At 41.9% G+C, this 70,160-nt stretch overlaps 1 protein-coding gene across 1 annotated transcript; it reads left to right on the top strand.

Annotated features, from left to right (window-relative positions):
• The first annotated feature begins 9,825 nt into the window (after positions 1–9,825).
• On the top strand, positions 9,826–68,899 carry cacng1a (calcium channel, voltage-dependent, gamma subunit 1a). Its single transcript, XM_060918136.1, has 4 exons — positions 9,826–10,223; positions 35,842–35,916; positions 62,418–62,555; positions 67,625–68,899. The coding sequence occupies exons 1-4, from the start codon at positions 9,989–9,991 to the stop codon at positions 67,855–67,857; spliced, it is 681 nt and encodes a 226-aa protein (XP_060774119.1). The 5' UTR covers positions 9,826–9,988; the 3' UTR covers positions 67,858–68,899.
• Positions 68,900–70,160: the final 1,261 nt, after the last annotated feature.

Raw genomic sequence — 70,160 nt, 5'->3', positions numbered from 1 at the left:
TAATTGGTTGCAACCTATAAATACAGTTAGGTCCATATATATTTGGACACTGACACAAATTTTGTTTTTTTACCTGTTTACTGAAACATATTCAAGTTATAGTTATGTAATGGACATGGACATAAAGTCCAGACTTTCAGCTTTCATTTGAGGGTATCCACATTAAAATTGGATGAAGGGTTTAGGAGTTTCAGCTCCTTAACATGTGCCATCCTGTTTTTAAAGGGACCAAAAGTAACTGGACAATTGACTCAAAGGCTATTTCATGGGCAGGTGTGGGCAATTCCTTCGTTATGTCATTCTCAATTAAGTAGATAAAAGGCCTGGAGTTGATTTGAGGTGTGGTGCTTGCATTTGGAAGATTTTGCTGTGAAGAAAACATGCGGTCAAAGGAGCTCTCCATGCAGGTGAAACAAGCCATCCTTAAGCTGCGAAAACAGAAAAAACCCATCCGAGAAATTGCTACAATATTAGGAGTGGCAAAATCTACAGTTTGGTACATCCTGAGAAAGAAAGAAAGAAAGCACTGGTGAACTCATCAATGCAAAAAGACCTGGACACTCACAGAAGACAACAGTAGTGGATGATTGTAGAATAATTTCCATGATGAAGAGAAACCCCTTCACAACAGCCAACCAAGTGAACAACACTCTCCAGGAGGTAGGCGTATCAATATCCAAATCTACCATAAAGAGAAGACTGCATGAAAGTAAATACAGAGGGTTCACTGCATGGTGCAAGCCACTCATAAGCCTCAAGAATAAAAAGGCTAGATTGGACTTTGCTAAAAAAACATCTAAAAAAGCCAGCACAGTTCTGGAAGAACATTCTTTGGACAGATGAAACCAAGATCAACCTCTACCAGAATGATGGAAAGAAAAAAGTATGGTGAAGGCATGGTACAGCTCATGATCCAAAGCATACCACATCATCTGTAAAACATGGCGGAGGCAGTGTGATGGCTTGGGCATGCATGGCTGCCAGTGGCATTGGGTCACTAGTGTTTATTGATGATGTGACACAGGACAGAAGCAGCCGGATGAATTCTGAGGTATTCAGAGACATACGGTGTGCTCAAATCCAGCCAAATGCAGCCAAACTGATTGGTCGGCGTTTCATAATACAGATGGACAATGACCCAAAACATAAAGCCAAAGCAACCCAGGAGTTTATTAAAGCAAAGAAGTGGAATGTTCTTGAATGGCCAAGTCAGGCACCTGATCTCAACCCAATTGAGCATGCATTTCACTTGTTAAAGACTAAACTTCAGACAGAAAGGCCCACAAACAAACAGCAACTGAAAACCGCTGCAGTAAAGGCCTGGCAGAGCATTAAAAAGGAGGAAACACAGCGTCTGGTGATGTCCATGAGTTCAAGACTTCAGGCAGTCATTGCCAACAAAGGGTTTTCAGCCAAGTATTAGAAATGAACATTTTATTTACAATTATTTAATTTGTCCAATTACTTTTGAGCCCCAGCGGCACGGTGGTGTAGTGGTTAGCGCTGTCGCCTCACAGCAAGAAGGTCCGGGTTCGAGCCCCGTGGCCGGCGAGGGCCTTTCTGTGCGGAGTTTGCATGTTCTCCCCGTGTCCGCGTGGGTTTCCTCCGGGTGCTCCGGTTTCCCCCACAGTCCAAAGACATGCAGGTTAGGTTAACTGGTGACTCTAAATTGACCGTAGGTGTGAATGTGAGTGTGAATGGTTGTCTGTGTCTATGTGTCAGCCCTGTGATGACCTGGCGACTTGTCCAGGGTGTACCCCGCCTTTCGCCCGTAGTCAGCTGGGATAGGCTCCAGCTTGCCTGCGACCCTGTAGAAGGATAAAGCGGCTTGAGATAATGAGATGAGATGAGATGAGATTTTTGTTCAACCCACTGAATTAAAGCTGAAAGTCTGAACTTCAACTGCATCTGAATTGTTTTGTTCAAAATTCATTGTGGTAATGTACAGAACCAAAATTAGAAAAATGTTGTCTCTGTCCAAATATTTATGGACCTAACTGTATAACCTGTAACCCTTTTCCTTGGACCACTCTCAAAGCACTGTTGAATCTATGCGTTGTTGTCTCTGAACTGCCATTTTGAACTTAAAAACAAGAAGAAGTTGTTTATCCTGTACAAGTGTTGGGACATATGGTCTAACACGTGGTTAATTTGCTCCTGCCGTGTCGTTGGCGGCTTATATATCTTGACACTCCATGCTAGAAAGGAGCATTTGACTAATGAAGCAAGCCTGATTGCCTTATAACACAGAGTCCATTCAGCAGCACCACAGAATGCATTAGAGCATCCACAGGGTGGCGAATTAATGTACTACAGTGCTGAAAACATGACGCTGAGTCTACTGCAGTATTCCCAAACTCTCAAAGATGTCTGCCCAGATCTCTAGGAACAATGAAACCTGGGTAATTAAAGAAAGAAAGAAAGAAAGAAAGAAAGAATGTTTGGCAGCAGCCGAAACTGACAGAGGATAGCTTTCCAGACTGAGGACACCAACGTGATGTTATGACTGCCAAGAAGTCGATTTGTTATAATGTTATTGCTGTGATCAATCAAACATGGACAGTTGTTGTTTCTCAGTGGATGCTGTGAAATTGTCTCATATCATAATGCCATTACCAGAGGAAATATCTTTCTATTCCCAACAGTTATTGTCATGGCAACAGTTAATAAACACTAAGTCAATTCTTCGATGATTCTGAAGTAGCCTACATTTCTCTAGAGACCCAGCAAATACACCAACCTTCTAGTTAGTTAGCGCTCCCAAGAACTACTAAACGACCTTTTAACAACTGTATAACAACAACAGACTGTGTGATTTAGCACAATGGTTTCTGTTAATCGATAACACATTTACAGTGCATAATATTTTCTGTGGAAGATTGAATCTGTGCATTATGGTGTAATTGTGTCTGCTTTTCCTGACTGTAGTCAACGTAAATAAAAACAAAGATATTAATGTTGTACCTGAAATCGCTGACCATCACTTCATCACCAGGTTCCCAGCAGAATAACTCTGTATTAAAGTAATAAATGTACAAACAGGAGCTGTATTATGATCTGTTTCACTTCATACAGTACTGCTTCCAAACCGTTTATCTGAGTCTGATGCTTGTGTAAAATCTGTTTGAGATGATTTCATAATGAAACATGGTTTTAGGTGAGTGTGTGATTGATGATCTAAGTACAGTACAGTACTAAACTGGTAGATATGAGCTATCCTTACTTCCAGTACAAAACTAAAGAAGGGAATGCAAGAAGGGAATTGTCAGTTCAATTTTTAGCACTGCCGCTGCTGAGCACTTGAACAAGACTCTCATCTGTCAATTGTCTGAACTGGTGTCACTTGTAAATCCCACTGGCTAAAATTTCCCTAGTAACTAAAACTATGGATACAGCAACTATAATGAAGCTTCTGAATCTTCTTCTTTTGACTGCTCCCGTTAGGGGTCGCCACAGCAAATCTGTTCTGCATATTTGATTTGACATAGGTTTTACATCGGATGCCCTTCCTGACACAACCCTCCCCAGTCTATCCAGGCTTGGGACTGGCGCTAACTATGCACTGGCTTGTGCAACCTCAACGGCTGGGTATTTTTACCTAATCTGCATGTCTTTGGATGGTGGGGGACTCTGGAGCACCTGAAGGAAACCCACGCAAACACGGGGAGAACATGCAAACAATGAGGCTTCTGAATAATACAAATAATTACATTGGGTGATGTTGCTGAAATCTCATCTCATATCATTATCTCTAGCCGCTTTATCCTTCTACAGGGTCGCAGGCAAGCTGGAGCCTATTCCAGCTGACTACAGGCGAAAGGCGGGGTACACCCTGGACAAGTCGCCAGGTCATCACAGGGCCGACACATAGACACAGACAACCATTCACACTCACATTCACACCTACGGTCAATTTAGAGTCACCAGTTAACCTAACCTGCATGTCTTTGGACTGTGGGGGAAACCGGAGCACCCGGAGGAAACCCACGCGGACACGGGGAGAACATGCAAACTCCATACAGAAAGGCCCTCGCCGGCCCCGGGGCTCGAACCCAGGACCTTCTTGCTGTGAGGTGACAGCGCTAACCACTACACCACCGTGCCACCCTGTTGCTGAAATGTACATATGAATTCTTGTAAAGGCACTGCTTTCCATGGCACAGAGCTTAGAAGTAGAAGAGTGTAAATGACTTTGCGATGAGATCGCTGATACTCTCATAAACTAGTGTTAGGTCTGAGCAGCCAGCACACTCCTTTCAAACACCTTATGACATTTCATATACTGTAAACTTTCTGGCCACGTTTTCATTCATGTTGCCCTTTATCCGTATCAGATTCTGACTTCAGAATTGCTGGTAGGCTGTTTAAAAACCCAGCATGTTGAAGACTTTGGTGTTATACGCAGCATGCCATTTTATACATTAATCAGTTTAGTTCTTTACTGAAACCCAACCAAAAAACTACCAACCTATGAAAAGTAATGCAAGGTTTAAAGCCATGGCTCTATAACTAAGTGAATGACCACCAGGGTGGTTTCCTTTGGAAATAAGCTTGCAAGCGTGTTTCTTTGCTGTCTCAGTAGCAAACTCATCACCTCATGACTGGAACCCTGTGTGGATAACCAAGAAACGGTCCCTGCTATATCACATTACTTCTTGCCAAGCATAGTGGCCCAGCTGACCTGGCAGCCCTCCACTTAGTGGTAGAACCACAACTACATCCACTATATGGCCAAAGGTTTGTGGACACCTGGCCATCATACCCATATGTGAGCCTTCCTCAAACTGTTGCCACAAAGTTGGAAATTGCATGCTGTAGCTTTATAACATCCCTTCATTGGCAATAAGAGCCCAAACATGTTCCAACATGACAATAATGCCCCGTGAACAAAAAAAAAAAACAGTCAATTTAGACATGGTTTGCCAAGGTTATAGTGACAAATTTTTTTGGCCATATAGTATATGTAAACTTCTGTTTTGCTTCCTTTGAGTCTGGACCAACAAACTGGTTTGCAATCACAAGTTTGGGTTTGTTTGTTTGTTTGTTTGTTTTTTGTTTCAGTATATTCTGACTCCCCAGACAGCACCCACAATAAGTAATTTATTGATGATGAGACTCATATTCCTCGAAACAGTTTGTGGTGCAACATTCCCAGTTTTCACTACTAGAGTCATAAGTACTAACATTTCAGCTGGACTGTACAGGCAATATGGGGTAACTTGGAATTTCATGACTAAATCTATAATTGAAGTAGCTCTGTCTTCTGTCCAGAAGGCTTATATAGCACCCAAGTCAAGCCTTGTACTACTGAACAGTCTCCAAGCTCAGCAGTTGGCTCTGTAAGTGCTTGTAAGTGAAGAGAACAATTTGAGCATGTCTGTCATTGAACTTCATCAGGGCGTGGCAGAACAGTCAGTGCTCTAATCCTTCCCAGAGATACAAGAGTTTGGGAAAGGTCATCAATTCCCAAAACGTTATGAAATTATAAATGTGTGAAATTAGTTATGCTTGTCACACTGCATGTGCAGTTACAGCTCAGTGTAAACATTCAGCCACATGTCTGTACCACAGTCAAGCATGGCAAAAAAAACTTTAGATTAATTTCAGCCAACAGTTTAAATATTAACAAAATTAGGCATACAGCAAGGAACAAATGAGTAGAATATTATATTTTAGCATTTATGAATCAACTTCCTGAATTCTTCAACAAACAAGAATGAAAAAGAGATCAAATGTGATATATAAAATCGTATAAAATGGGGATCTTTTATAAGCTGGGCAGCATGGTAGTGTAGTGGTTAGCACTGTTGCCTCAGAGCAGGAAGGTTCTGGGTTCGAGCCCAGTGGCCGATGGGGGCCTTTCCGTGTGGGGTTCACATGTTCTCCCAGTGTCTGCATGGGTTTCCTCCAGGTGCTCCGGTTTCCCACAGTCCAAAGACATGCAGGTTAGGCTAATTGGTGGCTCTAAATTGACCGTAGGTGTGAATGTGAGTGTGAATGGTTGTGTCTCTATGTGTCAACCCTGCGATGACCTGGCGACTTGTCCAGGGTGTACCTCGCCTCTTACCCATAGTCAGCTGGGATAGGCTCCAGCTTGCCTGTGACCCTGCACAGGATAAGTGGTTACAGATAATGGATGGATCTTTTATAAGCTGTCCATGTGGAGTCAGGGTCACAAAGTGACAACATTACTACTGGTATTAGGGAAGGAAATGAACACATAATAAGCCTCCTGTTACATGTCTGTGTGCTGGCATTTGTGGGTTTTTCCCCGTTTGTTTGCTCTTCTGTCTCTGCCTGTCCTATAGGTGGATCCTGCTGGCAATCATCATTAACTGTTGAGAGGACTGTTCCAATGGGAAGGCAAGAACCTGACCAAAGAGGTGGCGCTATCTGTTTAAAAGCAGCACATTGAAGCCCTTTCGGCTCATTGTTTTCCTTCCTTCCTACCAACCAACCAACCAACCCCTTTTGGCTTATTGTTAACCAACCAACCTTCCTCCCTCCCTCCCAACCAACCACTTTTGGCTCATTGGTAACCTTCCTTCCTTCTTTCTTCTCTCCCATCCACTTTTGGCTCATTGTTAACCTTCTCTTCCCTTCCTTCCTTACTCCCACCCTCCCAACCACTTTTGGCTCATTTGTTAACCTTCCTTCATTCCTTCCTCCCTCCCAACGAACCATTTTTACTCATTCTTAACCTTCCTTCTTTCCCTTCCTTCCAACCACTTTTGGCTCATTGTTAACCTTCCTTCTTTCTTTTCTTCCACTCTTAAACTTGCCCCCTTGGTTTGAGAACTGGTAAGATTGTGAATGCACCTACATTCCATCATGTAGGTGTTTTTAAATGTCTAGACACACTAGGTTAGAGTGTGGGTGCCACCTCTTGTATTTCTTGTTAGTTTAGCCTCATGTAGTTAGCTAGTCTTTGTTTTGGCAGTCAGGTTTGCTACTTTAGCTACAACCTAATGTAGTCACTTTTTGTGAAGTTCATTTCTTTGGCACTGTCCACGTTCTCTCTCTCCTAGGTGAGACTAGTTTCCCTGTCATCCTGGTTTTATGGTTGTTCTGTTCTTACTATCTGAACATGCCTGTTTTGCTGTATGTGTGTTAAATAAAAGGTCTGACCATACCTCTGACCTCCTGTCCTACCTCCATTTACCATCACTATCATCTACTCAACCTGCTGTTCTTGCATCACCGTAGGCCTTTGCCTTCTGTGGGAACGAAACACTCCTAGTTTCAAAGGAAACTACCCTGGTAGTCCAGAACATAGTAAGGCTCCACCTGAGTTTAGTTTTGTTTCAACACATGAGAGAATTCAGGATTGATGGGTTTGAGTCTAGTCTAATTTATACCAATTTTCCACTGATTGCAAATTTGGTCAATCAGTCCAAACATGTTCTCCAAGATACAGTGTAAGGACCTTTCCAGTTCATGCATATTCATGTTTATTCATAGATCATTGCGTTTTTAATGAGGGTAAAGGTCTAGAGATGTTTCAAGGCCAATTTGTACTATTTACTAGACAACATACAGTGGTGCTTGAAAGTTTGTGAACCCTTTAGAATTTTCTATATTTCTGCATAAATGTGACCTAAAACAACATCAGATTTTCACACAAGTCCTAAAAGTAGATAAAGAGAACCCAGTTAAACAAATGAGACAAAAATATTATACTTGGTCATTTATTTATTGAGGAAAATTATCCAATATTACATATCTGTGAGTGGCAAAAGTATGTGAACCTTTTGCTTTCAGTATCTGGTGTGACCCCCTTGTGCAGCAATAACTGCAATTAAACGTTTCCGGTAACTGTTGATCAGTCCTTCACATGGGCTTGGAGGAATTTTAGCCCATTCCTCCATACAGAACAGCTTCAACTCTGGGATGTTGGTGGGTTTCCTCACATGAACTACTCGCTTCAGGTCCTTCCACAGCATTTTGATTGGATTAAGGTCAGGACATTGACTTGGCCATTCCAAAACATAACTTTATTCTTCTTTAACCATTCTTTGGTAGAACAACTTGTGTGCTTAGGGTCGTTGTCTTGCTGCATGACCCACCTTCTCTTGAGATTCAGTTCATGGACAGATGTCCTGACATTTTCCGTGAGTATTTGCTGGTGTAATTCAGAATTCATTGTTCCATCAATGATGGCAAGCCGTCCTGGCCCAGATGCAGCAAAACAAGCCCAAACCTTGATACTACCACCACCATGTTTCACAGATCGGATAAGGGTCTTATGCTGGAATGCAGTGTTTTCCTTTCTCCAAACATAACGCTTCTCATTTAAACCAAAAAGCTTTATTTTGGTCTCATCTGTCTGCAAAACAGTTTTCCAATAGTCTTCTGGTTTGTCCACATGATCTTTAGCAAACTGCAGATGAGCAGCAATGTTCTTTTTGGAGAGCAGTGGTTTTCTCCTTGCAACCCTGCCATGCACACCATTGTTGTTCAGTGTTCTCCTGATGGTGGACTCATGAACATTAACATTAGCCAATGTGAGAGAGGCCTTCAGTTGCTTAGAAGTTACCCTGGGGTCCTTTGTGACCTCGCCGACTATTACATGCCTTGCTCTTGGAGTGATGTTTGTTGATCGACCACTCCTGGGGAGGGTAACAATGGTCTTGATTTTCCTCCATTTGTACACAATCTGTCTGACTGTGGATTGGTGGAGTCCAAACTCTTTAGAGATGGTTTTGTAACCTTTTCCAGCCTGATGAGCATCAACAATGCTTTTTCTAAGATCCTCAGAAATCTCCTTGTTCATGTCATGATACACTTCCACAAACATGTGTTGTGAAGATCAGACTTTGATAGATCCCTATTCTTTAAATAAAACAGGGTGTCCACTCACACCTGATTGTCATTCCATTGATTGGAAACACCTGACTCTAATTTTACCTTCAAATTAACTGCTAATCCTAGAGGTTCACATACTTTTGCCACTCACAGATATGTAATATTGGATCAGTTTCCTCAACAAATAAATGACCAAGTATAATATTTTTGTCTCATTTGTGTAACTGGGTTCTCTTTATCTAGTTTTAGTACTTGTGTGAAAATCTGATGATGTTTTCGGTCATATTTATGGAGAAATATAGAAAATTCTAAAAGGTTCACAAAATTTCAAGCACCACTGTAGACAGCACATCCATGGGAATTTTAAGAGAATGTTTATGTTCTTTGTATTATGTGAAAGGCATCTCCAATTTTTCGAATGATGAACTAACCACACAGCCCATTGCCAAGTTTCCCAAAAATATCAGGAAATAAATATCATACTTCTCTTAAATATGATAATTAACTGATAAGATTATCCATAAATGTTAAAGCTCAGAAAAATCTTACTGAAATTTTACTGGGTGCTGATGAGTGGGTCAGGAGTTTAAGCCCCAACACTGCCAAGCTGCAACTGTTGGGCCCTTGGGAAAGGCCCTTAACCCTATCAGCTCAACCTATCCACACACAGAAGTGAGGAAAAAATGTGTAAATAGTAGTAGTAGTAGTAGTATGGTGGATTTTCCACTTTTATTTATGTATTTCTTCGTGTTGAGCTTATCTTGGATTTGAGCAGTCACACCCCTGCCCACACTTATGAAATCTGAGAGGCCAACAGAGGCTGGCTCCTTGATTCACCACACATTTATAGAAGTTCGGCTCACTCCCTGTCCCCTCCCTAAGGCTCACACATATGAGACAGCCCATATGGTCATCAACTTTTCTGATGTACCTCAACAGCTGCAGGCTGCTTCACAGGCCCACTCCCTGTGTAAATCTATGCCACTGCCATTTGGCTCTCATTCTCAGTCCTCATGCACACTGCTACAGTGAGATTATCCAAGTAAAGACCTCCACCAGGACCAAGCTGACCATATACACCCTACTCATCCCAAGAACATACGCTAGGCCAACTTAACGTGGGCCAGTTGTGTTTACTTCGCGAGAAGCAGAGCACGGAAGAACAGGAAACCTGTGAGGCACCATGCAAAAGAGTACAAAAGTGAAGATCACATTTGTGGTCATCCTGATAGGCATAGTGTGTATGTTCACAGCCGTGGTGACGGATCATTGGGCTGTGTTAAGCCACAAAGTGGACAGTGTAAACAGTACTTGTGAGGCAGCCCATTTCGGCTTGTGGAGGCTCTGCAAGAAGCACATTTACATCGAGGATCCAGAAACTTTGGGGAAAGGATGTGGACCGCTCAGTCTGCCAGGATGTAAGTCTTGTTGGAGCAAAAGATGAATTATTCATGTTTTCATGTTTTGTATATAGGTTGCTCTTATGTTTACCATCTCTCTCTCTCTCTCTCTCTCTATATATATATATATATATATATATATATATATATATATATATATATATATATACACACACACACACACACACACACACACACACAGTGGTGCTTGAAATTTTGTGAACCTTTTAGAATTTTCTATATTTCTCCATAAATATGACCGAAAACATCATCAGATTTTCACACAAGTACTAAAACTAGATAAAGAGAACCCAGTTAAACAAATGAGACAAAAATATTATACTTGGTCATTTATTTGTTGAGGAAACTGATCCAATATTACATATCTGTGAGTGGCAAAAGTATGTGAACCTCTAGGATTAGCAGTTAATTTGAAGGTAAAATTAGAGTCAGGTGTTTCCAATCAATGGGATGACAATCAGGTGTGAGTGGACACCCTGTTTTATTTCAAGAACAGGGATCTATCAAAGTCTGATCTTCACAACACATGTTTGTGGAAGTGTATCATGACATGAACAAAGGAGATTTCTGAGGATCTTAGAAAAAGCGTTGTTGATGCTCATCAGGCTGGGAAAGGTTACAAAACCATCTCTAAAGAGTTTAGACTCCACCAATACACAGTCAGACAGATTGTGTACAAATGGAGGAAAATCAAGACCATTGTTACCCTCCCCAGGAGTGGTCGATCAACAAACATCACTCCAAGAGCAAGGCATGTAATAGTTGGCGAGGTCACAAAGGACCCCAGGGTAACTTCTAAGCAACTGAAGGCCTCTCTCACATTGGCTAATGTTAATGTTCATGAGTCCACCATCAGGAGAACACTGAACAACAATGGTGTGCATGGCAGGGTTGCAAGGAGAAAACCACTGCTCTCCAAAAAGAACATTGCTGCTCATCTGCAGTTTGCTAAAGATCACGTGGACAAACCAGAAGACTATTGGAAAACTGTTTTGCAGACAGATGAGACCAAAATAAAACTTTTTTGTTTAAATGAGAAGTGTTATGTTTGGAGAAAGGAAAACACTGCATTCCAGCATAAGAACCTTATCCGATCTGTGAAACATGGTGGTGGTAGTATCATGGTTTGGGCTTGTTTTGCTGCATCTGGGCCAGGACAGCTTGCCATCATTGATGGAACAATGAATTCTAAATTACACCAGCAAATTCTCACGGAAAATGTCAGGACATCTGTCCATGAACTGAATCTCAAGAGAAGGTGGGTCATGCAGCAAGACAACGACCCTAAGCACACAAGTTGTTCTACCAAAGAATGGTTAAAGAAGAATAAAGTTATGTTTTGGAATGGCCAAGTCAATGTCCTGACCTTAATCCAATCAAAATGCTATGGAAGGACCTGAAGCGAGTAGCTCATGTGAGGAAACCCACCAGCATCCCAGAGTTGAAGCTGTTCTGAACGGAGGAATGGGCTAAAATTCCTCCAAGCCCGTGTGAAGGACTGATCAACAGTTACTGGAAACATTTAATTGCAGTTATTGCTGCACAAGGGGGTCACACCAGATACTGAAAGCAAAAGGTTCACATACTTTTGCCACTCACAGATATGTAATATTGGATAATTTTCCTCAATAAATAAATGACCAAGTATAATATTTTTGTCTCATTTGTTTAACTGGGTTTTCTTTATCTACTTTTAGGACTTGTGTGAAAATCTGATGATGTTTTAGGTCATATTTATGCAGAAATATAGAAAATTCTAAAGGGTTCACAAACTTTCAAGCACCACTGTGTATACACACACACACACACACACACACAGTATATACAGTGGGGAAAATAAGTATTTGATACACTGCCGATTTTGCAAGTTTTCCCACTTACAAAGAATGGAGAGATCTGTAATTTTTATCGTAGGTACACTTCAACTGTGAGAGACAGAACCTAAAAAAGAATCCAGAAAATCACATTGTATGATTTTTAAATAATTAATTTGCATTTTATTGCATGAAATAAGTATTTGATCACCCACCAACCAGCAAGAATTCTGGTTCTCACAGACCTGTTAGTTTTTCTTTAAGAAGCCATCCTATTTTCCACTCATTACCTGTATTAATTGCACCTTTTTGAACTCGTTACCTGTATAAAAGACACCTGTCCACACATTCAATCAATCAGACTCCAACCTCTCCACCATGGGCAAGACCAAAGAGCTGTCTAAGGATACCAGGGACAAAATTGTAGACCTGCACAAGGCTGGGATGGGCTACAGGACAATAGGCAAGCAGCTTGGTGAGAAGGCAACAACTGTTGGTGGAATTATTAGAAAATGGAAGAAACTCAAGATGACTGTCAATCTCCCTTGGTCTGGGGCTCCATGCAAGATCTCGCCTCTTGGGGTATCGATGATCATGAGAAAGGTGAGGGATCAGCCCAGAACTACACGGGAAGACCTGATCAATGACCTGAAGAGAACTGGGACCACAGTCTCAAAGATTTCCATTAGTAACATACTACGCTGTCACGGATTAAAATCCTGCAGCGCACGCAAGGTCCCCTTGCTCAAGCCAGCACATGTCCAGACCCATCTGAAGTTTGCCAATGACCATCTGGATGATCCAGAGGAGGCATGGGAGAAGGTCATGTGGTCAGATGAGACCAAAATAGAGCTTTTTGGTATAAACTCCACTCGCCGTATTTGGGGGGAAGAAGGATGAGTACAACCCCAAGAACACCATCCCAACCATGAAGCATGGGGGTGGAAACATCATACTTTGGGGGTGCTTTTCTGCAAAGGGGACAGGACGACTGCACCATATTGAGGGGAGGATGGATGGGGCCATGTATCGCGAGATTTTGGGCAACAACCTCCTTCCCTCAGTAAGAGCATTGAAGATGGGTCGTGGCTGGGTCTTCCAGCATGACAATGACCCGAAATACACAGCCAGGGCAACTAAGGAGTGGCTCCGTAAGAAGCATTTCAAGGTCCTGGAGTGGTCTAGCCAGTCTCCAGACCTGAACCCGATAGAAAATTAGGAGGAAGCTGAAACTCCATGTTGCCCAGTGACAGTCCCAAAACCTGAAAGTTCTGGAGAAGATCTGTATGGAGGAGTGGGCCAAAATCCCTGCTGCAGTGTGTGCAAACCTGGTCAAGAACTACAGGAAACGTCTGACCTCTGTAATTGTAAACAAAGGTTTCTGTACCAAATATTAAGTTCTGTTTTTCTATTGTATCAAATACTTATTTCATGCAATAAAATACAAATTAATTATTTTGAAAATCATACAGTGTGATTTTCTGGATTTTTTTAGATTCTGTCTCTCACAGTTGAAGTGTACCTACGATAATTACAGACCTCTCCATTCTTTGTAAGTGGGAAAACTTGCAAAATCGATAGTGTATCAAATACTTATTGTCCCCACTGTATATATAAAATATGTCTTGCATAGCAAAATTAATATTAGCGACACTATTGTTTATCTATACTTGCTTTAAACAATATGTTCAGGTTAGTAATCAGATTTTAAAGTTAGAAATTTTGTAAAGCAGCAGGGGTAGTACATTTACATAGCCATTCTATGTTTCCTATTCATGTATTTATCTTTTAGTATTGCTTACTTTAGGTAATACTGTGTATTTACAGACATACTATGCAAACATTAGCATGTCTGTGTATTATTACTGAATAACTGGATGCAATCTGAGGACAGATATTTACTCTAAGGATTTTGGGTATGATGGACTTCTATTAGTTCTAGCGATATTAGCTTATCCTGTAGCTACATCAGGCTTGCAGAGGAAGCGAAAACCTTGTTTACGAAGAATTGTAGTCAGAGGTAGCATATATAAAGAAGTACAGTGGGGCAAAAAAGTATTTAGTCAGTCACCAATTGTGCAAGTTCTCCCACTTAAAAAGGTGAGAGAGGCCTGTAATTTTCATCATAGGTATACCTCAACTATGAGAGACAAAATGAGAAAAAAAAATCCAGAAAATCACATTGTCTGATTTTTAAAGAATTTATTTGCAAACTATGGTGGAAAATAAGTATTTGGTCAATAACAAAAGTTCATCTCAATACTTTGTTACATACCCTTTGTTGGCAATGACAGAGGTCAAACGTTTTCTGTAAGTCTTCACGAGGTTTTCACACACTGTCGCTGGTATTTTGGCCCATTTCTCCATGCAGATCTCCTCTAGAGCAGTGATGTTTTGGGGCTGTCGCTGGGCAACATGGACTTTCAACTCCCTCCAAAGATTTTCTATGAGGTTGAGATCTGGAGACTGGCTAGGCCACTCCAGGACCTTGAAATGCTTCTTATGAAGCCACTCCTTCGTTGCCCGGGCGGTGTGTTTGGGATCATTGTCATGCTGAAAGACCCAGCCACGTTTCATCTTCAATGCCCTTGCTGATGGAAGGAGGTTTTCACTCAAAATCTCACGATACATGGCCCCATTCATTCTTTCCTTTACACGGATCAGTCGTCCTGGTCCCTTTGCAGAAAAACAGCCCCAAAGCATGATGTTTCCACCCCCATGCTTCACAGTAGGTACGGTGTTCTTTGGATGCAACTCGGCATTCTTTCTCCTCCAAACACAAGAAGTTGAGTTTTTACCAAAAAGTTCTATTTTGGTTTCATCTGACCATATGACATTCTCCCAATCCTCTTCTGGATCATCCAAATGCTCTCTAGCAAACTTCAGACGGGCCTGGACAAGTACTGGCTTAAGCAGGGGGACACGTCTGGCACTGCAGGATTTGAGTCCCTGGCGGCGTAGTGTGTTACTGATGGTAGCCTTTGTTACTTTGGTCCCAGGTCTCTGCAGGTCATTCACTAGGTCCCCCTGTGTGGTTCTGGGATTTTTGCTCACCGTTCTTGTGATCATTTTGACCCCACGGGGTGAGATCTTGCGTGGAGACCCAGATCGAGGGAGATTATCAGTGGCCTTGTATGTCTTCCATTTTCTAATAATTGCTCCCACAGTTGATTTCTTCACACCAAGCTGCTTACCTATTGCAGATTCAGTCTTCCCAGACTGGCGCAGGTCTACAATTTTGTTTCTGGTGTCCTTTGACAGCTCTTTGGTCTTGGCCATAGTGGAGTTTGGAGTGTGACTGTTTGAGGTTGTGGACAGGTGTCTTTTATACTGATAACGAGTTCAAACAGGTGCCATTAATACAGGTAACGAGTGGAGGACAGAGGAGCCTCTTAAAGAAGTTGTTACAGGTCTGTGAGAGCCAGAAATCTTGCTTGTTTGTAAGTGACCAAATACTTATTTTACCGAGGAATTTACCAATTAATTCATTAAAAATCCTATAATGTGATTTCCTGGATTCTTTCCCCCCATTCTGTCTCTCATAGTTGAAGTGTACCTACGGTATGATGAAAATTACAGGCCTCTCTCATCTTTCTAAGTGGGAGAACTTGCACAATTGGTGGCTGACTAAATACTTTTTTGCCTCACTGTGTATAGAGGATATTACATGGTGGTGTGAAGATATAATGTTTATTTTCAAGTGGTGAATGTATATTTCAAATGAGCAGTGCAAATGAGTGATATATTTTTCCACATGAGAAGAAAAACTTTGTATCTTTGCGTGACTGTGTAATATTCTTTATATGATATGAACACATCCACACAAAAAGATATGCAAGCTAATCAAAAGAATTTTAATTTTGAACCAGTTCGCCATTTTAGCGACGCGTGTTTAGTCAGTGGGAAAACACCAGGAGTGACGTCATCGGAGTAAAATGTCGGGAATTATAATACATACAGGACACTTTTTCGATGGAATAAAAACATGTATTCTATTCCCTTCTAGTGGGTTTCATTCATTTGGTTTGATAGCATGCAATATTGTTAGTGTATCGTTTATCCTACATGTATTATGTCACTCTACTCAATGGAGAATGAGCATTGAATATGGTTTACGATATTGCATGTTGTCAAGACAACATGACATCACATGTCAGAGCTGATGCGAATATCCAATGAAAGGGTTTTCTGCTGCGTATGCACAGAACCACTTCTTTGTCCATTGGGAAAGAGAAAGATGCGTTGAACACCCAAAAGGCTACCAAAACTTCATTAAGTATCCTTCATTCATATTTACAAGAGAAAAACATACGTACCAATGGACATCGAAAAACTGGAAAAGAGACATGTCAGAGATATAAAACTTCTGTGCTACTGAGTGACTGTGACAATTTGTAAATAAACATGGCCATCAGGTTTGCTTCATTAAAAACAGAAGATTTTGAGAGAATTTTGGCTGCCAGGTAGCTATGTTGTGTGTAGTTGTCGATGTTGATTTTAAAAGTAACTCAGTAAATTACACAGAGTAATGAATACTTAAGTCTCACTGAAAAATACTGTGGCGAGTGTGCATGGAAGAAGAGTCTGGAGACAGAAATCTTAGTTTCTCAGTCATTAGCCCGTGCTACTTGTTCTCAATAGCACTGGCTTTACTGCGCTAGCGTTGGCCTTCGCTAACACTACTGCTGAACACTACACCAGCTGGAAGGTGAGTATGCTGATATGAACAGAGTGTGTATGTATAATAATAATAATAATAAGCAGAAGAATATTAGCTGGCTTTTTTTCATGGTCTATCAGATATATTCCATTCAGCGAGCACTCATCTTCTAGATCATGCTAGCTGAATGGAATATATATGCCATACCACGAAAAAAAGCCAGCCAATACAACCCCGGTTCCAAAAAAGTTGGGACAAAGAATAAATTGTAAATAAAAATGGAATGCAATGATGTGGAAGTTTCAAAATTCCATATTTTATTCAGAATAGAACATAGATGACATATCAAATGTTTAAACTGAGAAAATGTATCATTTAAAGAGAAAAATTAGGTGATTTTAAATTTCATGACAACAACACATCTCAAAAAAGTTGGGACAAGGCCATGTTTACCACTGTGAGACATCCCCTTTTCTCTTTACAACAGTCTGTAAATGTCTGGGGACTGAGGAGACAAGTTGCTCAAGTTTAGGGATAGGAATGTTAACCCATTCTTGTCTAATGTAGGATTCTAGTTGCTCAACTGTCTTAGGTCTTTTTTGTCGTATCTTCCGTTTTATGATGCGCCAAATGTTTTCTATGGGTGAAAGATCTGGACTGCAGGCTGGCCAGTTCAGTACCCAGACCCTTCTTCTACGCAGCCATGATGCTGTAATTGATGCAGTATGTGGTTTGGCATTGTCATGTTGGAAAATGCAAGGTCTTCCCTGAAAGAGATGTCGTCTGGATGGGAGCATATGTTGCTCTAGAACCTGGATATACCTTTCAGCATTGATGGGGTCTTTCCAGATGTGTAAGCTGCCCATGCCACATGCACTAATGCAACCCCATACCATCAGAGATGCAGGCTTCTGAACTGAGCGCCGATAACAACTTGGGTCGTCCTTCTCCTCTTTAGTCCGAAGGACACGGCGTCCCTGATTTCCATAAAGAACTTCAAATTTTGATTTGTCTGACCACAGAACAGTTTTCCACTTTGCCACAGTCCATTTTAAATGAGCCTTGGCCCAGAGAAGACGTCTGCACTTCTGGATCATGTTTAGATACGGCTTCTTCTTTGAACTATAGAGTTTTAGCTGGCAACAGTGGATGGCACGGTGAATTGTGTTCACAGATAATGTTCTCTGGAAATATTCCTGAGCCCATTTTGTGATTTCCAATACAGAAGCATGCCTGTATGTGATACAGTGCCGTCTAAGGGCCCGAAGATCACAGGCACCCAGTATGGTTTTCCGGCCTTGACCCTTACGCACAGAGATTCTTCCAGATTCTCTGAATCTTTTGATGATATTATGCACTGTAGATGATATGTTCAAACTCTTTGCAATTTTACACTGTCGAACTCCTTTCTGATATTGCTCCACTATTTGTCGGCGCAGAATTAGGGGGATTGGTGGTCCTCTTCCCATCTTTACTTCTGAGAGCCGCTGCCACTCCAAGATGCTCTTTTTATACCCAGTCATGTTAATGACCTATTGCCAATTGACCTAATGAGTTGCAATTTGGTCCTCCAGCTGTTCCTTTTTTGCACCTTTAACTTTTCCAGCCTCTTATTGCCCCTGTCCCAACTTTTTTGAGATGTGTTGCTGTCATGAAATTTCAAATGAGCCAATATTTGGCATGAAATTTCAAAATGTCTCACTTTCGCCATTTGATACGTTGTCTATGTTCTATTGTGAATACAATATCAGTTTTTGAGATTTGTAAATTATTGCATTCCGTTTTTATTTACAATTTGTACTTTGTCCCAACTTTTTTGGAATCGGGGTTGTATTATTTAAATATGTCACTCAGAGCTACGATGTATTTCATATGAAAAATGTGAATTTTTCAACATGAGAAGACAAAATTCATATCTTCAAGCCAACGTGTGATTTTCTTTTGATTACATAGACACATTCACAAACAAAAAGTACCCAAATTTATCAAAACAATTCATTGATACCCTCACGAGTGAGGATATTGGAAAATATGTTATTCAAAGTCCCGGATGTAGCTCATATAAAAAATACAAGTCACATATTTCCCAGTAAAGCACTCACATCTATTATATAATAAATATATTTATGATCTAATTGACTGAGCTGATTTGGGGTAAGTGTGGGGCAAAGTGTAAATCCCTTAGTGAGTATAAATACTGAATTTACATGACTATATTTGAAGTCATCAGTGTAGATGAACACATTCTTTAAATGTCTAGGAAACAAAATGTCGTCTTGTTTCCACACATGAATTGAGACAAAGTGCAATGGAAGAATAAAAACTGTAAATATATGAGGGAAATAACAGTAATTTCTTTACAAATTTTGGGCACAGATTTAGAGCTGGGTTTCAGTATTATAATTATACGTAGTAAACATATTGCTCATATGCACATGGACCATTAATGGCGTGGCTTGCACTCATACAGCGGGTGTCTGGTGTTTTTCTAAAAAGCTAATGTTTTATAGTAAGAATTGCTAGCATGTTTGAAACTGTTGCTTCTTTACAGGTCTGCAGGTTGTTGATTCTGTGATTCATTATTATTTAGGTCACAGATATCAAACCTGTAATGAAGCTGCAGACATCTGGGCAATGTGGAGGCATAACCTTTCATCCGTGCACTGAGTAGACTGCATTAGAGGAAGCAAATAGGCTTCTTTGGGTGGTCTAAATCCAATGCACACACAGTAGCGTGTAACATGAAGGTTCAGCTGACAATCTCAAACTATGGTCCTGGCACATTACAATTTATACTTTCAATATTAAAGGGGTACCAAATATAATATATACAGTTGCTGATGTGACAAAGTAACGTATTCTTAAGTATTCTATCAAATTTATATACTAGAAAACAACGAAATATCTTGGTAATTGTAAATATAATACTTTATATGCTAAACAGCACAAGAGTCGCCATTTTTAAAAGACCGTGACGTCAGTGCTACCCACTGCACTAGCGGAACTCTCCGAAATAGAGGAGATAAGTGTGTAATCATGGCGTCGGGCGCATCAAGTGAAAGCGACAGCTCTGTCGAATCATACGAAGAGATCCCGCAAGACACACTGCAAGCAGGCTATGGCTTAGAAGGGTACCAGTTTGAACCTAGGAGAGGTACTCTTGACTCCGGTGATGAAATAAGAGAAGAAGGCTCGGATGACGGCGAGGATGAGACTGATGCTGACCATGGGCATAGCGAGCGTGGGGCAGAGCGTCTGCGTGCAGGTGACACGGCGTGGTGCTCGTGCGGAAAATGTAACGTGGAGTTGCTCACGAGTCCAGCAGAATTTATTTGCTGCAATGAGATAGGCGCCACCCATGGACTTGCGAAATCGTCGCAAGAGGCAGAAACAGGTATTTCACACGTGCTATTCCCAACCTCAATGAGCCAACACAACTGGGCACATACATACATCATGAGTGTTACGCAGAGAAAATGAACGTGCATTCTGATTGGATAAAATTAATATCATGGCGGGCTGTTCAAACTGCGGAAATAGTTTGCTCGAGCTGCTTTCAAAACACTATAACTTTCCAACCTTAGAACAAAAAACTTTTGTAAGTCTTGAATAAGGTTCGTTAATGTGTGTTTTATTGTTATATTTACTCTATATATTGCCCTCTGTTCCCCTTTAAGCTACATTTCACTCAAGCTATGTCGGTTGCTTGTGTGAAGTAAAACATGAATTACCATGTGGCTTGGGTTTCCGAACTGTAGCGTATCTCTGCGCTCCACTAATGTACTACCAAAGCCGACTTTTATCCCAAACTTGGCTGCTCTCCTTTTATATTTAACCCTTTGAAAGCAGAGCTAAAAGACATCTGACAGGCAGTGCATGCTCTGACCCATACTTATAACCAGAGTTTTGTTATTATCCAGCTTTGTGGATTACAATAGGTGGAGGCTTGACTGTTGTATAATTGAATAAGATTGATCTGTTTGTTTCAGAGATTATAACAGTGCTATAAGATATATGGGATTTTAAAACAGCAGCTGTGTTGAGATACAGGGTTTAATGAGTCTCCAATGAGAGCCTGCTATAGTAGTTCCTAGCGATAAAGAACTTTTAGGATAATCCTGGATTTCTCAGGTTTTAAATTAAATTGGATGGAGTGGAGTCAAAACACTTTTGCAAATCTTCAGCAAAAAAAAAAAAAAGAGTCATTTAGGTAAGAAGTCATGGCCTAATGGTTGCCTGTTCAATTCCCTCAACCAGCAGGAAGTGCTGACATGCCCCTGAGCAAGGCACCGAACCCCAAATGCTCTCCAGGCTGCACTGGGTGTGTTGTATGTTGCTCTGGATAAGAGTGCCTACTAAATGCCTGTAATATAATGAATTTAACTTAAATGAAAACTTCAGCAGTACTTACTATGGAAAAAAACACACTTTTACATTATATCTAATAAGCTTCAGGTTCACAGACAGATCAGAAAATTCCTTTAACAGACAAAACATCAAGGGTCCTTGCTTCGAGCATGGGTGTTAAATGATGCAGGATTTTCACAGGAATTCATCCTGTATTACGACAGACAGGCAAAAATGCAGACAGGCAAGTGAAACAGACACAAAGAGAGCAGACAGAGATAAAAAAAAGATGAAATAGATGACAATCGAGACAGACAGGATATAAAAGAGGGAAAAGGTCAGTGATAGACCTGAAAAAGCCAAGAAAAAAAAAGGGTCTGCAAATAAGGAGTGTTTTTGGTCTGATCAGAAAAAGCAGGGGTTGCAAACAGTGATGTTAAATTGATATACTGAGTTCTCCAAGTTGATATCATGTTTTCTAATTTTCTGTTCTATGAGGGTTTAATTTAACTCTTAACAAGCGATTGCCCTGACCTTAAAACCCCTGTCAACTCATGATTAGCATCTTAATATTAGCTATAGACTACAAAAGAAAGAACAATGTTCAGCTGCTGTTGTTATTGTTTTCTGGCTGAGAGATTTTTGAGGTTATGCCAATTTCTTGTAGCTGAGACTATATTTGTTAGAGGTGACAACAGGTCTACCAAAGCACCAGTCATAATTAGCCATCTGTTTTTCAACTTCCCCCAACCACAACAAGTAAAGTGACCTCTTCCTGCATACTTTGTGCCTAAACAAAACTTCATTTCCTGCGAAATTTCATTTAGTATAACATTTTTCCTAGATCAGACAATTATTTTGTGTGGTAATACTTCCTCATCATCCTCACAACTTTTTTAAACACTGAAATGAATGAGAATTGTGGCTGATTGAGACAATCAGGAAATATGCATCTTGTGCTGTACAAATGTACACAAGCTGTATTTTTTAAAAATCTAATTAACACATTTTTAAAAAATACTCATGTTGGACAGAGAGTGAGGATATTACACGGTGGCATGAAGATATGAAGTTCATCTTCAAATGATGAATGTATATATCACGAATGAGCGAAGCGAGCGAGTGATATATTTTTCAACATGAGAAGATAAACTTCATATCTTCGTGCTACCATGTAACGTTCATTATATGATATGAACACATACACAAAAAAATACACAAGTAAATCAAAAGAATTTTAATTTTGATCTGGTTTGCCATTTTGACAACTCGTGTCTAGTCAGCGAGAAAACACTGGGAGTGACGTCATCGGAGTGAAATATCGGTGATTATTATACATACAGGACACTTTTTCGATGGAATAAAAACATGTATTCTTTTCCCTTCTAGCAGTTTTCATTCATTTGGTTTGATAGCATGCAATATTGTTAGCATATCGCTTATCCTGTGTGTATTACGTCAGTCTACCCAATGGAGAATGAGCATTGAATATGGTTTGCGATATTGCACATTGTCAAGACAAGATGATGTCACATGTCCAGTGAGAAAGTTTTCTTTCTTTCTGCATGCCAGAACCATTTCTTTGTTCGCCGGGGAAAAGAAAGACACACTGAATACCTGAAAGGCTACAAAAACTTCATTAGATATTCTTCATGCATATTTACAAGAGAAAAACATACCAACAGACATCGAAAAACTGGAAAAGAGACACGTCGGAGATGTAAAACTTTGACAATTTGTAAACAAACATGGCTGCCAGGTTTGCTTCGTTAAATATGGAAGATTTTAAGAGAATTTTGAAAGAGAAAGACGTGTTGAACACCCAAAAGGTATCTATGATTGTTCCATCATATACGTATGTATAATAATAATAATAATAATAATAATAATAATAATAATAATAATGGCTTGTCTTCGACTCGTGCTATCATGCTCTCGTGACTCATCTTCGACTCGTTCAGTATCATGCTAGCTGAATGGACTATATCTGATATATGACTCAACTCCAGCCAATATTATTTAAATATGTCACTCAGATCCGTGATGCATTTCGTATGAAAAATATGAGTTTTCAACACGAGAAGATAAACTTCATACCTTCAAACCAATGTGTGATTTTCTTTTTATTATATCGACACATTCACAAACAAAAAGTGCAAAAATTTATCAAAGCAATTCATTGATATCCTCACGAGTGAGAATATTGAATAATGCATTCATACATGGGTACATTGAAAAGACTATAGTTTCTGTTTCTCACACATGAATGACAAAATACAAAAACAATTATAACCAGAAAAATATGAAAAGGTTCTTCTAATCTTGCCAACCTTCACCGCCAAACCTTACAAATCTAACAATAAGCTAGCTGCGACCGTGGACTAATTTGTAGCTAAATGAAAGGACAATAAAGCTCATCGTAATCTATTTTATTAAACCAGGTACTGCATCTGCATATTGCAGTGTCTTTCTTTGTTCGTCAGTGTAGCTTTTTAAATGAGCTAGAAATGCGATGCACCAATGGCGTGCATGTAAACTTCAATCTTGTTTGATTTTGCGAGAACTGTGAGAAACTGTTGGACTTGTAGTTGAGTTCTTCTTTTTTGTTTTGGAAATTATGCCAAACTGTAGACTTATTCTGTTCTGACAGATAAAACTTACATGATGCAACTAGCAAAATCAACATGTGCTGCTTTCATGATGAAATATTTAAGCACAGTTTAACAACAGAAGGAAATATTGGACAGTTTTGAATGAGGCCTTGCTCTATAAAGCAGTGTGAAACTATTATATCATCTTCAATTTTCTTATTATTATGTCACATATATTTACAATTCCATTAAATTATACTTCCAGAGGTCAGCTGTGTGTTTTGTTCACAGTCCCCAGAGCTCCCCCTCAAAAGTAAACTCAGTGTCATTCATGGCCAGGCATGTAAATTCCTTTATTAACATGTACAGGTTCCGAATTGAATGTAGAGGATGTTGTATGTTTGCAAATTTAACAACTTGGTGATCTCAGTAATTCAACATAATATACTCTAGGGGTTATCTCTCAGTGGGTGTATCATTAGGGATGATTAGTTGAGTGTGGGTGGCCCTGAGGATGGGCTTACAGGGCTTAATCACAATATGTCAACTGGCTCTAGCACCGTCCCTGGTGCCATGGCAAGCCACTGTCATGAATGCAATGCTGTTAGCACATGGTACTCAGAAACCACCTGAAACATGTCTGGGAATTCAATTCTCCACAATTTGAAAATGATAAACATTTTCTCTTTTTCTTTCAAATTGTAAATGTCTAAATTTGCCTAATTAAATTTAAATTTAACTTCAGGATATTTTTAATGGCGTGAGTGATGAGAGTCTGGAACTGCTAACAGATCCTTACAGTCTAAAGGCAAAGTTCTCCTCACAACCTGGCACCTGTCGATATAATTTCAGTCAGTATAACTCAGAAGTCCCACAGAAGCACCACAAACTCTACAAAACATGAGATTTCAAAAAATATATATCCACTCATTTCCAGCCTATCAGGACAAGGAGGTATCTGGCTTTCATCATGCCTGTCAATTTCGTCAGGCCCCTCTTCCCCTCTTGCATCATAGTGTTCAGATATTTGGCCTGTATGTGTTTTGGTGGTATTGCTTTGGAGGAAACACTGAAGGGAAGGAGGAGGCGTGTTAGATCAACCTGAAGCATTGCCATCTCACAGCTCCATGATTGACGAGCTCAGTTTCCTGTCTGTGTGCATGTTCTCCCCATTTTTTTTTGTGGTTTCCTCCCAAAAACATCCATGTAGTTAAACTGGCTACACTAAATTGCCCCTAGGTGTGAATAATTGCGCGAATGTGTGTATGCTTGGCACCCTTCGATGGACTGGCTTCCCATCCAGGGTTTGTTTCTGCCTGATACAGTTTTCCTAAGCTTCCATCATGAGGATCCACCATGAGCCTAAGTTTGGTCCCTCATATTCAAGAAAATTTTGGTCCATCATATTAAAAAAAAATCTGCAGCTACTAAAACTTTATATAACTATATCATAAATGAAAGTAATTACATCTTAAACTAGACGACTTGAACAAATATTTTAACTTGTACTGGCTTTGCTTCTTTTTTTTAAGGTGAAAGTAAATTTTGTCATCGTAGACACATAGTCTAGCAGCATGGTGGTTAGCACTGTTGCCTCACAGCAAGAAGGTCCTGGGTTTGAGCCTAGCAGCCGGCGAGGGCCTTTCTGTGTGGAGTTTGCATGTTCTCCCCGTGTCTGCGTGGGTTTCCTCCAGGTGCTCCAGTTTTCCCCACAGTCCAAAGACATGCAGGTTAGGTTAATCGGTGGTTCTAAATTGACTGTAGGTGAGAATGGTAGTTTGTCTCTGTGTCAGTCCTGTGACAACCTGGCGACTTGTCCAGGGTGTACCCCGCCTTTCGCCCATAGTCAGCTGGGATAGGCTCCAGCTTGCCTGCGACCCTGTAGAACACGATAAGCAGCTACAGATAATGGATGGATGGATAGACACACAGTCCACCTTAATCACAACATCAACATTTTCAATACAGACAAAATAAAATTTAAAAATGTTATGCCATCATCCATCTATGTTATCTCTTGTGAAGCAAATTTTATTAGAAATGTATGTGTGACTCATAAACCAAAAGACTGGAGGCTGCTGCTTAGTGTTTAGATGTTGCCCACATTCAGGTATCATTCCATTCAGTGTCATATGAGAGAGGACTGTTTCCAGGAACTTCTCTTTGCTAGAATATTCCCAGAGCAAATATTACGATTTTGAAAATATCTGAAAATGCACTCTACATAATATACTGCTTTTGGGCAGGGTTTATAGAGATGGAGAGCTTTTATGATGGCATTGTGAACGAGCCTTTACAGCAATAGTATCATTGATAAGCTAAACTAGAGGGAAAATTATTTGTGGCAGGAACATCATTTGGGTTTGATGACTTAACTTGGCCTGGAGTGGCATTAAACAAAGCAGGGTTTTTTTTTTTCTACAGTGGAAATAAATAGTGTACACACTCCATTAAAATGATAGGTTTTTCTGATGTAAAAAAAAAAATGAGACCATGATAAATAATTTCAAAACTTTTCCCACCTTTAATGTGACCTATAACCTGTACAATTCAACTGAAAAACAAACAAATCTGTTCAGGGGGAAAAACATAAAAAAATAAAAAATGTATAATAAGCTGGTTGCATAAGTGTGCACACCCTTAAACTAATACTTTGTTGAAGCACCTTTTGATTTAATTACAGCATTCAGTCTCTTTGGGTCGGAGTCTATCAGCCTGCCACATCTAGACTTGGCAATATTTGCCCACTCTTCCTTGCAAAAAAAAGTGCTCCAAATCTGTCAGATTGTGAGGGCATCTCTTGTGCACAGCTCTCTTCAGGTCACCCCGCAGATTTTCAATTGGATTTAGGTCTGGGCTCTGGCTGGACCATTCCAAAACTTTTTTGGGGTCATTGTCATGTTGACAGATGAAATTCCTCTTCATCTTCAGCTTTCTAGCAGACACCTGAAGGTTTTGGGCCAAAATTGACTGGTATTTAGAACTGCTCATAATTCCCTCCACCTTGAGTAAAGCCCCTGTTCCAGCTGAAGAAAAACAACTCCAAAACATGATGCTGCCACCACCATGCTTCACCGTGGGTATGGTGGTTTTTTTTTTTTTTTCTGTGATATGCAGAGTTGTTTTTGTGGCAAACATACCTTTTGGAATTGTGGTCAAAAAGTTCAACCTTGGTTTCATCAGACCATAACACATTTTCCCACATGCTTTTGGGGGAGTTGATGTATTTTTCTTTTCAAAATTTAGCCGGGCCTGGATGTTTTTCTTTGACCCTACCTCATAGTCCAGACATATGGAGAATACAGGAGATTGTTGTCACATGTAGTACACAACCAGTACTTGCCAGAAATTCCTGCAGCTCCTTCAGTGTTGCTGTAGGCCTCTTGGCAGCCTCCCTGACCAGTTTTCATCTTGTCTTTTCATCAATTTTGGAGGGATGTCCAGTTCTCGGTAATGTCACTGTTGTCCCATATTTTCTCCACTTCTTGATGACGGTCTTCACTGTGCTCCATGGTATATCTAATGGCGTGGAAATGTTTTTGTACCCTTCTCCTGACTGATACCTTTCAACAATGAGATCCCTTTGATGCTTTGTAAGGTCTCTGTGAACCCTGGCTTTTACTGGAGGATGCAACTGAGTAAATGTCTGAACTTTATTTGGGTTAATCAGAGTCATTTTAATTGATGGTAGGTGTGAACCCAAAAAGACTGAATGCTGTAATTAAATCAAAAGGTGCTTCAACAAAGTATTAGTTTAAGGGTGTGCACACTTTTATACAACCAGCTTATTGTACTTTTTTTATTTTTTATGTTTTTCCCCCTAACAGATTTTTTGTTTTTCAATTGAATTGTACAGGTTATAGGTCACATTAAAGGTGGGAAAAGTTTTGAAATTATTTATCGTGGTCTAATTTTTTTTACATCAGAAAATTTTAATTTTCTATCATTTTAACGGGGTGTGTACACTTTATATATCCACTGTATATCCTAGCTGTAAACACATCAGACCCAGAAGTCTAGGCAAGTTGGTCAATCAGAGCAAAGCCTTGTTCATTTGGAAGCACTGAGGACTACAATGAACCACAATGTTTGCTGGAAAAGTGAACAACGGATATGGACAGTTAACAGCTCTTAACCTGATGTACATACTGCCAGAGGAGGAATACTTAAGGAAATTCAGAAGGAACTAAAGGAAGCAAAGTTAGATTTGCAATGAAATGTTAATGTAAAAAAAAAGGTTGCAAAGTTTTGCCACAACCTTTGATATATGTACACCAGACTTTAATTAATGCTGCCTGTTCTGATGGACTGGAACAGTAGTCTGGTGAACAGAATTGTATCCATTAATTTGTTCTACAGGGTGGCACGGTGGTGCAGTGGTTAGCACTTTAACCTCGCAGCAAGAAGGTTCTGGGTTCGAGCCCAGTGGCCATTGGGGGCCTTTCTGTGTGGAGTTTGCATGTTCTCCCCGTGTCTGCATGGGTTTCCTCTGGGTGCATGTCTGCAGTCCAAAGACATGCAGGTTAGGTTAATTAGTGGCTCTAAATTGATCGTAGGTGTGAATGGTTGTTTGCCTCTATGTGTTAGCTCTGTGATGATTTGGCAACTTGTCCAGGGTGTACCCCACCTCTTGCCTATAATCAGCTGGGATAGACTCCAGCTTGCCCGTGACCCTGCACAGGATAAGCGGTTACAGATAATGGATGCATAATTTGTTCTATATGTTTTTCCCCAGTCAATGAGGAAAAACAAATGGAAAAGAAAACTATTGACTGATTGATTGATTTGCACAAACCCAGAGCTGTACCGCATCCAAGTACTGCCCTACTAATGTTGTTATATGAGAGTAAATAATATTTTCAAGGTTCTTGAATCTTCAGCCAGTAAAAATGAAAGACACTTTTTGGCTCAACCTTTGGCTGAAGCCTATAGAGGCACCTGTATTTATGTGTATGTTTAACCAAGTTCGAGCATGTTTCAGAATGTAACTGGCATGCCAGCTTCAAGCAACGATTCCACAGACTATATAAGCCTCATGTTACCTAACCTCAGCTTCTAGCATAATCTTGTGTGGCTGAGTGGTCTAGCATGCTGTCCAGAAGCAGAATGTATTTTGCAATGTCGGTTCGAATCCTGGCATAGACGTATTTCTCAGCGGGCTATTTTTTCTGTTTATGTACCATAGCTTCTATCTCCCAATCAGACAAAGGCTGAGCTCAGACCTGCACAGGTCTCTAGTAATAGGCTTGTTATGTGATATAGGGTAGCACTCAATAAAACTTAAAATACTTCAACAGAGCAACAAATCCCAACACTTCGCCTCAAGCAGCTGATAAATGAATGACCTGTAAATGGAACATAATTGAAAATCTTGGACTGTAATCAAAAGGAATAGCTTGGATTGCAAAAGTGTTTCATAGAAATTATTTCCTCTGTGATGTGTGACAGGATATGTTCTGTGTCTAACCTTTTTAACTTGTGCTAAGTAATTATGGTTGCATACAGCCAGGCTGAAACAGCAATAAAATCCCAAAGCCCAAATTTAGGCTGTGCAAATAGTCAGCTGTCTAGCAAGATATGCAAGAGGGGTTTGAGCTCCAGCTTTCTGTCACATGCTGACTGACATTCACAATTGAACCTACCAGCTGTAATGTATAAAAGACTGAAGCAAGACTGAAGCAGGACTGAAGTGTGAGTGCTCAGAATTTCATCAAGGACAAACCAAAAATCATTTTCAGAGTCATTTCAGGGGTCTAAGCCCAATAGACAGACTTAATGTAAGATAGTCAATCATCATTTTCAGAACAAACAGGCGTCAAAACCAGGAAAACGTCATTAGAGGAATACAAACAATAAGATTCAGATTTAATGAAAGTAAATGCATGATAAAACCTTGATAACCATCAGGGTATAAATCGAGAAATGAATCCGAAAGTAACACAGAACAGGTAAGCACAATCAGGGAATAAAATAATAGGCCAGGGACAGTACCAAAGAAGCAAAAGGGGGCACACTGACCTCCAAAGACACCAGGCAGCAGGTCTGTGGTACAGGGCAGCCAACTGGAACTCACCCTACATTGAGTCAGCAAAGGTGCATGGAGGTTCAGAAAAGCAGAACGCTAACAGGTCAGCAAAGGGATCTAAAGAACCCATAGTCAGAATCAGGAAGAATATCAGGCAATGAGCAAGCAACAATCAGAGGGCACAATCAAAAGGCAGAAACTAGCAAAGGCAAACCTAGAAGAGCAGAATCACAATATCCTAAGGCTTGATAAATGACTGGTAGCAAAGATGCATATTACTTTGCAAGTGGATTGTGGTAGTGAGTTGGTTGATTTGTACTCTGTGGCGGGCATGTTTGTAGGTTGTGGTGAATACTGGGAAATGGAGTCTGGAGAGCACTGTGGTTCCAATGTGACATCGTATAGCTGAAAAACCTGTCTTTGAAGGTGTCCAGAGGATCAGAGAACCCACAAGCCAGTAGTTCAATAAAGCCATCCACACAGTTCAGGAAACTTGCCGAGTACAGAAAGGCAGAGGCCCTAGTCTGATGCATAGACATCAGACAGCATAGGTAACTCACCTCAGATCTGGGTACTAGGATGGTATGAATATCTCATTGGCAACAGGGGCCAGTGCCATGACTTCCTTGCTTTTTTGTTATTGGCAATGAGTGGAGCAATGGCATAGGGCAGAACCAGCAAAACAGAAGAAGCCTTGATGCAAGCCTCGAGGCAGAGCATGAAGGCCTTCACATATGCCTTGGATGGAACAGGAGAGGCATTGGCACAAGAATGGTGGATCTCTCTCTCTCTCTCTCTCTCTCTCTCTCTCTGTGTCTGTCTGTCATTGGGCTCAGGATCTGCCAAGAAATTAAAATGCATTGCACTCACACAAAAATATCCAGATGGAGTGACACAGGAAAATCCACTGAATCAAATGACAATGTTAAGACAGTACAAGGCTCAATTATTCAAATTTAGGATTACAAGTTCTTCTCACTTGGCTTACTGATGATGAGACAGCTTTCAGAGCACTTAGACTTTGGTTTATTACTCCACCTGAAGTACAGAATGGTTAATTGCTATCATCATTGCCTCATTTACCTACCGTAAATTAAGGGACATTAAGGAGATTTTCCTTTGTGCAACCACTCAGTATTGAGCCAGTCAAGGATCAGTGTTGGTTCAATGGAGGCTCCATGGCTTAGTGCTGATCCAATATGTAGTTAGTACTGCGCCAATCTGATGTCAGTGTTGGAACAATGTGGGCATGCTGTTAGTAAATCATTGGCTCCAGAGTTGTCCCAATATGAGATCAAAATTAGCCCAGTGAAGGCTCAGAGTCTTGTCAGTATATAGATGCAACTTGGGTTAGTGAATACCCAGTACTGGTATAATTTATTCTTAGTGTTGGTGAGTGCATAACATTTTGCAAAAATTGCGGGTTGCAATGAAGGTGGCCAATAAAAACCTTGCAAACAATACCACAGAAAACTTGAACACATTAACTGGGCAATGATTCACTTAGCCAATTCTTTGGCAAAACATATATCTAGGGATGTTATTAAAATATCACCACCCACATATCCATCCATCATCCATAACCACTTATCCTGTGCAGGGTCACAGACAAGCTGGAGCCTATCCCAGCTGACTATGGGTGAGAGGTGGGGTACACCCTGGACAAGTTGCCAGGCCATTGCATGGCTGACACATAGAGATAAACAACCATTCACATTCACGGTCAATTTACAGCCACCAATTAGCCTAACCTGCATGTCTTTGGACTGTGGGGAAAACTGGACCACCTGGAGGAAACCCACACAGACACGGGGAGAACATGCAAACTCCACACAGAAAGGCCCCCATCAGTTGCTGGGCTCAAACCCAGAACCTTCTTGCTGTGAGGTGACAGTGCTAACCATTACACCCCCTGCTGCCACCACCACCTACATATGCACCAACCAAGTAACCAGCAGTACCCTATGTCTGATAAATAACCTGCTAAAATACATGCTACAGTGACACTTTAGTCAACTAATCTGGCTACTTTAGTTTTAAAAAATGTGTGTCTTGCCTGAAACGATAAACAGGACACCTTTTGTAATGTCCATTTTATTAGATTAGTGTTCTTTTTTTGGAAGGAATCCAAGACTTCCTGTCAAACAGCTCATTCATTTCTGCACTTAGTTTGACCTTATTGGGTTTTGTTGGTTTGTTGCCTTTAGATTTATTCCCCAGATGGTAGCACTACTGTGTTTTGGGGGGAGGAATCTTCATTATCGATTCTTCTATTTTAGACTGAAATAGGAGGCTGTTTTTCACTGTAGGCAATTATTATAAGACTGGTAAACAAGGAAACATTATAAGTGCACTGAATTTTTATGATAAATACTGCAAAACAGTGGAAAAATCATAAGACTGTGTGAAATGGGACGTTTCCTCGTAACAGAAATAATACCTTTTTTTTTCCTCAAGACTGCCATGTGGCATAAAAAGGGACATGTGGAAAATCCACATGTCCCTTTAAATAGAAATAAGAGCTTGAAATACAACTGAAGAAGCATGCACTGTGTGTCCTAGACGACAGTGTGTGTGCTAGATAACAGTGTGTGTGCTAGACTACATTGGCTGTTGCCACACCCAGCATATGCTGCTTTGCAGAGTTGTGAGCCTGGGATCCATTACACAACAAACTACATTTGGTTCAGCCAATTAAAGAGAAAGGATGTGGTTCACTAACACAGTCTAATGAGTGCAAATTTGTAGGAAGTCACAAGTTAATAATTATTATAGTTATGGCAAAGTTTGGTGGTTGTAGGTTATTCTTATGACTTCATTTATGTGAAATCCAGCAAAATCACTTGGTACAATCATTTGAATTCTGTTTTACAGGTTGGGCTCAGAAAGAATAACTTAATATTCCAACAACATTATACTGATGCATTTGAGCTCCATTTTTTAGCTTCATGTTTGAGCTTACTGACATAAAAGTTTAGATGCCAGTAAGGTTGGGAAAGTTGGAAATCTCAAGTTTGGGGGGGGGGAGTTCACATGCTGTAAATTGGCTCACTATTATTTCAGCTAGACATCTACTACTTGCACTGATGGCCTGGCCCTCCTTTACTACTATTAATGGTTTGAAATGGAATCAATTCCACAAGCTAAACAACAGAGGGGAACCGTCAGGCCCAAAGATATCAGCATTTCAAATGTTATACTGGATTTCTTTCATTCTTTAATTGCTTTCATTCTTTCATAATGTCATTAAAATTGTTCTCTTCTAATTCGGCCTCGTTTTCTGTCAAATTTGCTTCAGGAATGAAAGGGTTACTGTCCTGAAAACATTAAAAAATCAAGTTATCCAGTGGAATTTTTTTTTGTTTGTTGTCTCTAGGCTGAGGAGAGTTTAGAGCTGCTCACTCATTGGTTAGAACTTCATTGCCGGGACAGAAGGCCATGGCAGTGCATGTTTATGTAGGAAGCGACAGATGAATTAACAAATCAGATTTTGATTTATAGTGGGAGGAACCAAAAATTTATCACTCTTGGCCTGCTCGAAGGCCAACACGAGTTTAAACCTCTGGAGTCTGAGGGTATTTTCTGGCACTCTAATTTTGGTATGCTCTGATTTTGTTATCAGTTTCAACAAATCTAAGCAGTATTTTCAAAGTCATATGACTTTTTTGTATTCAGCACAAGTTCAGCTACAATAATATCCATGTAGTATGTATGCCATGATTGTACTTTAAAAAAACAGATAAATGAAGATGTTGTAAAAAGCAGTTTTAGAACTGTGTTGGAATGTGTGGAAAAAACATGACCTTACCCATTGTGACAAAGTGTTTTGGTCACTTGAGGTGGTTCTGTTCAGTCTTAGGAATGGATCAAGCACAAAAACTTAAATCTGCTCCATTGATTTGGACAATTCACTATAATCACATTCTCAGACGTAAAATGTTTAGCTGTAATAGTTGGGGTTTAACACGTCAGCAGCCTTGAGTACACGCTGTATTGACAGGGATTTGATATGCATTGACATATGCATACTGTGGCATTCAAGGCCTCAGTGTTCCCCGTGTGTGCTGATGGTTGTAGTGGCTCAGTGTCTTGCTCTGGATCATATTTCCTTTTCTTGAAGTTTATGAATGCATACACTCTCATTATTTTACAGCTAGGAGGTATGTGGACTTTGGATTCCCAAAATAGAGTGATGAAATAGAAGACTTAGACACGTGTGTTGATTTGAGCTGAGTGATCATATCCATTCAGGTTCAGTGTCTTACACTGGATCATATTTCCCTGGTTGAAGTTTACGAATGCATAAACTCTTGTGATTTTATTGCTAGGAGATATGTGGAGTTTGGATTCCCAAAAATAGAGAAGACGACTTAGACATATGCATTGGTTTGATCTGTGTGACCCTATCCATCTGGATATCTCATCATCTCATTATCTCTAGCCGCTTTATCCTGTTCTACAGGGTTGCAGGCAAGCTGGAGCCTATCCCAGCTGACTACGGGCGAAAGGCGGGGTACACCCTGGACAAGTCGCCAGGTCATCACAGGGCCGACACATAGACACAGACAACCATTCACACTCACATTCACACCTACAGTCAATTTAGAGTCACCAGTTAACCTAAACTGCATGTCTTTGGACTGTGGGGGAAACCGGAGCACCCGGAGGAAACCCACGCGGACACGGGGAGAACATGCAAACTCCGCACAGAAAGGCCCTCGCCGGCCACAGGGCTCGAACCCGGACCTTCTTGCTGTGAGGCAACAGCACTAACCACTACACCACCGTGCCGCCCCCAGCTGGATATAAATAGTACAAAATAATTTTACATCATTAGTTAATATAATTTATTCCACAGCATGGCTAATTCCCAAATTTGATTGGTCAGGAGGTGTTGATTAATTTTCTATAACAGCAGCACATAAGAAGAAGCCTTTATTTGTCACACATACTTTACAGCACAGTGAAACTCTTTATCCACATATCTGAGCTTGTTAAGAAGCTGGGGTCAGCCATGATACATGATAGAAGAGAGGGTTAAGGGCCTTGCTCAAAGGTCCAACAGTGGTAACTTGGCAGTGCTGGTGCTTGAACCAGTAACCTTCTGATCAGTAACCCTTAACCACTGAGCCATGATTGCCCTGAATTTTATACATAAGACTATGTAATTGTTGATATAATGACATTTTCCATGATGAAGCCTTATTTATCATTTTTGGAAGGAGTGTCCAGTGCCAGCGAGGTAAAGCAATAACTTTCTGACACTTAATGCAAGTTTATATGTGTTTATAGCTGAAATAATGTAAGTGATAACAGGGGTTAACTTGTTTTATGGATATTTCACAACATTAAATGTAACTATGAATGGATAAGTATGATATGTCATGATTTTTTATTAATAAAGATTGTAATCATTGGCAAACTGCTATAAAGGAAGGAAGAACAACTGGCGAATGGGCGACAGGGTCATGAGTATCGAAGGCTCATTGAATCGCATGGGCACAAAGGCTAGCCCATATGATCCAAGCCTAGAACTACTGTAGCACAAACTGCTGAAAACATTGATGTTGACACTTTTCTGGTTTACCCAGCATTAACTTTAACAACATTAACAGCCTTCGACACCCATGACCCTGTTGCCGGTTCACCGGCTGTCCTTCCTTGGACCACTTTTGGTAGGTACAAACCACTGCATACCGGGAACACCCCACAAGATGTGCCATTTTGGAGATGCTTGGACCCAGTCATCTAGCCATCACAATTTGTCAAAGTCACTCAGATCCTTATGCCTGCCCATTTTTCCTGCTTCCAACACATCAACTTCAAGAACTGACTGTTTTCTTGCTGCGTAATATATCCCACCTCTTGACAGGTGCCATTGTAATGAGATAATCAAGGTTATTCACTTCACCTGTCAGTGGTTTTAATGTTATGGCTGATCGGCATATATCATGTGTGTGTGAACATGTGTGTTTGGAGTTGGAGTCCTTGGTGGCCATGTTCGTAGGCCACAGTGTCTCGTAGGAGTTGTAGTTGGATGCGAATTCTGTCATTGACATGACAGTTTGATGATTATTTAGTGGTTGAATTTCCCCTATGCATTTATCTATAGATTTTATTTCCTAATAATTCCCAAGTAACAGAGTATTCCTGTCATTTTGGTTTTTTTTCCTCACAGACGTCAACTGCTCCTACTTCAGACACTTCACTCCTGGACAAGACTCTGAAATATTTGAGGTTAAAACTCAGAGAGGTAAGATATTACCTGTATGAGTGAGGTGACTATCCACTTGTATGAGCATTGTACTGGAAGGTTTATATAGGGCTTGGGAAAGTGTTCCCATCCCACAGTGGTTTTTTTTGGAAGCCATATTGCTATATTATTTGGATATAAACATCTGTGAGGCATTAAAGCTCGCTATCTGGCTAACTGAAACTAGTGAGCATTATTAAACAAGTTGCTTTCTACTAAAAAGTGTATTTTCCATGTTACCTCAAAACACTATGGATAGAAAGATCCATGATTCTGTAGAGTACTGATTTTTCTCATAAATGAATCACACTCATAGATCGACATTGGATTGTAGCTTCAGTAATTCGTGTTTAGCGCTTACCAACAGATTCGAGTTGACTCTTTATGGGATTTTGAAACAAATGGCTTACTTCAGAGAAATAACTCAGATCACTGGCAGGTCTGTATTTAAGACCTTATCTAATGTAGCCCTCCATCTTTTCAGTAGTGAAAATCCCAGGTCCTACTATTAAGCAAGGCAACATGATTGTGGAATTCAATTGTTTTAGGTTCTGAATAATTTCAGCTTGGATGAATGACAAAGGGATGTAGTCAAAGGTAGCGATTTATGTCCAAAAGTTACATAAGTATTTAAGGGGGGAAAATTGTGAGTATTCAGAGATAGGATTTCTACATGTTGAAGCCATTTTTCTTGGTTCTTCCTTTCAGACTGTATAAATTACATGGATCCCATGGCTCGTTGAAATCCTTGAAAGTTTGAGAATTTGAGGAAAAAAGATCAATGCTTTGAAAGTTTTTGAAAATATACATAATTATTATACATACGGGGCGGCACGGTGGTGTAGTGGTTAGCGCTGTCGGCTCACAGCAAGAAGGTCCGGGTTCGAGCCCCGTGGCCGGCGAGGGCCTTTCTGTGCGGAGTTTGCATGTTCTCCCCGTGTCCGCGTGGGTTTCCTCCGGGTGCTCCGGTTTCCCCCACAGTCCAAAGACATGCAAGTTAGGTTAACTGGTGACTCTAAATTGACCATAGGTGTGAATGTGAGTGTGAATGGTTGTCTGTGTCTATGTGTCAGCCCTGTGATGACCTGGCGACTTGTCCAGGGTGTACCCCGCCTTTCGCCCGTAGTCAGCTGGGATAGGCTCCAGCTTGCCTGCGACCCTGTAGAACAGGATAAAGCGGCTAGAGATAATGAGATGAGATGAGATTATACATATGAGCCACTTTTTCCATGGAATAAAAACATGTATAGTATTCTATTCCCTTCTATCGGGTTTATTGATGGCATGCAATATTGTAATCATATCGCTTATCCTCCATGTATTACGCCGCTCTCCCCAATGGAGAATGGGCGTGCAATATTGTTACAATATTGCACATTGTCAAGACAACATGACATCACACGTGAAGATCCAATGACAACTTTTCTGTTACGCATGCGCACAATCATTTATTTGTTGGCTGGGAGAGAGAGAAGATGGGGCTAATTCAGTGCTCAGTTTCAGCACGAAATAAATAAACTGAAACTAAAGACGTGCTGAACACCTGAAAGGCTACCAAAACTTCATTATATATTCTTCATGCATATTTACAAGAGAAAAACATACCAACGGACATTAAAAAACTGGAAAAGAGACACATCGGAGATGTAAAACTTCCGTGCTAGCGAGTAACAGTGACCGTTTTTTCACAGATATGACCGTGAGGTTTGCTTCATTAAAAGCCGAAGATTTAAAGAGAAAGATGCGCTGAACACCGGAAAGGCTAACAAAATTTCCCTGGATATTCTTCACACATTTAATCTTCCGAATTAAATATATGGAAAAACTGGAAAAGACACACATCGGAGATGTAAACTTCTGTGCTAGCGAGTGACTGTGACAGTTTGTAAACAAACATGCCATGAGGTTTGCTTCATTCAAAGTGGAAGATTTAAAAAGACAGACGCGCTGAACACCCGAAAGGCTACCAAAACTTCACTGGATATTCTTCATGCATATTTACAAGAGAAAAACATACCAACGGACATAGAAAAACTGGAAAAGAGAGCAATAGCAGAAATATAAAATTCTACTTGGAGGTGAGGAAAAGTGATGGGAACTTTTACAAGAGGACTTCACTCGTGGATTTCACTCAGCAAAGCCCTTTTATTTTGAACAACTGCAATGTACCAATCAACTACAACCAAAAGTAACTTTGAACTTGAACTGTCAACCTGTATATAGCTTCTTTATAAGTTGGGTTGTTGTTCAGGCTTTTTGGACTTGTACCATTTTTATTGTTAGAACTTTGACTTTGTACATGTACAACCCCGATTCCAAAAAAAGTTGGGACAAAGTACAAATTGTAAATAAAAACGGAATGCAATAATTTACAAATCTCAAAAACTGATATTGTATTCACAATAGAACATAGACAACATATCAAAATGTCGAAAGTGAGACATTTTGAAATTTCATGCCAAATATTGGCTCATTTGAAATTTCATGACAGCAACACATCTCAAAAAAGTTGGGACAGAGGCAATAAGAGGCTGGAAAAGGTAAAGGTACAAAAAAGGAACAGCTGGAGGACCATATTGCAACTCATTAGGTCAATTGGCAATAGGTAATTAACATGACAAGCCATATCTAAACATGATCCAGAAGTGAAGACGTCTACTCTGAGCCAAGGCTCATTTAAAATGGACTGTGGCAAAGTGGAAAACTGTTCTGTGGTCAGACAAATCAAAATTTGAAGTTCTTTATGGAAATTAGGGACGCCGTGTCATTCGGACTAAAGAGGAGAAGGACGACCCAAGTTGTTATCAGCGCTCAGTTCAGAAGCCTGCATCTCTGATGGTATGAGGTTGCATTAGTGCGTGTGGCATGGGCAGCTTACACATTTGGAAAGACCCCATCAATGCTGAAAGGTATATCCAGGTTCTAGAGCAACATATGCTCCCATCCAGATGACGTCTCTTTCAGGGAAGACCTTGCATTTTCCAACATGACAATGCCAAACCACATACTGCATCAATTACAGGGCGGTCCTGGGGGCGGTCCGACTGGGCAGCCGCCCGGGGTGGCATTGGGGGGGGCGGCACGAGCGCGGGCGCGAAAAAAAAAACGGTCCCAAAAAAAAAGGTCTCCCCAAAAAACCCTCCCCCAAAAAAAACAAGACGGGCGGGGGGGGGTGAACATTTTGGATGGGGAAGCCCAATACCAAAGTTGCGCAGGTGACATCATCAGTGTGTGTGTGTGCCTAACTTGTCATAGCCCCATAATATGCACAATCCCGCCAGCGGAACGTTGTACTAGTCATCAAAAAGACTTTACTACCATAGTACTACACTACTATGACATTACACAGAGTCTTAAGTAATACATTACAACTTGATCATTGCCATTCTGGTAACAGCAAATTTATAACGGGCCGTGTCCGCGATGTACAACACATGACGAGAAATGTTTAAACAACCATGTAAAGCTGTTAACATTCTGTTGGCTAATACAGAGCCCAACACGGCGAGGGGGGGGCGGCACGAGCACGGGCGTGAAAAAAAAAAATGGTCCCCCAAAAAAAGGTCCCAACCCCCCCCCCCCGAAAAAAAACAAGACGGGTGGGTGGGGGGGCGCCAGCAGGGGGTTTTGCCCGGGGAGTAAATCACTCTAGGATCGCCACTGATTACAGCATCATGGCTGCGTAGAAGAAGGGTCCGGGTACTGAACTGGCCAGCCTGCAGTCCAGATCTTTCACCCATAGAAAACATTTGGCACATCATAAAATGGAAGATACGACAAAAAAGACCTAAGACAGTTGAGCAACTAGAATCCTACATTAGACAAGAATGGGTTAACATTCCTATCCCTAAACTTGAGCAACTTGTCTCCTCAGTCCCCAGACGTTTACAGACTGTTGTAAAGAGAAAAGCGGATGTCTCACAGTGGTAAACATGGCCTTGTCCCAACTGTTTTGAGATGTGTTGTTGTCATGAAAGTTAAAATCATCTAATTTTTCTCTTTAAATGATACATTTTCTCAGTTTAAACATTTGATATGTCATCTATGTTCTATTCTGAATAAAATATGGAATTTTGAAACTTCCACATCATTGCATTCCGTTTTTATTTACAATTTGTACTTTGTCCCAACTTTTTTGGAATCGGGGTTGTAATAATAATAATAATAATAATAATAATGGCTTTTTTCGTGGTATATCAGATATAGTCCATTCAGCTACTCGTCTTCCACTCGTTCAGTATCATGCTAGCTGAATGGAATATATCTGATATACCACAAAAAAAGCCAGCTAATATTATTTAAATATACATGGGTCATTGAAAATCTTTGAATTTATATATTTTGTGCAAAAATAGAAATTGAAGACCCTCAGACAACACTGCATGAAGTACCGTCAATCATCATGAGTGGATATAACCACATGGGTTTAGGATTAACTTTGGCAAACCTTTGTTAAGCACTACAATATGGAGTTACATCCACAAACGTTAGCTTTCTTGCTGCTGCATCGTTCGACTTCAATCGCTCATGTACACACATGACCGTGACCATCGCACTTTCTTGACGCAGTTGGTGTTTGTCTATTCATTTGGCCATGGTCGTGTTCATTAAAAATGTGTTTTGTGTTGTCAAGTCAAGTGTATTTGTGTAGCACCTTTCACAACAGACTATTGTGTATTGAAAGAGATGCGGGAACACGGGAGATGGTGCACAATAAACTTCTTTACTGAACTCTGCCACTCACACTTACACCACGCATGCGCACACACATTACTCCTGAGGGCTTCATAATAAAAGGCTCTAACTTGTGCATTAGTATACACAACATTTTCCCCCTCCCCTCAAAGGAACTAACATTTTTAACTAACTTAAGTGCATAGCTGCATAACAGTCAGGCTATTGGCAGTGGCCTATACCATGAAATTTAAGTCAGAACGTAACAAAGTCTTTCAAGTGTGAGGGTCGGACCCTGGCACTAGCAGGGCGCCCTTCCCCACTCCCTGACTGTGGCTCCTCTGCTGCAGCCAGGAAGACACCTGAATCCAGCTCTGTGGCAGGGCCGTGCCCTGGGGTTGAGGGAATGTCAGGACCCAAATCGGGCAGTAAGTCAGGCACAGCTTGTGGGTGTTGAGGCATTGGTGACTGTGGGGCTTGAGAGACATGTGTCTGTTGTGCCTCAACCTGATGAGGCACCCATGCAGGACAGGCTGGTGGCTGTGAAACTACCATTCACCCCCCTGGGCTGTGCACTTTCCTCAGTCTTTTAGCATGCCAGCATGACCCATCGCTAAGTTGGAATGTAGAAGGTCCCAGCTGCTGCTGGACCAGGCGAGGCTGAGTCCAGTATGAAGCCATCTTGTTGTTGCGATGGGGTCTACGAGCTCTGACACAGTCGCCTGTTCTGATGGTAGTGTCCTTGGCCCTGTGTTTCCTGTCGAAGTATTGTTGCATCTTTTGCTGATGTCTTTTCACCGAGGCTTCCACTTGACCTTGGTCATTGCCCTTTGTAGACACTACCCTGCCCTGTGCCTTGAGCCAGTCCAACAGTAACTCCATTTCCCAGCCCAGCATAAGAAACGCTGGAGACGTCCCTGTTGTTGTGTGTTGGCTTGCTCTGTAGTGCATTAGGGTCAGGTTAAGAGCAGTCTGAAAAGCACATCCCTGAGCCAGGTGTGCACGAATGCCGTTCTTCAGGCTCTGATTAAGACGCTTTACACCGCCGTTCGATTGCGGGTTGTAGTATGCTGTACGAATATGCTTAATTCCCCTATCACTGAGAAACTGGGAAAAGTCTGCAGAGATAAATTGGGGCCCATTATCTGTGGTGATGGTGCGAGGCATACCCCAGCATGCAAATAGTGTGTCAAGGATATCTGTGATGGTCTGTGTTGTGACGGTCCCAGCCGGAACCACTTCAGGCCACTTAGAATGTAGGTTGTACAGCACCACCAGGAAGCGCTGATGATGAGGAATTCCCCGGCCATGAAGCTCTCCGCAGATGTCGAGCTGGAGGTGTTCCCAGGGGTGAGATGGCCACGGAACCGGCTGCAGAGGGGTTGGCGCTGGAGGTCCAGTCTTCCCACTAAGGAGGCATGGTACACAATCCTTAACCAGTGCTTCAATGTCGCGGTCAATGCCTGGCCACCATATCAAATCTCTGCACCTCCGTTTAAGTTTAACGATGCCGAGGTGTCCCTCATGCGCCATTGACAGGACCCGGGCCCGCAGGCTACTAGGCACCACTGTGCAGAGACCTCTGGAGATGCAAACATTGCTCCAACATAACAGTTCATCACACAGTCTTGAGAATGGCATGAGCTCCTCGGGAACCTTTTTTGGCTACCCCGAGCGAATGTACATGCGCAGGACAGTCAGTGTACCATCACGTTCTGATTCTTGTTTTAGCTCCTCCAAGGACACGGCTGATTGCAAAGGTGTGTGTAGCAACTGGATGAGTTCAGGCTCTGTGTCGTCTTTGGGGAAGATGGCTGGTGCCGGGCTATCAATGGAACGAGAGAGGAGGTCGGCGACCACATTGTCCCTCCCTGGGGTGAATTGAAGTTCATAGTCATATTGCCTCAACCTTTCTCCCCATCTGTGGAGGCGTAGCGGTTTATGGCCTGAGCCTGAAGCTAATAATAGTGCAGTCAGGGCTTGATGGTCGGTTCTGAGTGTGAAGTGCCGGCCGTACAGATAGAGATGCCATCTCTCTGAGGCCTAAACACAAGCAAGCGCCTCACACTCACCCACAGAGTAGCATTGCTCGGTTGGTGACAATGCCCTGGAGGCAAAAGCTACAGGTCGCTCAACCCCATCTTGCATCTGTGACAGGACCACTCCAATCGCCCTATCTGAGGCGTCGCAGGTCACCAGTGTCTGACATTCTGGGCTGAAGTGAGCTAGGACAGGAGGAATGGTGAGCTGGGCCTTCAGACATCGCACAGACTCGGAACATGCAGGAGTCCACTGCCATGGCTCATCCTTCTTCAGCAACTGACGGAGGGGTGCCGTAGTCTGGGAGTAGTCGGGCAGAAAACGGAGGTAGTAAGCCATCATGCCCAAAAATGAGGCCACTTCAGAGGCTAAGGTTGGCTCTGGGATTTTGTGTATGGCCTCGACATTAGACTGTAATGGAGCAATCCCTTTGGCGGAAAGGCGGAACCCCACAAAATCAATGTTTGGAGCGGCAAAGCTGCATTTTTCTGCATTTAGGGTCAAGTTGTTTTGTAGAAGAGCTTCAGCCACTCTCTGTAGGCAGATGTGGTGTGTTTCCGTGTCTGGGGCATGGACGACTATGTCGTCAAGAAAGACCGCCACACCCGGTATGCCAGCCAGGATCGTGCTCATCACCTTCTGGAAACAGCTGGGGGCAGAGCTTAACCCGAACGGCATTCTGGTATAGCGGAATACCCCTATGTGTGTCACAAAAGCTGTAAGGTCTCTGCTGGCTGGATGGAGTGGCACTTATAGATAGCCTTGGCATAGGTCGAGTTTCGTGAATATCGTAGAGCCGTGAAAATGAGCAGTAAGCTCCTCTGCTGTCGGCAGAGGGTATCGGTCTGGAATGACAGCCTTGTTTGCTTGGCGCAGGTCTACACATATTCTTATCCCCCCCGACTTCTTCTTGGCCACAACTAGATTCGAAATCCAGGGTGCAGCATTGACTGGTTCGATGATTCCCTGTTCCAGGATCATATTGAGTTCCAGAGTGATGTCATCCCTCAGGGAAAGCGGTATCCTGCGCAGCGGCTGGATGATGGGTGACACATCAGGTGTAGTCAGTGGCCTGTGGGTGAAGGCCGTCAGGCAGCCCAGGCCATCGAACAAAGCCGGCCATTTGTGCTGCCAGGAGGAGGCGATGTGGTGTATGTCTGAGCCAGCATCATCTCTGAGTGTGAACCCAAGAGCAGTGAATAGGTCTAGGCCCAAAAGATTGGCCCCTCGCCTAGCGATGTGAAACGGGAATGAAGGCAGGCACTTGGAGCCGTAGTGCACAGGAACGTGGAGCACACCCAAGATCTCAATCTTGGAACAGTCATAACCACACAGAGCTGTGGCAGGATTGTCTAGAGGCAGGTGAGAGAAAAACTTGTAATAGGTGGTTGCATTTAACAGCGATGCAGCTGCACCAGTGTCCATTAACAGTGGCAAAGTAACATCAGCCAGTTGAACAGTACATGTTTTGAAAGCTACCTTACCTGCTGATACAATTCTGATCTCTGTGTAGGTGTGCTGGACTGGAGAGGAACTCACGGGTTGGTGCAGAGTGGCAGGGACAGAATGGCACACTTTAGCAAAGTGGTTTTGTTTCAGGCAATTTCGGCATGTTTGCCCTCTGGCAGGGCAGTGCTGCGCTTTGGAATTATGCGATTTAGAACCACAGTTTCCACAATAATCTGAGGCTCGCCTGTTCTGCCTCTGCGTAAATTGAACCGGGAGGTCAGACTGGCATGGGCTGGCAGAGTCGGTGTCATAGTGCATGTGATAAGCAGGCTGGGTTTGCCATGCAGCCGTGTCAACATTGGCACGTGCACCTGCTAGTAGCGTAGTGCATTCCATGGATGTCTCCACTTGCATCGCTATCTCCACTGTTCTATTTAATGGCAAATCATCTGCTTCTAGCAACAGTTTTTCCCTCGTTTTCTCACACAATGTCCCTTCAATGAACTGATCTTGAATCATTTGCTCCTGCAGAATTCCGTACTCATATGAGCGTGCCATGTCCTTTAGGTTCGTTATGTAGGTTCGCACCGACTCACCAGGGCGCTGTAGCCGCTTCCGAAGTTGGTAGCGTCGGAGTAATATCCTTTGGTGGCCAGTGAAATGTTTTATCAACAATGCGACAGCTTCAGCATATGTTCGTTGAGTGCCAAGTGTGCGAAAGATGCGCTGGCCCTCTACACCAAGACAGTGCTGCAGGAGAGCCATCTTTCTTTTATCGTCAATATCATCGTAGTCTAAGGCAGTCAGATAAACTTTGAAACTCTCCAGCCAGTTCGCCCACGGGACTGGAGGATCTCCAGGAACAGCCAAGAAGTGTGCGGGTGGGGGTAGTCCAAACTCTGCCATCCTCGTCGCCAATATTGTGTATTGAAAGAGATGCGGGAACACGAGAGATAGTGCACAATAAACTTTTTTACTTAACTCTGCCACTCACACTTACACCACGCATGCGCACACACATTACTCCTGAGGGCTTCATAATAAAAGGCTCTAACTTGTGCATTAGTATACACAACACAGACATTGTCACAAGCAGCTTTACAGAAAATTTAAAGACTTTAAACATGCGTTAATTTTATCCCTAATTTATCCTCAATGAGCAAGCCTGTGGCAATGGTGGCAAGGAAAAACTCCCTCAGATGACATGAGGAAGAAACCTTGAGAGGAGCCAGACTCAAAAGGGAACCCTTCCTCATTTGGGTGATAACAGAAAGCATGATTATAAATAACTCGCTTCTATAACTGCGTCCTATATAGTCACAAAGTATAACTGTGAAACCAGGAAAATCATTAGAGTTTTAACATGAAGTCTGTTTTGTTTAAGTTATAAACTGTTTATATCTCTTTATGTATGAAGTTATAAACTGAAGCTGGTGCTCATGAAATCAACAAGCAGTTACTTAGCTCTTCAACTCGTAAGTCTCTTTCTCTATCGCTCAACTTACACATTGTTTTACTGTGCTATGTTAGAGAAGGCAAGAGACCACATCATCTGCCATCACTGTCACAGTACAATTGAGACATCTTGACACTTTCAAGCCTCTCTCTCTTTTTAATTGTTGACTGTGAGCTTTTATAAAGCCTGCTTGTTATCATTATGAAAATTTTTAATGTTGTAACAGTAAATAACCTTGAGTCATGTCTCAAACTATGCTGTGTTTGGTCCTTGAAAAGTCCTTGAATTTGATGTTTAAGAAAGTCTGGGAACCCTGAAAATATCTGCTTATGGTTCATACCTTCTAAGATTTTTTTTTTACCTTTTTTTTTTTTGCAATAGCATATTGACCACCACCTTTAAACACAAACACTCATCCAAGAAAAAAAAAATAGGGATACAAAATCAGGGAAAGAAAATAGTGTTTAAATTTTTTTAGCTGTTAAATATAATAAGAATAAGATGTAGTCTAAAAGCAAAAGATAATTTTTAAAAATACAGGGTTAGTCAAAATTATGTTAACACTAATGGACTATTTTCCTCCTGAATGTGTGGTGCGTCATGACCGCGAAATGCGTGTCTAGACTTTAAATGGTACTGTTGCTCGAACAGGTTGATACCGTCCTGTAAATCATCTTACACATATGATGTACAACCCCGATTCCAAAAAAGTTGGGACAAAGTACAAATTGTAAATAAAAACGGAATGCAATGATGTGGAAGTTTCAAAATTCCATATTTTATTCAGAATAGAACATAGATGACATATCAAATGTTTAAACTGAGAAAATGTATCATTTAAAGAGAAAAATTAGATGATTTTAAATTTCATGACAACAACACATCTCAAAAAAGTTGGGACAAGGCCATGTTTACCACTGTGAGACATCCCCTTTTCTCTTTACAACAGTCTGTAAACGTCTGGGGACTGAGGAGACAAGTTGCTCAAGTTTAGGGATAGGAATGTTAACCCATTCTTGTCTAATGTAGGATTCTAGTCGCTCAACTGTCTTAGGTCTTTTTTTGTCATATCTTCCGTTTAATGATGCGCCAAATGTTTTCTATGGGTGAAAGATCTGGACTGCAGGCTGGCCAGTTCAGTACTCGGACCCTTCTTCTACGCAGCCATGATGCTGTAATTGATATAGTATGTGGTTTGGCATTGTCATGTTGGAAAATGCAAGGTCTTCCCTGAAAGATACGTCGGCTGGATGGGAGCATATGTTGCTCTAGAACCTGGATATACCTTTCAGCATTGATGGTGTCTTTCCAGATGTGTAAGCTGCCCATGCCACACACACTAATGCAACCCCATACCATCAGAGATGCAGGCTTCTGAACTGAGCGCTGATAACAACTTGGGTCGTCCTTCTCCTCTTTAGTCCGAATGACACGGCGTCCCTGATTTCCATAAAGAACTTCAAATTTTGATTCGTCTGACCACAGAACAGTTTTCCACTTTGCCACAGTCCATTTTAAATGAGCCTTGGCCCAGAAAAGACATCTGCGCTTCTGGATCATGTTTAGATACGGCTTCTTCTTTGAACTATAGAGTTTTAGCTGGCAACGGCGGATGGCACGGTGAATTGTGTTCACAGATAATGTTCTCTGGAAATATTCCTGAGCCCATTTTGTGATTTCCAATACAGAAACATGCCTGTATGTGATGCAGTGCCGTCTAAGGGCCCGAAGATCACGGGCACCCAATATGGTTTTCCGGCCTTGACCCTTACGCACAGAGATTCTTCCAGATTCTCTGAATCTTTCGATGATATCATGCACTGTAGATGATGATATGTTCAAACTCTTTGCAATTTTACACTGTCGAACTCCTTCCTGATATTGCTCCACTATTTGTCGGCGCAGAATTAGGGGGATTGGTGATCCTCTTCCCATCTTTACTTCTGAGAGCCGCTGCCACTCTAAGATGCTCTTTTTATACCCAATCATGTTAATGACCTATTGCCAATTGACCTAATGAGTTGCAATTTGGTCCTCCAGCTGTTCCTTTTTTGTACCTTTAACTTTTCCAGCCTCTTATTGCCCCTGTCCCAACTTTTTTGAGATGTGTTGCTGTCATGAAATTTCAAATGAGCCAATATTTGGCATGAAATTTCAAAATGTCTCACTTTCAACATTTGATATGTTGTCTATGTTCTATTGTGAATACAATATCAGTTTTTGAGATTTGTAAATTATTGCATTCCGTTTTTATTTACAATTTGTACTTTGTCCCACCTTTTTTGGAATCGGGGTTGTATTTTTTGTGAATAAATGGTCTCTGTCATTTAAGTGTTAACATCATTTTGACTAACCCTGTATAGGATAATAAAAACTAATAAAATGATGTATATATGAAAAAGATAGCAAGCATTGAACCTTTCCACCCTCATTGTTCAGCAGCTTATGAAATAGCACTTGATCCAGCACATTCTATTATTTTGCTTTTCTTTTTGTTTTAATTGATCACAAGCCATTAAATTTTGAATGCTTGCATGCACTACTTAATGCAGCTCTGAAATACTAAATCAAGGGCATGATATCATAACGTGCAGGATGGGCATGTTTGACATCTTTTAAATTTGCTATTTTATTGCTTTTTTAAATTTGTTACACTCTACTGTAAGCAACACATGCCCAACTTTATATTCAGCTTATGTGTACATTTGGAGTCATGTGACACTGATACAACGTCATCAAACTCCACCTCACACATGTAACTCTTACATAACATCTGAATAATGCTTAAATCTGATGTTACGTCTGAAGTCTGAACACCAATGTGCAAAATCTTCTGTATGAAATCCTTACTAAGTGTATTTTACTCTGAATAGAGTTTTCAACGCAAAATGAATAGATTCCTGAAGTTAAAAAAGTGCATGTGAAAGCCTTATGTAGAGAATAATGTACAACCCCGATTCCAAAAAAGTTGGGACAAAGTACAAATTGTAAATAAAAACGGAATGCAATGATGTGGAAGTTTCAAAATTCCATATTTTATTCAGAATAGAACATAGATGACATATCAAATGTTTAAACTGAGAAAATGTATCATTTAAAGAGAAAAATTAGGTGATTTTAAATTTCATGACAACAACACTGTAGCAAGTGTTCTAGGTGGGTGGAGCACAGAAGCACGGCAGGCCAGAACTGAGTTCTCAAAACTCGTTTATTGTAGCTTTTCAGCTTTTAACTATACATGCACGCACGCGCGCATACACAGGTATCCAGGTCGGGAGTAGCTCCCTTCCTCCGTGCTCCCTCTCCTCTTATAGGGCACGGTCACTGGGGAAGACACACAAACACAAGTTAATTCCCGTCAGGTGCAGTGATTCCGCCACTTACCTTACCTGACTCCGCCCTCCATTCACAGACCAACACTTGACCACGCCCCCGCTGCCACATACCCCCACCGCCCGACTCAGGCCGGGCACCCGTCCGGCCTGCAGCTGATTCCCCCCCCCCCTTGACGGGAGAGGAAGTCCGCTACAATCATCTGCGCCCCCGGCCTGTGGACCACCTCGAACTTAAACGGCTGGAGTGCCAGATACCAACGGGTGATCCGCACGTTGGCATCCTTCATGCGGTGGAGCCACTGCAGGGGCGCGTGGTCCGACCAGAGGGTGAAAGGGCACCCCAGCAGATAGTAGCGGAGGGCGAGAACTGCCCACTTGATGGCGAGGCATTCCTTCTCTATGGTGCTGTACCTGCCCTCGCACACCGACAGCTTGCGGCTGATGTACAGCACTGGACGGTCCTCCCCCTCCACCTCCTGGGACAGAACAGCCCCCAGCCCTCTGTCCGATGTGTCCATCTGTAAAACAAAGGGGAGAGAAAAGTCAGGGGAGTGTAGCAGTGGCCCCCCACACAGTGCAGCCTTTACCTTAGAGAAAGCCTGCTGGCATTGTTCCATCCACTGGACCGGATCTGGTGCCCCCTTTTTAGTGAGATCCGTCAGCGGGCTGGTGACGTCCGAATAATTAGGTATAAACCTACGATAATAGCCAGCCAGCCCCAGGAACTGCCTCACCCCCTTTTGGGTCTTGGGCCTCAGGCAGGCCACAATCACTGCTGTCTTATTGATTTGGGGACGCACCTGCCCATTGCCCAAGTGGAAGCCCAGATACCATACTTCCACCCGCCCAATCGCACACTTCTTCGGGTTGGCTGTGAGCCCCGCTCGCCTCAGTGACCCCAGGACATCCCTCAGGTGTTGTAGGTGCTGCGGCCAGTCATTACTATAAATAATAATGTCATCCAAGTATGCGGCCACATAGGTGGAGTGGGAGCAGAGGACCCTATCCATAAGCCACTGGAACGTAGCAGGTGCCCCAAACAGCCCAAACGGAAGTGTGATGAACTGGTGTAAGCCAAACAGTGTGGAAAAGGCCGTTTTCTCTCGGGATAGTGGAGTCAAGGGGATCTGCCAATATCCCTTTGTCAAATCCAGTGTCGAATAAAAACAAGCCGTGCCTAGTCGATCGAGCAACTTGTCAATACGAGGCATTGGGTATGCATCAAATTTAGACACCGCGTTGACTTTTCTATAGTCCACACAGAACCAGACCGACCCATCGGCCTTGGGAACCAAGACCACCAGACTGCTCCAGTCACTGTGGGACTCCTTGACAATGCCCATTTCGAGCATGGTCTTGAATTCTTCCCGAACCACCTTTTTCTTGTGTTCAGGCAGTCTGTAATGGCGGCTGTGCACTACCACCCCCGGGGGCATCTCAGTGCGGTGTTCTATGAGGTGAGTGCGGCCGGGCAGGGGCGAGAACATGTCAGAAAATTCTGTTTGCAACCGGGCGACCTCCGCGAGCTGGGTCAGGGAGAGGTGGGCTCCACAGGGGACCAGAGAGGTGGGTGATGCCAATTTTCCCTTTTGAACCTTCGGCCCCAGCTCTGCCTTCTCTGGAACCACCGACACCAGCGCCACGGGGACCTCCTCGCTCCAATGTTTTAACAGATTGAGGTGGTATACCTGTAACACCCCACTCCTGTCCGTTTGCCTCACCTCATAGTTGATGTCCCCGACTTGCCGTGTGACCTCAAAGGGTCCTTGCCACCTGGCGATTAATTTAGAGCTTGATGTGGGCAATAACACGAGTACTTTGTCTCCCGATGTGAATTCCCGAAGGCGCGTGCCCCTGTTGTACAGGCGGACTTGACGTTCTTGAGCCTGCCGCAAATTCTCCTGGGTTAGGTGTGTGAGTGTGTGGAGTTTTGCGCGCAGGTCAATAACGTATTGAATTTCATTTTTGCATGGGGAAGGTCCCTCCTCCCAATTTTCCCGCAGCACATCTAGGATGCCGCGCGGCTTACGCCCATATAATAATTCAAATGGGGAGAACCCCGTGGAATCTTGTGGGACCTCTCACACTGCGAAAAGCAGGGGTTCGAGCCATTTATCCCAGTTACGTGCGTCCTCGCTTACAAATTTTTTAATTATGTTTTTGAGGGTGCGATTAAACCGTTCGACTAAGCCGTCCGTTTGTGGGTGATAAACGCTGGTGCGGATTGGCTTGATTCCCAATAACCCATACAGTTCGCGCAGTGTGCATGACATGAACGTAGTGCCTTGATCAGTCAGAATGTCTTTGGGGATTCTGACTCGGGAGATAACATGGAAGAGCGCTTCCGCAATACTACGTGCAGAGATATTGCGGAGTGGTACCGCTTCCGGATATCGCGTTGCATAGTCCACCAGAACTAAAATAAAGGAATATCCTCGTGTTGACCGATCTAATGGCCCGACGAGATCCATCCCAATTCTTTCAAATGGGGTCTTAATTAATGGTAGAGGGCGCAAAGGTGCTTTTGGGATGGCCACTGGATTTACTAACTGGCATTTGTGGCATGCCGTACACTACCTACGGACATCGCCATGAATCCCTGGCCAATAGAACCGGGCCATTATTCGGGCTAGTGTCTTATCCTGCCCTAAGTGTCCAGCCATGGGATTAAAGTGAGCCACCTGGAATACCAATTCCCGGCGGCTTTTTGGGATCAAAAGTTGGGTTATTTGTTCCTTAGTTTGAGTGTCCTGCGTCATTCGGTATAACCTATCCTTAATAATGAAAAAATAGGGGAAGGACGGGGTGGTGTTTGGCTGGAGCGTTTGACCATCGATTACTCTCACTTGGTCAAATGCATGCCGCAGAGACTCATCTCGTGACTGCTCTAACGGAAAATCCGCAAGGGATTCCCCGAGAGAGGGAGGAGGAGCCTGCTGTTCCTCACTCTGACGTGGTGATGACATAGACGGCTCTGTGACAGCTGCTCCCACCAATGCCACTCCGGGACCTCCCCCCGCTAAACTATGGCAGGACCCACTCTTCACTAAGTGCGTCATTAAATCCCGAAATCCCGGCCAATCAGTCCCCAAAATTATAGAGTGGGTGAGGCGAGGATTAACCACTGCCTGAACTCTAAATTTCTCCCCTCGAAACAGAATGTGGACCGACACTAAAGGATAGTTGTGAACATCCCCATGCACACAACACCTTCACCAATTGTGCTCCCCCCAATGCCTCATTTTGCACCAGGCTTTGGTGGATTGCGGTCTGATTACAGCCAGAATCCACCAAAGCCTGATACGTATCCCCTTGGATACTCACCGGTATGCGATACACTCCAGCCCGATCGAGGGCGGTTCCTGGCGCGTCGGAGAGCCGGACTACCGCGCCCACCTCCATCGCCGAGCACTGATGCTGGAGGTGCCCTGGCTCCCCGTAGCGCCAGCACACCGGCCTGGGCTCTCTCTCTGCACCGGTGTTCCGGATATCACTCACCTGAGGGGGGGAAGACACAGACACGGAAGTAGGAAACGGTAGGACACCGCGGGTGAGGCGGGCCAGCTGGGGTGCAGACGGCCCCCGCCTTCACGGTGGGGGAATGGGGCGAGGGAGAGGAACAGAAGGGGAGAGAGAGGGAGAGGGGAGGGGAGAAGGGGAGACACGTTGTCCTGCCATTGGAACGGCTGCCATATGGTCCTCCGCCAACTCAATGGCCTGATCCAGCGACGCCGGGCGATGTCACTGGACCCACTCTGCGGTTCCTTCTGGAAGTCAAGCAACGAACTGCTCCAGAGCCACCAGATCGATGATCTCCTCGGCGTCGCGGTTGTCGGCCCTCAGCCACCAGTGGTAGGCGTCCCGAAGTTGCTGGCCAAACGCAAATGGCCGGCCAACCTCCTCCAGGCGCAGCGCATGGAAGCGCTGCCACTGCTGCTCTGGAGTGCGACCCACGTGCTGGAGGACGGCCCTGCGGAGATCCGCGTAGACCAGCCGGCTGTCGGCGGGGAGCTGTAGCGCGGCCAGCTGCGCCTCGCCCGTGAGCAGGGGGAGGAGGCGCGCCGCGTGCTGTTCCACCGGCCAACCCCACGCCTCTGCTGCCTGCTCAAAGAGAGCGAGGAAGGCCTCAGGTTCGTCGTGCGGGCCCATCTTCATCAGGGTGAGGTGGGAAGGGCCCGCAGCGGTGGAGGTGGTGGACCCCGCCGACGCGAGTAGGTGCCGGAACGCTTGGCGATCTTCCTGCTGCGCCAGCACCAGGGCCTCGAACCTTTGCTCCTGTTCTTCCCGGAGGGCGACCAGCGCCTGGTGCTGGCTCTGTTGGGCCGTAGCGAGGGCATGGATCAGGTCCTTGAAGGGGGAGGACTCCATGGGGCTGTTCTCTCCTGCGCTCCGTCCCGGGTTTCGGTACCACTGTAGCAAGTGTTCTAGGTGGGTGGAGCACAGAAGCACGGCAGGCCAGAACTGAGTTCTCAGAACTCGTTTATTGTAGCTTTTCAGCTTTAAACTATACGTGCACACACACACAGGTCTCCAGGTCGGGAGTAGCTCCCTTCCTCCGCGCTCCCTCTCCTCTTATAGGGCACGGTCACTGGGGAAGACACACAAACACAGGTTAATTCCCATCAGGTGCAGTGATTCCACCACTTACCTTCCCTGACTCCGCCCTCCATTCACAGACCGACGCTTGACCACACCCCTGCTGCCACAAACACATCTCAAAAAAGTTGTGACAAGGCCATGTTTACCACTGTGAGACATCCCCTTTTCTCTTTACAACAGTCTGTAAATGTCTGGGGACTGAGGAGACAAGTTCCTCAAGTTTAGGGATAGGAAAGTTAACCCATTCTTGTCTAATGTAGGATTCTAGTTGCTCAACTGTCTTAGGTCTTTTTTGTCGTATCTTCCGTTTTATGATGCGCCAAATGTTTTCTATGGGTGAAAGATCTGGACTGCAGGCTGGCCAGTTCAGTACCTGGACCCTTCTTCTACGCAGCCATGATGCTGTAATTGATGCAGTATGTGGTTTGGCATTGTCACATTGGAAAATTCAAGGTCTTCCCTGAAAGAGACGTCGTCTGGATGGGAGCATATGTTGCTCTAGAACCTGGATATGCCTTTCAGCATTGATGATGTCTTTCCAGATGTGTAAGCTGCCCATGCCACATGCACTAATGCAACCCCATACCATCAGAGATGCAGGCTTCTGAACTGAGCGCTGATAACAACTTGGGTCGTCCTTCTCCTCTTTACTCCGAATGACATGGCGTCCCTGATTTCCATAAAGAACTTCAAATTTTGATTCGTCTGACCACAGAACAGTTTTCCACTTTGCCACAGTCCATTTTAAATGAGCCTTGGCCCAGAGAAGACGTCTGCGCTTCTGGATCATGGTTAGATACGGCTTCTTCTTTGAACTATAGAGTTTTAGCTGGCAACGGCGGATGGCAAGGTGAATTGTGTTCACAGATAATGTTCTCTGGAAATATTCCTGAGCCCATTTTGTGATTTCCAATACAGAAGCATGCCTGTATGTGTTGCAGTGCCGTCTAAGGGCACGAAGATCACGGGCACCCAGTATGGTTTTCTGGCCTTGACCCTTACGCACAGAGATTCTTCCAGATTCTCTGAATCTTTTGATGATATCATGCACTGAAGATGATGACATGTTCAAACTCTTTGCAATTTTACACTGTCTAACTCCTTTCTGATATTGCTCCACTATTTGTCGGCGCAGAATTAGGGGGATTGGTGATCCTCTTCCCATCTTTACTTCTGAGAGCCGCTGCCACTCCAAGATGCTCTTTTTATGTATACTCAGTCATGTTAATAACCTATTACCAATTGACCTAATGAGTTGCAATTTGGTCCTCCAGCTGTTCCTTTTTTGTACCTTTAACTTTTCCAGCCTCTTATTGCCCCTGTCCTAACTTTTTTGAGATGTGTTGCTGTCATGAAATTTCAAATGAGCCAATATTTGGCATGAAATTTCAAAATGTCTCACTTTCAACATTTGATATGTTGTCTATGTTCTATTGTGAATACAATATCAGTTTTTGAGATTTGTAAATTTTTGCATTCCGTTTTTATTTACAATTTGTACTTTGTCCCAACTTTTTTGGAATTGGGGTTGTAGGATGTAATTTGTATCTTGAACACTGTCCCTAAGGGGATTGTGGCAGGAGGAGTGATGAACAATTCTCATGCCTCAGTGAATGGCATCAGTGGTTTTCTGGGTGACGAGCCTGAGCCTAGTAGTTAGCATACCATTCTGTCTCCTTGATTATTTTATTATTCTCTCAGCGCTGTCCTCACACATTACACTGTGCACCGTGACTCATCTCATCTCATCTCATTATCTCTAGCCGCTTTATCCTGTTCTACAGGGTCGCAGGCAAGCTGGAGCCTATCTCAGCTGACTACGGGCGAAAGGCGGGGTACACCCTGGACAAGTCGCCAGGTCATCACAGGGCTGACACATAGACACAGACAACCATTCACACTCACCAACCGGTTTAACTGTTTCATCCAAGCCGTTATGCAGTCTTATGCACATTACAAAAAAGAGCAATAAGAATCGTCAATAATACGGGATATCTTGAGCATACAAACGCATTATTCGTAAAAGCACACACTCTGAAATTCACTGATCTAGTTAAACACAAGACTGCACAAATTATGTATAAAGCAAGACATAACCTTCTTCCGGGTGAGGTACAAAATATGTTTATGGAAAGGCAGGGTGGGTATAACCTGAGAGGGGAAATGAATTTTAAGAGAGTAAATGTTAGAACAACTTTGAAAAGTATGTGCATAACAGTCTGTGGGGTGCAATTGTGGAATGGTCTGGATATTGAACTCAAAAATAGCACCAACATAAAACTGTTTAAAAAATTATATAAAAACATGTTACTAAAAATATATGAGAATGAGGACAGGCAGACTATATAGGTGATGATGAAATTGAGAGTAAGTCTGTGACTGGTCTTCTGGTATTTTGTGTATAGTTTTAGGTAGGTGTATATGTATGTACTGTATAGATGTATTGTATGTGTGTATATGCATAACATAAGTATCTGTATATATGATTTGATTTGGTCGATATTATACCATGTCGGTATGTCTTGGTATGTTGGTATGTTTTCTTTTTGTTTGTTGCTTTTGTTTTCTTTTGTATATATAGTTTATTATGGCGGAAAGTGACGTTTGATTAGCAGTGGTATAGAGGGTTAGGATTGGATAAGTTATTACTTCTTCCTAATCCTTTCTGAACATTATTATGTTACTGCCTTGTGGTTACGCTATTCTGTTTGTTTATGACGATGTTTTGATTATTGCATTTTTTATTTAATTTTTTTTTAATTTTTATATCTTTCTTCTTTATTGTTCAGAATCAATCAATCAATCAATCAATCAATCAATCAATCAATCAACTAAATCTATAGCACTTCCTGTTTTAACTTTCATTTGTATTGAACTATGAACACATTCATATCATGTTATAATGCATTTGTAAGGCATTATATCCATGAAAATGCATTATACTTTGTAGCTATAAGTTTTTTTATTCTGTCCACATTCACTGGATATGAGCAATCGTGCACTCTGATTGGCTACTCTACTATTAGGCTATCAGCTCATATACCGTGAGTAAAGAAAAACTAAATAGCGGAGTGTGTTGCTGAACCAACCGAGGACGAAATAAAAACTCTACTCGAAAACAAAACCCAAAAACATACAAAAAAAGCAATAAAATATGGAATAAAAGTATTTGATGGGAAGAACACATCTATTTTATTTTTCAATAATTATAGCATTTTTCACAAATTGCTACTGTAATTTCGCCGGTTTGTTTACATCCTAGGTGGAAATTATTTTGTTCGATGTTTTGCATAAAGTTTTTATTTATCAAATTTGCAAAAAATAAAAATGCTGTTTCTCAAAATCCAGTGAATGTGGATAGAATAAAATAGTTATTCCACTCAATTTCATCATACATGGCTGATAGCCAACTCGGTGCTACACACTTCATCAGCTATCAGCTCATGTACGACTCGATTTCGTGGAATAATTGTTAAATATGAATTGTTAACATAATGCATGATAAGTAGTGTTTGTGGCACATACCGTACATCAAACCATATTATAGAAAGTTACATCTGTCAATATAACGTCTTATAAACGATAAACTATGTATAATTCATTATTAAATGCATAAATGTGCTCTAGACATTGCTATAAACTTTAATGGCTTCTCATAAATAATTATAACAATGTGTATAATGCCTTTTGAGTGCATTCTAGCATGCTGTGAATGTGTTTATTTTAGATTAATTGTTATTACCTCCACCAAATTTCTTGGAGGAGGTTATGTTTTTGCCGACATTTGTTTGTTTGTTTGTCTATCTGTTCCCAGTGTAACCCAAAAAGTAGTGAACTGATTTTGATGAAATTTGGTGGAAAGATGGACCATTGGCCAAGGAAGTTATTTAGATTTTGATGCAAATCTGGATGTGTGTGTGGATCATCCAGGATTTTTTGGTCTGTTCCCAACGTAACTCAAAAAGTAGTGAACAGATTTGGATGAAATTTGGTGTACAGCTTTCATATTATTTTGAGTCAAGTGATTTGATTTTGATGTTGATAATACAGTATGTGGCTTGATGGTGGTATACATTCTACCGAGTGTCCTTCTAGTACTAGAATATGTTTATTAGAGTGCATTATACTGTAGATGTGGCCTTTATAGAAAGTGATTTTTTTCTCTATGTGACTAACCTGGTTAAATAAATGTTAAATAAAAGGTAAAGGAAAATAAGAAAGTTCAGTTACTCCATGTGGAGTTCAAGACACATTGCACTGATGTGTTGCAGAACCAACATCAATTTTAATCAAGAACAGATATCAACATTTAAGCACATTCAAATATGATTTTATTAAATTTGGCACAATTTACTCATTGATTCCAATCATAACTGGTCCAAAGTGACCGAGTGGCACAGTGGTTGCATTCTCACAGCTCTTGAGATCAGGCTACTGGACTTTAGCATTTTCTCTCCATGCCACTGTAAGTTTCTCCAAGTTCTTGCTACTGCCATATATAGTTGTGGTCAGAAGTTTACATAGAGTGACATGAATGTGATCTTGGATATGAATGTCATAGCAATATTTGGGCTTTCAGTATTTTTTTAACTGTTCTTTTTCTGTGGCAGAATGTACAGTACAGCATACATCTTTAAAAAAAAACCACACTGGAATTTGGTGCACAAGTTTAAATTTTCTTTGGGTTTTCTAAAATCAACACAGGGTCAAAATTATACATACAGGGTAAAAAATTTACATATGCTCACTTAGTTTATTAATTCGGAGGTGCTGAAACTTCCAAAATGTCTCTTATCTTGCCAAGGCCCATGTCTCTTAACTTCCTGTTAGTGATTGTGATTGACTACAGCTGGTAGCTTCTCTGTGCCTTCATAAAAAGGGTTTGTTTACAGCACTCATTGGATTGACCAGCACACAGTAAAATGGGAAAGTCCAAGGAGCTCAGTGCAGATCTGAGAAAGAGGATCACATACACAACTCCGGAATGTCTCTTAGAGCCATTTCTAAACAACTGCAAATTCCAAGATCAGTTCAAACAATTGTATCCAAGTTATTGTGAGGTGTAGTCACTTTGCCAAGCCACTTTGCTTCAAGAAAACCTAAACTGTCATCCTCAGCTGAAAGGAAATTGGTTTGGATGGTCAGGAACAATCTGGGAACCACTATGGCACAGCCCTGCCATGAACTGGAAGCTGATGGATCACTGTCTACAGGTCAGATCACCATGGACTAAGAGGCTGCTATCCAAGAAATAACCCCCTGCTCCAAAATTGACACCTTCAAGCTTAACTAAAGTTTGCAACTGACCACAAGAACAAAGAAAAATGCCTTCTGGAGGATAGCTGTATGGTCAGATGAGACAAATATTGAGTTGTTTGGCCACAATGACCACCATGTACAGAGGGACACTGTACCAGCTGGTGGTGGTGGTAGGATCATCATGCTCTGGGGCTGTTTTGCTGCCAGTGGAAGTGGTTCATTGCATAAAATGGATGGAATAATGAAGAAGGAGGACTACCTCAGAATTCTTCAGCATAAACCATCAGAAACTTGAACATGACTTGGGAGTTGCAACAGGACAATGAACCCAAACACGCATCAGAGCTGGTTGTGGAGGATAAAGCAGGCTAACATTAAGCTTAAAACAAATCCTGACTTCAACCCTATTGAAAATCTATGGACCGTGCTTATAAGTTGAGTCCATGCCACGAAAAAAAAAAAAATTGAATTCTACCAATTCTATCATGAAGAGTCGTGAAATATCCAACCAGAATTCTGCTAGAAGCTTGTTCATGGTAAACAACAATATTTGGTCAAGGTGAATCTTGCGAAGAGACATTTTACCCAAATATTAGGTGTGCTATATGTATATTTTTGACACTTTATACAGATTTTGACCCTGTGTTGATTTCAGAAAACCCAAAGAAAATTAAAGCCGCTAACAGCCTTGACGGGCCCTCACACGTGTGGTTCCGCAACCCAGGACATTCCGCCATCCAACAAAACAGTCACATGTCATATATTCAGCAAATGTTCAAAGGTGATGTGCATGTTTTAAATGCCATGACTGCTTGACGGATGAGAGATAGACAGACAAAGACAGTAAGTGTGTGTGTGTGTGTGTTTCTGTGGTGTAAAAATATACATTTATATATGTACAAAACTATACGTGTCGCCTCCTTATCTCTATCTCACGCTGTAATCTTAAGTCATCATAGCTTTCCTGTGTCTGCAGTGTGTGTGTGTGTGTGTGTGTGTGTGTGTGTGTACATGCAGAGTTTTCATATGTCTGCAACAAAATGCACAATGATGGCAGGTCACTATTATGGTGTGTGTGTGTGTGTGTCTGTTTGTCAGAGAGAGAGAGAGAGAGAGAGAGAGAGACAGAGAGAGAGTGTGTGTGTGAAAGAGAGAGAGTGTGTTTATAGATGTTGCGTGTGCATGTGAGTGCATACTTCTGAAAGTGTTTGTGTGTATGCATAAATATGCATATGACTGTGAGTGTGTGTACGGTATGTGTGTGCACAGAATTGTATATGTCACCCATTCTCATGTGAGTATTCATGTGTGTGTATATGATTGCAACTGTGTATGTGTATGAGTGTGTGCGTGCGTGCATGTGTGTGTGTGCTACATGTATGAGTGTGTGTGTGTGTGTGTGTGTGTGTGTGTGTGTGTGTGTGTGTGTGTGTGTGCGTTACATGTGTGTGTGTGTGTGTGTGTGTGTGTGTGTGTGCGTTACATGTATGAGTGTGTGTGTGTGTGTGTGTGTGTGTGTGTGTGTGCATGCATGTGAGTGTGTTGGTGGCACTATGTCAGGCATGTCATAGATCAATCCGTCAAAGCATTGAAAGTTTTTGTCACATTTCCTGCTTGGCCAGATGGTGATACTGTGCTAGGCCTGTGAATTAGACATGTCAATATCATCAGAATAACGATATCCTATATTTTGTAAAGTTTCAGATCAATCCATCAATGAATTGAACATTTTTTGCCCATTTCCTGCTTGGCCAGATGGTGGCGCTGTGCTAGGCATCTGAATTACACATGCGAATATCATCACAATCATAATACACAATATTTTGTAAAGTGTCAGATCAATCAGTGAAGGCATTGCCAATTTCTGGCACATTTCCTGCTTGGCCAGGTGGTGGCGCTGTGCTAGGCATATGAATTACACATGTGAATATCATCACAATCATAATACACAATATTTTGTAAAGTGTCAGATCAATCAGTTAAGGTATTGCCAGTTTCTAGCACATTTCCTGCTTGGCCAGGTGGTGGTGTTATAACAGGCAGACCCATTGGGCGTCAGGTTATCTTAATAATCATAATATCTATTGAAGTAAGAAGTGTCCGACCATACAGTCAATGCACTGTGGCTTTCTGACACGTTTCCTGTTTATGTGGCAAGATATTAAAATCATAAGGCCATTTCAACATATCAAAAATCCCTTCGCAATTTAATATCAGCGACATCTTGGCATCACGTACAACAAATTTCACATGAATCTCATGAACCGTCTCGGAGGAGCATGTTAAAATTCATCATGTGCCAAAACACACATATTCAAAACCCTATTCTTTCCTTGGCCAGTTGGTGGCGCTATACCAGACAGGCCCATAATGGCTAAAGAGTATCGGAATCAGAATCATATTACAAGATATCATGTTCAACATTCAGCAATATCTTGGCATATTATATGTTATAATATTTCGACATATTACAACATATCAAAAATCCCTTAGCAATTCAACTTCAGCAATATCTTGGCATCATGTTTGCCAAGTTTGACATGAATCTGATGAACCGTCTAGGAGGAGTACGTTAAAAATGACTATGTGTAATTTCACTCCAAATGGCCTTATGACATCATCATTCCAAAGTTCTACCCATTCATTTCAATGGGAAATGGAAAAAGGGGTTCTATGAAGTCCCTGGACCATGCCCGGAGCCAAAAGTCTGTGGCTGAGTAGTGGTGACAATGACTGATGTGTGTATCAAATTTCATGAGTTTTGGTGCATGGGAAATGCCTCAAATAAGGCCAAACGCGGCAGAATAATAATAATAATAATAATAATAATAATAATAATCCTTCGAAAAACAATAGGGTCTTCGCACCTAACGGTGCTCTGGCCCTAATAATAGTTATAATAATAATCCTTCGAAAAACAATAGGGTCTCGCACCGAACGGTGCTCGGACCCAGAATAAGAATAATAATCCTTCGAAAAACAATAGGGTCTCACACCGAACGGTGCTCGACCCTATTGTTGTCCTTCGAAAAACAATAGGGTCTTCACACTGTTCGGTGCTCGGGCCCTAATTAAAACTTATGCACCAAACTCTAGTATTTTTTTTTTTTTATTAAAGATGTATGCTGTACATTCTGCCATAGAAAAAGAACAGTTCAAAAAAATTACTGAAAGCCCAAATATTGCCATGACATTCATATCCAAGATAACATTCATGTCACTGTATGTAAACTTCTGACCACAACTGTATATATACATCTCCATCCATTATCTATCTCACTTATCCATCAGGGTTATGGGGGAAGCTGGAGCCAATCCCACCTGACTTCAGGGCAGGTCACTCATCTATCACAGGGCTAACACAGAGACAAACAACCATTCACACTCACATTCACACCTACGGTCAATTAGAGTCACCAGTTAACCTAACCTGCATGTCTTTGGACTGTGGGGGAAACCGGAGCACCCGGAGGAAACCCACACAGGCACAAGGAGAACATGCAAACTCTACACAGAAAGGCCCCAGTCAGCCACAAGGTTAAAACCCAGAACCTTCTTGCTGTGAGGTGACAGTGCTAATCACTGCATCACTGTAATAGCATATGAGCAACCTTTATAACACACAATGACCTGTAAATAATTATATAGCAACTATTCTATATATTTTACTTCATTTGCTCTTTTTCCAGAGTACAACATCTCAGCAGCAGCCATTGCTGTTTTCAGCCTGGCCTTCATTATTCTGGGAACTCTGTGCATTCTGGGATCTCTAAGGAAAGGCAAGGAGTATCTCTACAAACCTGCTGGAATGTTTTATGCATTTGCTGGTAAGACTACAAGTGTCTGGACATCTTCCCGTTTCTAATTCTACCAGTCAAAAGTTTGAACACAACCTGCTCATATTTCAGATGAGTTTGAAGTTATCAACACTATGAAATAATGTAAAATAATGTCTACCTAGGCATTAACATCAATATTTACACAATTTACGAAATGTCTCAAGATATTATAATATTTATTGAAGCTAGCAAATCCAAATTTTTACCTCGCCCGTGATGGAGTAAGCGGGGCAAGGTATTGTGATCAGTGCAGTTTGTTTTGTTTGTTTGGTGTCTGCCTGTTAACAATCTAGCACGGGCGATTGCTCTAAGACAACGAGGGAGGCTCAGCCTCCTCTAAAAATGATAAACATCATGTAGGATGAATTGCGCTAGGCTTATGTTATAGCCGACCTTATAACATTGCTATTTCAGATCCAGAATCATAGAAATATATGTGCTCAACCCACTACAGTGCGAAATCATTCCGTTATAATTTTCCCCAGTTCGCCTAATGTGTGCGTGAGTTTTTCCCCCTCGTGACAGCGCGATGCAGCCCAGCCTCAGTGGATTGGGAGCTTGTGCTTGTCAATCTCAAAATGCAAGACAACTATTGGAGAAATACTGCGAAAATGCCCGCCCACGGAGTCTCACGGACTCCCAGCCTCAGTGGACTTCAATGGCATTTGGGAGCTACGCGCTTTTCAATCTCAAAATGCAAGACGGTTATTGGACAAATACTGCGAAAATGCCCACCCACGGACTCCCAGCCTCACATGGGAGGGACATGGCAGTTTCCGCGAGGAGACTGGTGATTGGTGAAAGCGGCCGGATATTTTCTTTGATTGACAGCTCGTTTCAACTATAGACAGGCAGCGGTACAGTATTGCCAGATTGGGGGGTTTCCCGCCCAATTGGGCGATTTTAAGTGCATTTTGGCGGGTTTTGAACATATTTTGGGCTGGATAACGTCAGCAGTATCTGGCAACATCAGTTCAGTCCCATGCGGATTCGCAAGTGCTGTGGTGTATTGTAAGAGATCAGCTTACATTTCGATTTCATTCATTACATATGGTTTCTACCAGCTTTTTTAGTTTGTATATATTTTCATTGTAAATAAAGTGTAAATATAGTGTTGTCAAGTTTGCTATCTTAGTTCCAGAAATTTCGTTTATTTGAGTGACTGAACTTGAACTTGAGGGGGCTAGTCAGCTAGCAAGAAAGCTGCGCACGAATGCCAAGCATTGCTGATTTAATTTTGGTGAAGCCATTTGCCAGTCTTCCTTTCAAGGAAAAAATTTAAATTAAAAAGCAGGGTAGACCAACGCCTCAAATTGACTTGGTGAAAAAGGTAGGGAATAATACTCGTTCCTTTCAGCTCTCCTGGTACGAGAAAGTGAATTGGCTAACAGCAAGTGACCCACATCAACAACAGTAAATAGGCTACTTTAGTAATATGTCATGGATGGACCAAAATATAGAATCTATTTAAAATATTTATGCTGAGTATATTATATTGGAATATATATTTTTCTGGATATGAATTAAACACCGCTACAATTTGAAAAACATTTTTAAACAAAAACACAGCCGAGAACATTTCACACTACAGACCTGGATTAAAAGTGAAGGGTTATCAAAATTGTCAATAAAACATTTCTCAGTCAAAATAAGTAAAATATAGGGAAAGTGTCATTGAATGAAATGTGTGGCACCCAGCTCTACTGCTGAGGTTCCTGACAAAGAGCTGCTTTCAATAATGATCAATTTTTAAACAACATGCCACAATTTTAAAATATAAAATGTTAAAATATACCCCCCCAACACCACCATCATGTATATTGGACAGTAGGCTAATGGGCCAAAAGAACCTGTTATTTCACAGTTTGTGACGCTGCCAACAATCAGCCAGATCAGAGGCAAGAGTATGGGCAAAATTGATGTGTTTTTTCTTTTAAAACCTGGAAATATCGTAACCGACCAGCCTCCCCTGTTTGAAAGACTACCAGCTGCCACTGTTATCAACACTATGAAATAATGTAAAATAATGTCTACCTAGGCATTAACGTCAGTATTTACACAATTTACGAAATGTCTCAAGATATTATAATATTTATTTAAGCTAGCAAATCCAAATTTTTACCTCGCCCGTGATGGAGTAAGCGGGGCAAGGTATTGTAATCAGTGCAGTTTGTTTTGTTTGTTTGTTTGGTGTCTGCCTGTTAACAATCTAGCATGGGCAATTGCTCTAAGACAACGAGGGAGGCTCAGCCTCCTCTAAAAATGACGAACATCGTGTAGGATGAATTGCGCTAGGCTTATGTTATAGCCGACCTTAAAACATTGCTATTTCAGATCCAGAATCATAGAAATATATGTGCTCAACCCACTACAGTGCGAAATCATTCCGTTATAACTTTCCCCAGTTCGCCTAATGTGTGCGTGAGTTTTTCCCCCTCGTGACAGCGCGATGCAGCCCAGCCTCAGTGGATTGGGAGCTATGTGCTTGTCAATCTCAAAATGCAAGACAATTATTGGACAAATACTGCAAAAATGCCCGCCCACAGAGTCTCACGGACTCCCAGCCTCAGTGGACTTCAATGGCATTTGGGAGCTACGCGCTTTTCAATCTCAAAATGCAAGACGGTTATTGGACAAATACTGCGAAAATGCCCGCCCCACGGACTCCGAGCCTCACATGGGAGGGACATGGCAGTTTCCGCGAGGAGACTGGTGATTGGTGAAAGTGGCCGGATATTTTCTTTGATTGACAGCTCGTTTCAAATATAGACAGGCAGCGGTACTGTGTTGCCAGATTGGGCGGTTCCCCCCCCAATTGGGCGATTTTAAGTGCATTTTGGCGGGTTTTGAACATATTTTGGGCTGGATAATGTCAGCAGTATCTGGCAACATCAGTTCAGTCCCATGCGGATTCGCAAGTGCTGTGGTGTATTGTAAGAGATCGGCTTACATTTCGATTTCATTCATTACATACGGTTTCTACCAGCTTTTTTAGTTTGTATATATTTTCATTGTAAATAAAGTGTAAATATAGTGTTGTCAAGTTTGCTATCTTAGTTCCAGAAATTTCGTTTATTTGAGTGACTGAACTTGAACTTGAGGGGGCTAGTCAGCTAGCAAGAAAGCTGCGCACGAATGCCAAGCATTGCTGATTTAATTTTGGCGAAGCCATTTGCCAGTCTTCCTTTCGAGGAAAAAATTAAAATTAAAGAGCAGGGTAGACCAACGCCTCAAATTGACTTGGTGAAAAAGGTAGGGAATAATACTCGTTCCTTTCAGCTCTCCTGGTACGAGAAAGTGAATTGGCTAACAGCAAGTGACCCACATCAACAACAGTAAATAGGCTACTTTAGTAATATGTCATGGATGGACCAAAAATATAGAATCTATTTAAAATGTTTATGCTGAGTATATTATATTGGAATATATGTTTTTCTGGATATGAATTAAACACCGCTACAATTTGGAAAACATTTTTAAACAAAAACACAGCCGAGGTCAATTTAACAACATGCCACAATTTTAAAATATAAAATCTTAAAATATACCCCCCCCCCAACACCACCATCATGTATATTGGACAGTAGGCTAATGGGCCAAAAGAACCTGTTATTTCACAGTTTGTGACCGTGCCAACAATCAGCCAGATCAGAGGCAAGAGTATGGGCAAAATTGATGTGTTTTTTCTTTTAAAACCTGGAAATATCGTAACCGACCAGCCTCCCCTGTTTGAAAGACTACCAGCCGCCACTGCAATCTAGCGTCTAGACGGTTGCACTGATTGACTTCAAATTTTCAGGGCAGGTGGTCAATGGTCCGTAGATTACCTGACTAAATTTTGGGGGTAATCGGGTCAAGGTTACCAGAAAAATCAACCTTTTGGTCAAAATAACATTTTTCCATTATAACTCAAAAACGGTTGCTGATAAACAGATGTTTACTATTATGAGCATATAGGAACTCCTATATGGCCTTTCATTTGGCACCATGATCTTTGACCTTGAGTGACCCTGAAAACTCAAACTCAAGGTCATGGATTTTCAGAGGGCTGTAACTTGAAAATGGTTGATGGTAAACAGATATTTACCATTATCAACTTATAGGAAGTGCCATATTGGCTTTCATTTGGCACCATGATCTTTGACCTTGAGTGACCTTGAAAGGTCAAACTGAAGGTCATGGGTTTTCAAAGGAATATAACTTTTAAAATGGTTCATGATAGCCAGATGTTTACCATTATCAACAAGAAGTCCCATATGAGCTTTCAATTGCTGCCATGACCTTTGACCTTGAATGACTTTGAAATGTCAAACTCAAGGTCATGAATTTTCATCAGACTATAACCTGACAGCTGATAATTGAGAAATATTACAATTATCAACATATAGGCGAGGTTTGTTTTGCCTGGCAACACGTGTTAGACTGGTAGTGTAAACATACTGTATGTATATTGCCTTGCATAAGTATTCACCCCTTGAACCTTTCCATATTTGTAGTGTAAGAACCTGGAAATGAAATAATCTTAATTGGGATTTTTACCATTTCAATTATCTAACATTTGAAGGTGAATTTTTTTTTATTTGTAATGCCAAGGTTAATTAACCAAAAAAGCAAGCATTTGTTGGTTGCATAAGTATCCACTCCCCTGATGAACACTACAAATTTACAGATTTACACTACAAATATGGAAAGGTTCAAGGGGTGAACCACCTTCGCTTGATTAATTACAAGCACACATTATCACTTGGCTAGGAAATCATGGAATTGCTCTGATTAGCAAAGAGCATCTATGTGGAGTGACATACTAGACAAGCAGCATGTCCGTTTAGTCTAATAGACAGAGTAGTGGTGGTTTGTTCACCAAGCGGGTCTGACAAGTGACTTGATTTCAGTTTCTGTATTCTGTAAACTGACTTGGAAAAAAATGAAGGCACCATTTTTTGCATTTATTATCTCACGTCATTGACTCTGCTGAATCTGAGAGTCTCCATTGTTTTACTTCCCACATCTTTCTCCTTCATCAGCCTGTCCCCTCTGATTGTTCATTTATCCTGCAGGTATATGTGCCATCATTTCAGTGGAGGTGATGAGGCAGTCAGTAATGAGGATGATTGAGAGTGAGGACACCATCTGGATTGAGTATTACTACTCCTGGTCCTTTGCCTGTGCCTGCATAGCTTTCGTCTTCCTCTTCCTCAGTGGGATTGCTCTCCTTCTCCTCTCCATGCCCCAGATGCCTAAGAACCCATGGGAGACCTGCATGGATGCTGAACCTGAACAAATTGAATAAAATCAGGACGTGTTTAAATTGTCAGTGTTCTGTTAGCCATTACAATTGCTGCATGGAAACATGGGACTGAAACAAACAACTGATTTTGAGTTTCATATTGTTTTTGGAGACACCAGTATCTTATTTTGATATTATTTTACTTGGGGCATGGCTGGAGGGATTTCGGGTTTGAACCTCCCTGAAATATTTGATGACAGTTCCATTTTATGATGCTTAACATAATGGAACGGATATGTTTTGCACTGTAAATGTGCAAAATTATGCTCATAAAAGCTGTCCATATCTACTGTCAAATGAACGTTTGGTTTAATTATATTTTATTGGCTACCAGTTGCTAAACAAGCTTAACAAAGCAGGATCAGGCATTTTTGCCTCTGTTTATTTGTTTGTTTGTTTGTTTGTCTGTTCCCAACATAACTCAAAAAGTAATGAACAGATTTTGATGAAATTTTGAGGAAAGGCAAGAAATGGGCAAAGGAACAATTGATTAGATATTGGTGCAAATCCAGATATGTATGTGGATCCAGGATTTTTTTTTTTTTGGTCTGTTCCCAATGTAACTCAAAAAGTAGTGAATGGATTTTGATGAAATTTGGAGGAAAAGTGGGTCATGGGCCAAGGAACAATTGATTGGATTGTGATGCAAATCCAAGTATGTGCCTTGGCAGAGGTGTGCACTCTACCAAGTGCCCTTCTAGTTCCTGTTTGTGTTTGAAAGCTACCAGACAGCTAGCTATACTATACTCAAAGTGTAGCAATAGCAAAGTGTCAGCTGATGAAGTCTACTACAGGTGGAGAAAATGTACAGATTAAAAGTAAAGATAAATTTTATTTTTCACTCTATTACTATCATTTCATTTTAATCATATTTTAGTAGAAATGTCTCATCTCATTATCTCTAGCCGCTTTATCCTTCTACAGGGTCGCAGGCAAGCTGGAGCCTATCCCGGCTGACTACGGGCGAAAGGCGGGGTACACCCTGGACAAGTCGCCAGGTCATCACAGGGCTGACACATAGACACAGACAACCATTCACACTCACATTCACACCTACGGTCAATTTAGAGTCACCAGTTAACCTAACCTGCATGTCTTTGGACTGTGGGGGAAACCGGAGCACCCGGAGGAAACCCACGCGGACACGGGGAGAACATGCAAACTCCACACAGAAAGGCCCTCGCCGGCCCCGGGGCTCGAACCCAGGACTCATAAACTTATTTTATTTCCTATGCCTACTGCATCGCCAATTTGTATGGCGAGATGGCAAGATTGGTTGAGGGTAAATCGTGACAAATTCTAAATATTGTTACCACGCCTACTACTAACTCAAAATGCATGAACATGCTACGCTTTTTTTTTTACCATCACTTTTTTATATGCTAAAGTATTTTGCATACTTCTTCAACCCAAACCCTATGAAATTATCTCCTGGCTGTTCCACCAGTATGTTACTACAGTCATGTCAGTAAGGGTTGGACACATTGACATTTTGTGAGCTACGGTTGGCAACACTTCAGTGTGACACTTAGTGAAATGGTGAGTCCACCCTAAAATAATTTTATTTCAATTGTGCCTGAAATGAACCATCCTACTTGCTGACATGAAAATTGTTGTGCCATATGGAAAAACAAACAAACAAACAAACAAACAAACAAACAAGCAAACAAAAAAACCGGTGCCATCATGGTCTAAATTGGTAGCTTATTAGCAAGCAGAATAGAGTTCTGTTTTAAAGCTAGACAGCCTTTCAATTTCATAAAATCAGTGAAATTTAGTTCCCTTTGAAATTTGGTCATTGTGATATATGTTTATTTCTGTAATATCTCATCTAATTATCTCTAGCTGCTTTATCCTGTTCTACAGGGTCGCAGGCAAGCTGGAGCCTATCCCAGCTGACTATGGGCGAAAGGCGGGGTACACCCTGGACAAGTCGCCAGGTCATCACATGGCCGACACATAGACACAGACAACCACTCACACTCACATTCACACCTACGGTCAATTTAGAGTCACCAGTTAACCTAACCTGCATGTCTTTGGACTGTGGGGGAAACCGGAGCACCCAGAGGAAACCCACGTGGACAAGGGGAGAACATGCAAACTCCGCACGGAAAGGCCCTCGCTGGCCACGGGGCTCAAACCTGGACCCTCTTGCTGTGAGGCGACAGCGCTAACCACTACACCACTGTGCCACCCTCTGTAATATCTTTAAAAAAAAAAACACCCAGACCATTCTGTGGCTGGGAAGTCATTTAATTTGAGGGGATTCACTAGCAAATAATGTGCATGAAATCGCTCGCTTC

This window comes from Neoarius graeffei, chromosome 4 (genome assembly GCF_027579695.1).
Source record: "Neoarius graeffei isolate fNeoGra1 chromosome 4, fNeoGra1.pri, whole genome shotgun sequence".
NCBI classification, from domain to species: Eukaryota; Metazoa; Chordata; class Actinopteri; order Siluriformes; family Ariidae; genus Neoarius; species Neoarius graeffei.
This window is presented reverse-complemented; position numbering and strand designations above follow the sequence as displayed.

Coding starts and splice junctions, on each gene's coding strand:
- cacng1a (XM_060918136.1), top strand. CDS start 9,989: ATGCAAAAGAGTACAAAAGTGAAGATCACATTTGTGGTCATCCTGATA. Junction 10,224..35,841: donor ACCGCTCAGTCTGCCAGGAT/GTAAGTCTTGTT, acceptor TTTTCCTCACAG/ACGTCAACTGCTCCTACTTC. Junction 62,556..67,624: donor AATGTTTTATGCATTTGCTG/GTAAGACTACAA, acceptor TTTATCCTGCAG/GTATATGTGCCATCATTTCA.